This window comes from Mustela lutreola, chromosome 11, assembly GCF_030435805.1.
Source record: "Mustela lutreola isolate mMusLut2 chromosome 11, mMusLut2.pri, whole genome shotgun sequence".
In the NCBI taxonomy this organism is placed as follows: Eukaryota; Metazoa; Chordata; class Mammalia; order Carnivora; family Mustelidae; genus Mustela; species Mustela lutreola.
In genome coordinates this window covers 70315826-70376773 of record NC_081300.1, presented here as the reverse complement: position 1 = coordinate 70376773, position 60948 = coordinate 70315826, and the positions used below count along the sequence as shown (strand labels likewise).

Here is a 60948-nt window from a genome sequence, read left to right as displayed (position 1 = left end):
GCACAGAGTTGGGACTGGCTGGCTATCCCCTAAAGCACTTCTCCTAAAGGCCTACGTCCTAGTGGTGGCCCTGGGTGCTTGTTTTTCTGAAGCAGTGATGTGGGAAGGCCCAGGCTTGGGGAACTGGGAGTGAGCATGCTCTCTGCTTCAGTTTCTCCCTGCAAATTTTTGTTTTGTTTTGTTTTAGATTTTATTTGAGGGACACCTGGGTAGCTCAGTCAGTTAAGCATCTGCTTTTGGCTCAGGTTATGATCCCAGGGTCCTGGAATGGAGCCCTGCATTGGGCTCCTTGCTTATTAGGGAGTCTGCTTCTTCCTCTGCCTGCCACTCACCCTGCTTGTGCTTTCTCTCCCTGACAAATAAAATCTAAAAAAAAAAATTATTTGAGATCAAAAGCATGAGTGGGGGGAGGGGCAGAGAGAGAGGGAGAAGCAGGCTCTCTTGTTGGGAATAGGAAGCATTACCGGGGGCTCGATCCCAGGACCTGGAGATCATGACCTGAGCCCAAGACAAACGCTTTAAGCCACTGAGCCTCTCAGGCGCCCCTCTCCCTGCCAATGTTAAGACTCTGCTGGGTCCCATCATGCCAGGTGCCACGGAGTGGGAGCAAGGCACAATCATAGTCAGGTCCTGCCCAAAATGGCTTGAGGCCCAAGCACAGCTTTATACATGGGGGAAAACACCAAGTGTTTGATGATGCTCCCAGGTGTTCCATTCCAGCAGGCCAGCCTTTCTCCTCACCCCCAATACACGGTCCTTGGACTTGCTCACCGAACGCCACTCTCCTGTGGTCAGCTACCCTGCACTTCACATCTGCCCTCTGTGGCAGAGAGGTGGGGAGCCATGACTGGCAGCGCATGCACGGGATCCTGGGTGGGAGCCAGGCCCTCAAACAGCCAGGAGCATCAGGCGACACTGCAGGCCAGGGCCAAAGTCTCCTCGAGGGCTCCCAACCTCTCTTCTAGTCCACAGCTGGGGGTACTCCAGCCGCATCCATGTAGGGTCTTCTGAGCTCTGGACTTTCAGGTAAACTGAGAAATGGATTGTGTGATCAAAGAAATTGGTCAGCTCTAGACTCTTCAGCCTCAGGGGTCAGATGTGGGGCAGTGGAAGGCCAGGAACTCCTGCTGACGTGTTCTTCTTTCAGCCTCCCAGTGCCGGGAAGGCAGCAGTGGGTCGGAAGTGGGCAGTGCAGGGAATGGTGGGCTGAAATGGGGCGAGGGCAACAGGCTGCTCCTCCCTTAGAGGCAGACTGAAGGCCTCCAGGCCACCTGGCACTGAGAACCACAAGCAGCTTTGCCACTAGGGCCCTGCCCTTGGTCTGGCTGCCCTCCCCTGGGATCCAGGCCAATCCCAGCACTGGGGTCACATGGGATGTCCTTGGTGGCAGCCGGGTGGGCGCCCCACTCAGCCGGCCGCGGATGCAGGGTGGGGGAAGAGCCTGCCCAGACAGGCCTGGTGCCCCGCCTACCTAACCGTTCCCTCTCTCCTGCCACCACCAGAGCACTCCTCCGTGGCTCCTGGGAGCCTTCACAATGGCAGGGAGAAGAGGAAAACCAAAACAGAAGACAGCCCTCCAGCCAACATCAAAAGGCAAGACGGCTGGGTGGAGTTACGATCAGGCCTCAGACGTCCATTTTTAAGGACAGGGTAGAGGGAAAGGCCCTGTCCTCAGAGTGCCAGGGGAGGGGCTACGCACACAGTTCAAGTCCTTGATCCTGGACCCAGGACCCCACCCACAAGAGCCTCAGGACCTGACACACTGGCCAGGGACACACTTGATGTCATCATTTTTATTCATTTTCTCTTTTTGAAAATAAGAATAAACATACATTATATATATGTGTATGTATATTATGTATACTGCAGTATACGTATCTATGTATATGTGTGTGTATGTATATATACTATGAATATTACAGTTACTGCAGGGCTCAGAAAGCCATCCTCAACCACTGGGAGGCAATTTTCAATTCTGACAATTAGTGGAGGGGGAAAAAAGTGTCCGTGATTGCCAAAAGCAGAATCTTTCTTTATTATTAAACAGCAGTACAGGAAAACCTAATGCTCTGTCAGACACAACGGAAATATGGGAGGCCAGGGGGAGGGCAGCAGACACTAAGGAGAAACCCCAAAGAAATCCCAGATGGGAAGCACCCTGCTCGCCCATGTGCCCCATCCCTCAGTCCTGTCTCTGCTCCAGAAACACAGGGGACGCCAAGGACTATATTGAAGGCAGTCACCGTCCTTCGGGGCAAGAAAAGGAGTGGGGTGAGTCGATGTGTGCAACTGCTGGGGGGGCAGGAGCCTGGGTCGGGGCTTTGGACGTTTCTGCCCAGTCTTGCCCGTGTAGGTCAGTGCTCGGGAGGCTTGAGGCCCGATGGGCACAACCCTGGGTGGATGCAGAGAGGGAAGGTAGGGGTGTAGGCCCCCAGGAGCCCCAGACCCCTGACAGAGGAGCTCTCTGGGCACACCAAAGGACCCTCCACACACACCAGGACAGCCTGGCCTGAGAGCGGGTAATGGGGAGGCCCTCTAACACTGACCCAAGAGAGACTGAGGGGCAGCGGCTTCCCAGGCCAGGAGCCCGAAGAGGGAGCCACATACTCGCCCTTCAAGCACTGGTCAGGAAAAGGAAGAGAAAACCCTGGGTCTGCCTGATCAGCTTCTGTGGCCTCTCTGGCTCTGTTTCCTTTGGTCCCCTCCTCACCTGACCCTAACTGTCAGCAGCAACAGAAGAGGGGAGTCCCCGAGCACAGGGGTACACTGAGATTTCACTCCAGGAGGAATGCTAACCTGCCCTGAGGACCCAGGTGGGCCTGGCAGTTAGGACCAGGGAACTCCGTGGTGTCCAAGAGCCTTGCTCAGCGTCTCCAGGAAGGAGGTGCTGCCACTCCCCGGGGGCTCCTTGTTGGGGCTGGCAGAAGGCCAGGGTGGGCACTGGATGGGGCCTCAGTTCTTGAGGATGGTCTCGTAGGCCTGGTACACGTGTTGGGACACCTCTGGTGCTCGACATTTCAGGGACAGCTGCAGGGGGAGAAGGAGGTCAGAATTCCCCAGGCTCCTCTCAGGGGCTGGGAGGGAACATAGGGAGGGAGAAAAGCGGGAGAGCCAGATGCAAGAGTGTGGTGTGCACACGTGGCCTGGTGGCAGCGCGGCTGGGGCAGATGTGTAGTAAAGCGGAGGGAGCGGAGGGGGTGGCTGAGTTAGCCAGCTGGGTGCGGACCAAATATACGTGCAGCCCACACACCTGCTGTCAGCCCAGCCGCTACGGCCCAAGCAGAGTGAATCATGAGCTGGTGGCTGGCGGGGAGGACCCGGCCCCTGCCCCACAGAGCTGCTGGGGCCCGTCACTGCCCGTGAAGGGCTGGGGTCTCTGATGAGGTGTGGGGGCTGCAAAGGAGGTCTCCATTTGGAGAGATAGCAGTGGTGGGGGGGTGTCGCTGGGGAGTCTTCTTCGGCGCCAGCACAGGCAGCTCTGCCACTGTGGGAGCTGGAGAGTAGGCAGAAGAGAAGCAAGTGCCACCAGCACTTCTGCCAAAGTCGCTGCCACTGAAGGGTGCGACGAGAAAGGGGGGAGCAAACAGAGCTCTGGAAGCCAGCAGTGGTGGCCCTGTGTGGCCCCGATCTTCTTTGCAGGGCTCTGTGCACGCTCTGCGTGCTGGGAAGTGGGGGTACCAGCTCCTCAGTCGGGTTCATCTGGTTGGGAAGCTTTGGGGTGCCCCGTGCCTGCATGCACGTCTGCCCGGCTTTGGGGAGCAGCAGGGTGAGGCGAGGCTAGGAGAGGCAGGGTGCACTGGAGCCAGGCCAGGAGACAGGCTGTGCGAGGTGTGGCTGAGGAGAATGGAGGGGAAAGAGGAAGAGAAAAGCAGTCTGCTAACCTCCAAGTCCTGCAACACGGCACCAGCAGGGAAGGTGGGCATGCAGCGACCAAACACAGGGAGATGGAAATTACCACCACCGAAGCTACTGCCGCAGCCCCCGCCCAACCATAGTGCCAGCACCGCCCGCGGGGCCCGGGGAGCCACGTCTGCAGGGCCATGCCTGCCAGAGACGGGGGCGCAGGGTGAGAAGCAAAGCCTGGTGCTCTCTGGGGCCTGGAACAGCAGCATGGCCTCCAGGGCAACCACACACTCCGTGGAAGCCATGTCCTGACTGGGGTCTGACATGAAGCCCAAAAAGGGCAAGTTGTTCACCATCAGTGCCCTCCCAGGTGGGCCCCTGGGCAGGGAAGAGTGGGAACAGGGCCAGCACCCATTTCCTAGCAGTGCCATTTCCTAGTCAGGTGGGCCTGAGGCCAACTGTGCCCCCTGAAGGGGTCCAACTGTATAGAATCTTCAAGACCAAATCACTGGTGACACAGTTTAGTGTCTTATCTAGTAATCTGATGAGACGGAGTTGGAAGCTAGGCTCAGAATTCTGAGGCTCATTCATGTCGCGTTCAGAGGGACTCCAGCCTAGCTGGGCTACAGCGCACCTGTTCAGACTGACCCCTGGTCTGGGAAGGAGTGAGAGAAGGAGAGGCTGCCTGGAACATGGAGGTAGACACCCCAGGGCTGGCAGGGCAGGAGCAGGGGCCCTCACCGTGAAGCTGGGATTGCCTGGCTGGATGCGCAGCTCCGCCAGCACCCAGATGCCGTTGGTCAGCTTCAGGGACTGGTAGAGCATGTCCTGGCCCTCCACATTCCTCTTGGCGACCGTAAAGATGTTGCTGCTTTGTAGCCTGCTGCTCACAGCCTCTGAGAGTGAGAAGGGGGCCCCCAGTCAGTGGTGGGGGAGGGCTGAGGGTACAGGTAAGGGGCAGTGTGGATGGGGCTGGAAGGCGGGGGAGGGCGGAGAAGTCCTACCTGCATTGAGAGAGCAGTCTCTGATCTGGAACTGGGCTTCATTTTCATTGGGAATGTCCTTCCACATGGCCAGGAACATCTGTCGGTCTGGGAGTGGGGGACAAGGTAGAAGATGGAACCCTGATAAACCTGGGACCCCACTCAGTAACACCCAGCAGGGAATGGGTTTCTTGGGGGTATGAACTTGAAGCTGAAGACAGGCACGAGCTCTGCCACAGCCCCCTCCTGCTTCCCTGAACAAACCTTTAGCTCTGTGACAGTGGCCACCAGTGCTGCTTCCAAAAGACCCTGGGCTTCCCCCTCCCCGTTGAGCCTTAAATCTCTCCTTCCCAGCACCCACACATGCACTCCCCCCTGCTCTGGCCCCAAGCAGCCTGCTCGTTAATCATAGCCTGTGTCACAGGGCTTCTGTGGTGACCGAGAGATGACGTGGGCAAAGTCCTCTGCTCAGCTCTGAGCTGGCAGTGAGCCCTCCTGGCATGAGGATGGTAGGGGACAGGAGGTGGACATCCAGTGTGACATGGTCTGGGCTCCCCAGCTCAGGAGGCCATGGGAGGCCTGTCTAGAGACCATGGGCAAAGCTGAGGGGCGGGCAGAGCACGGCCCCCACTGAGGGAAAGAGCTGGCCAGACAACACTCAGTGGTCCTTGATGGAGGCATGACCCTCGCCTCAGGCTCTGCAGAGGGGCCGGCAACTCACAGACTCCATTGTGGGGCCAAGCCAATCATTATATTCCAGGGACTCTTGGGATACCCTCAGGACTCACCCATCTTCCCATCCTCCACAAAGAGGATGTGCAGTGGGTACAAAGTGCTGAAGTAGAAGACGTCAATGTTGTTCTTCACGGCCACCTAGGAACAAGGCCACCGATTGGTCCCATGTGCTTGATACGACCTCTGAGGCCCCAGGAAGGGCCTGCTCCCTGTGCCTCCACCTGACCAGGTCCCCTCACACACCTTCCCTGGTAACCATGCCCCTTCGTCCCCTCGGATCAGGTCTCCCTTGCCAGATCTTTGGCAAAGGGCACAACTCCACAGACACACCCCTTAGCCGACAAAGGCAAGGCCCCAGACCTTTCCACCAGGCTCCTCCCCTGTGGTAGGTGGGCAGGTAAGGAGTAGGGTGCTTAGCCCTGCCTGGAACACACCTGGAGGTTGTTCAGAGGCTCCATCTTCATGACCGAGCCCACCGTGTTGAGAGGCAGGGATATCTCCACAGTCTGGTTGGGGCTGAGTGGTGCGTGGACCTGGAGGGGGGCAGCAGGGGCCAGGCCGAAGCTGGGGAGAGAGAAGCCCCCGCAGGAATGGCAGGGGGAACAGGTGCTGACGTGGGATGGGTGGGTTCCTCAGGCTCCAGAGCTAGAGCAGTGGGTGGCAAGAAGCCTGTCCAGTAAGCTGGTTTCACCTCAGCTCTGGGCCCAGGAGAGTTCATGTTCATGACCCCCACTCTCAATGGCTGTGTGGACAGGAGGAATGAGCCCCAGGCCAGCTGCAGGCTTAACTCCCATCTGGGCTGCACTTTCTTTTCTGGGCTACGTGTGGAGCAGGCCCAGGTGAACATGGCCTTGCTCTGTCCTGCACCTGAGGAGTTCCACCTAACACCAGAGGCCTGAACTATAAGCTGCTTCTAACTGGACTCTGACTGCCCAAGTTTCTGCTACCGATCCCCACCTTCCAAGAAGGATGTGACCATCCCAAGCAAGACACCAGGTTTTACTGTCAGGGCGAGAACTAGCCAGAGAGAGATTCAGGAAAGCTCTACTTCTCAGCAAAGCAACACATAGGTAAATGAGGCGGGGAGGATGCCCAGGAGTGTGAGACATGGGACCATGCAGTGACAGCTCACTGTGCCCAGGCTGGGCATTTGATATTATACCAACTCCTACTCTCATAAAAACAGCGAGAGATATACATTCTCTCATCTTCCAAGACATGGAAACTCAGGGAGGGGCAGGCCTGTGCTCAGACACTATGGGCTAAGTAGCACTGCTGAGATCTAGAGCTTAACCTGCCTGACCTCACCTGCACTCTACCCACGTCAGCAATCAGACCTGCCTGGGATACACTGGGAGACGATGTGGGGAACCCCAGGCCTCTGTGGTGGCCCACTCTTCAGGCTTTCCTGGAAGATCCCCCACAGCCTGCTGTGTCATCCTGGGCAAGGCACTGGTCCTTTCTAAGCCCAAGTGTCATTATTTACTGAAAAGGTGACAATGGCATTGACCTCACTGGGTTGCCAAGTAGCTCAAAGTAAGATAATATCTCTAAAATCCTCACACAGGGTCTGCCACCCAGGGCATTGTCAGCACGCTGTAAGTCCGTTGTAAGCAATCATTGAGACTTTCCCTTGGAATGTGGAGTGATTCTCTGAACTCTAAGGCCATCTGAGCTGAGAGAGGGTCAGGACCCACTGGCTTACGGGCTCTCCCTGAGGAAGCAGCCCCTTCAGTCAACTTCTTAGAGGCTCAGTTTGCTCATCACTAGAGCCGCTCAGGAAGAAGAATCATCAGGAGAGGCTGCTTGGGTCTCCAGGAGAGCCCTGGCCTAGCTGGCCTGGTCCATGAGACCTCAATGGTGCCAGAGAGGAAACCTTCCCCAGAAGCTCCAGTACAGGGGACCTAGTTGGGTGAGGGGCCCAGCGCAGCCACCATTCCCAGAGGCCCCTTCTGATGGTTTAAACCTCTGCCACAAGGTGCTGGCTGGGAGGCAGGTCTGCTCCCCGTCAGCCTTCTTACAGCTGGGCCCTGCAGTGGCAGCGACTTAGGCCTGGAGAGGAGGCTCCATTCTGTCATGTGGAGTGTTTGTTGAAGGCAGGCTCTTGGTCTGGAGCCGGGGGTTTTCGTCAGCAAACACTCTTTGAGCAGTGGAAGGCAAAAATAAGGGGAAACGACCTACCCCTTTGCCTGGTACTTTGGAGTCCACATACAGAGGTTGTGGAGAAGGCAAGAACGTCATTGCTGTACAGAGTTTTGGCCTGAGATGCACCCATGAGGCACCAGATCCCTCAGAGCTCTCGACCCCTGCCTGCAATCACCAGCAAGGGCTCTCATCACACTGGCCTTGGGAACGTACCTGTTGCGATTGAACTGGATGGCAAAGTCAGTCATGACCTGCAAGGCCTTGTTGGTCAGCTGCAGGTCCATGGAGATGGAACCCACCTGGCGGGTGAAAGTACCTGAAATCTCCAACCCCTTGGCTTTCATGGCTGGAAGCCACACCTACAGGCAAGGGAGTAGACAGGAGGCTCATGTTTACCACTTCCCTAAAAGTTAACAGCCCACCTGAGGCTACCCACCCTCCATCTGACTCTTCTACTTTACGGTCTCTCCCTCTCCCTTAGGGGCCTTGCAGATTGACCACACCTGCCTTTACCACCAGGCAATGGCGGTGGGGATCCTGGAATGAGAGGAACAATCCCGCAGGGATCCCAGGGCCACCACGACAGCGTGGCTATGTATCAGAGCAGCGTGGGGTAGACTGGTGCTTGGTGTGCCCAAGGGCTGACCTGAGTCTTCAGAGGTCCAAGAAGGAACACTCAGTAAGGAGGCTGAGAGAGGTGAAGAGGAAAATGGGCCTTGCCAGCCTCGTGAAGAGCCGAGCAGAGTCAAGAAGAGCCCAAGGGCATCCAGGGCCTCAGCCAGAGTTCGAGGCCTCCCTGGCTGTCACAGGCTGTCCTTCCTCACAGGAGGCAAGGCTGGCCTTTTAATTGTAGAAACTGGGCTGACCAAGGACAGTACCTAAGAGGACCTCTCTCCTGGCAGGCCCTCTGCTGCTTGGCTGTCATAGGAGTGTCAGCTCAAGAACTGCCTCCTTTGGGAAGCCCACACCTAGGTTCCTTCCCTACATCCATGCTACCATGACATGTTAGCAGATGAATGTGACCCTGTGTGTCTGTCTCACCTGGACCCAGTCAGCTCTTTGAGGAAAGGGCTCTGCTTTTCTTTTCTACATCCTTGGCTTAGAGCCTGCTGGACCATTGGCATTCAGGAAGCATTTGCAGGGCGAAACAGCTTGAATTAAAGCCCCAACCAGGAAGGACATCCACAGGCGTCATCCAGGGTGGTACAAATGCCTTTGAGGGCCCTATTCTCAGTGTCCCCCAACCCCCTGCCCAGCCCCGAGGTCAAAAGACCCAGGCCTCCTCAAGAGCTGCCCCAAGGTGTGCTGTGTGAACATCTCACTGTCTCTCAAGGTGCCACCACCAGGAACCTCAATGCCATCTGGGTCTCCACCCTCAGCCGACCCCAAGCCCCACACCATGGTCCCTGCAGCCCGGACGCTGTCACCACTACCTCCTCCATCTGCAGCCAGGGCCTCTGCTTCCCTCAGCAGGCAGCATGTACATCTGAACCACAGTCAGAGTCCACCAGGTAAGACAGCAGCCCTTGCAGTGCCTCAATCCCTCCCCCTCTCTGTAGCACCTGAATCATCTTCTAAAGTGTGAATGTGGAGGCACCTGACTGACTCTTGAGCTTGGGGTCATAAGTTTGAGCCCCACACGGGGGCAGAGAGATTACTTAAATAAATAGAACTTTAAAAAGATGCAAATCTGATCATGCCAAAAACCCCTCCAATGCTGCGGCACTTCCACTGCCCACGGCTTCCATGTCCCAGGGACCCCTATGCCAGGCTTCCACTGAACTTGCTCCTCTGCCTCTGCCCCCCCCCCCCCACCCTCCAGTCTGGAAAGTGCTTTGGCAGGCCCATCCCTACCACACTCGCTAACATAATCATCCTTTGTTTCCCCAGGACAAAGGTGTGAGGGCAGAATCACAGGGCTTCAGCCTTAGCTGAGACAGGCAAGCAGAGAGCTCTGAGCCCCGCCCAGGCCCCCAGAGCAGCTTCCCGGGGGGCCCCAACCTCTAGCAGGCCACCTTTCACAGCTCTTCCAGAACTGCCTCTGTCACCTGGGACCAGCTGCTGCCTGTGGGGACCGCATTTCTCTTGGTCACTGTGGCTTCACGGAAGCTAGCACAGGTGCTACAACAGAACTAATCTAAATTAGTCTAAATTAGTTTAGACTAATTAGTTTAGACTTAGTTTAATTTATTCTCAATATTTGCTGAAGGACCCAAGGAAACGTCACCATCCACTCGTTCAAATGCTTCAGGAACTCCCAAGTTCTTGTGCAGAGAAAGCCTCATTCCCTTGACTGGTAAGGTAGAACATATTTGCCACCACAGGTGTGGCAGGGAGAATGCCCATAGGACAAACCATTCTAGGCAGTCACATGGCTGTTAGGAAAACACAGATGACACACCTACTGCTTCTGAAAAAAGAATACATCCAGACCCCAGAGACTCCTGTGTCTAAGATAATGGGAAAAGTCCTGTGTTGCAAGGACTCCTCTTCCAGGCAGCTTGCCCTAAATTCCTCTGACAGAGTGATGCCCTAACATCTCCTTTCCAGCACTCACTGTTGGTCCACACATCTGGGCCTCCACTAAGAAAAAGCAGTGATTGGGACGCCTGGGTGGCTCAGTTGGTTAAGCAGCTGCCTTCGGCTCAGGTCATGATCCCAGCGTCCTGGGATCGAGTCCCACATCTGGCTCCTTGCTCCGCAGGGAGCCTGCTTCTCCCTCTGACTCTGCCTTCCACTCTGTCTGCCTGTGCTCGCTCTCACTCTCTCTCTCTTACAAATAAATAAATAAAATCTTTAAAAAAAAAAAAAGAAAGAAAAAGCAGTGATACCATCCATTAAAATGAACACACACACAGAGAGCCAGCTCCGGACTTTACATTTCTGGCAGCTCGGCAGTCCTGGCAAGGCCTGGCACCCACAGGATTGCAGAATTCTTTGCTGCTCTTCTGTCATTTGATCCTGCCTTATGCCTGTTACATTAGGCATTTTTTTTTTTTAAGATTTTATTTATTTATTTGACAAAGAGAGACAACTAGAGAGGGAACACAAGCCAGGGGAGCTGAAGAGGCTTCTTGCTGAGCAGGAAGCCCGACGTAGAGCTCTATCCCAGGACACTAAGATCATGACCTGAGCCAAAGACAGAAGCTCAACGACTGAGCCACTCAGGTGCCCCTACACTGGGCTTTTAACACGTATGTGCTGGCCTCACGCACTGAGGTAGCTACTCTGGACAGTAATTAGTTATTCTGACAGCCTAGGACACTAAGGCACATAGGACGTTCTCAAACACTGTGGGGCATGATCATATCAGGATCAGGAACGGGGACTTTGGTGCAAGCACCGTGCATTTAGTTTCAGACTGTGGATTAGCTGCTATGTGACCTTAGGCAAAAGCACTGAGATTTGTCGACTGTGAAACAGGAAGGACAGTGCCATAAGGCCTCTGGTGGGATTCGGCAGGGCAGGGGCTGTGTCACGGGCCTGCACTAAACCTGCTCTCTACTGGGGGCTCTGGCCACCACTGCTGCAGGCACGGCTGCGACTCCTGGTAAGGTCAAAGCAGGCACTGGCTCACAGCTCCCCAGGCACAACCGAGAGCTCACCTCACCCCTAAAGCCCAGCTAGGTCCTGGTTTCGGGAGGGGACCTTGGAAGAGAGAAAGGGGCTCTGGCTGGAACAAAGTGGCAAACACAGGGCCTGCCCTGAGCGTTGTGAGGGGGTCAGGTCAGGTCTGAACCCCCTGGCAGATTCCTTGATGCTGAGGGTGTGGCCCACACCTCGCTGTCCTCAGAGCCAGGCTCACATATTCCTGCCTCGAAAACCCAGCACTCCTTCCTCTCCCTCACCCCCGGCTCTGCAAACAGCACCTCCCTCATCCCACTGCTCTAGCCAGCATCCTTCCCTCCCCGCCAGCCCCCATATCCTGCCAGTCCCACCTCCTGAGGAGCTCTCTTTTGCCTCTGCCTTCAAAGCTGCCCTTGTCTAGGCACCATGAGCACACAGAAGTTCCTGACAGTCTCCTCACTGGGCACCTTCTGTCCTAGCCCTGCCAACCTTACTGCCACAGTGTAGCCAAAGCAATCTCCCTCCAGTGTAAATACATTTCATCTCTGCTTAAAACCTTCTAACGGCTCTACTGCACCAGGACTGAGAGAAACCCTCATGGCCCGGCAATGTGGACCTTGCCAGCTTCTTCCCTCCCTAATCGCCAGTCTAGGCGGGAGTCCTGGGGAGTACCAGGCCTTGGTAGCATGGTAGCATGGTGGGCACCTATGGGGCATCTGCAGGTGGCACAAAGGCCGGTCAGGGATGCTGGACATACTGTTGGAAGGCAGCTATGCTCACCACTATACCACCAACGCAGCTGGACATACTGTTGGGAGGACAACTGTCCCCTCAAAGAGCAACTGTCCTGTATCCCTGCAGTATGTTTTGCATGGTTTCAACATATCCTGAAATTGCTGGGAACCCAATTACAGTGAAAATCAAAGAAAGCCTGTTCTTTGTTCTACGGGGACTTTACTGGGAGTCAGTCACTATTTCAGGAACTAAGGATACCAGTAACCACATGGTTTTCAGCACCTAAGCTACAAACACTACCTGTGGCCGTCGTGGTGACTCTACACAGCCACCAACACCTGACGGCTTCATCAGATCTTCTGGAGTGGGAGTATCCAAGCCTTTACGACATGGAAATATATCATTTTATTCTCTTCCCTTTCTGTCTCCTTTAAGAGGTCCTAGCATCTTGGGGCGTCTAGGTGGCTCAGTGGGTTGAGCCTCTGCCTTCGGCTCAGATCATGATCTTGGGGTCCCAGGATCAAGTCCTGCGTTGGGCTCTCTGCTCAGCGGGGAGCCTGCTTCCCTTCCTTTCTCTCTGCCTGCCTCAGCCTACTTGTGATCTCTCTGTCAAATAAAAAAGACCTTTAAAAAAAGAAGAAGAAGAAGAAGAAGTGCTAGCGTCTTACTAATTTTTTTTTTTTAAAGATTTTATTTATTTATTTGTCAGAGAGAGTGAGCATAGGCAGACAGAGTGGCAGGCAGAGGCAGAGGGAGAAGCAGGGAGCCTGATGTGGGACTCGATCCCAGGACGCTGGGATCACGACCTGAGCTGAAGGCAGCCACTTAACCAATTGAGCCATCCAGGCATCCCGCGTCTTACTAATTTTGAAGTGACATGTATAGGTAGGCTATAGTCCAGACACCTTTGAGCACAGGAAATAAAAGGCGCCTTAGACAACATCTGTCATCAGAAGGGGGCCCCGGTTGGGAGATAGCCCTGAGAACTGCTGCTCTAACTAGATGGGACCTTTGCCAGTTGTCTGGGAGGTGCAGGCCTGACCACAGCTGTGACAGCCACCTGAGCCTTCTCTCCACTTTCACCTAATTCTGACTTGATTTACAGGCCTGAGCTCCAGTAGCCCTGCCCTGGGAGGTCTTCCCAGGCCCCCAGGGCCATCCTAGCATCTCTTCCCTGTGCTCCCACAGACCCTGGCACCCATCCCTGTTGGCCTGAGCTGATTCCACAGAACAGACCATTTAAGGAACATCAGTCAGTATCTAACTTCCCTCTGCTCCTGCCATGGAAGGAGGTGTGGTACTTACTGCTTTGGGGGCCACATACGATCCCGACAGCGTGCCCACGCCACTGGTCAGGTCGAAGAGGTCACTCAGGCCACTGCCCATGGATGTTCCTAGGTTCGGTGGGACTGTTGCTGCTGGGGGTGCCACAAAATTGGGACCCCCAATCTGGAAGGGAAGGGAAAGAGGTCAGAGGCAGGCATTAGAAGCGGGGACCTCAAGGGCCCAGAATGAGTAGAATAACCTGGCACTTTAGAAAATAGGATGGGGCAGGAGGGGGGCTGCAGGGCTATTGTCACACCAGCTCTAAGTTGCAGAGACAAGACAGGGTAAGGGGGTGGAGAAGAAACAAACACTGTGCCCTCCATGACCTGCAAGCCTCCAGCCTTACGGGTGAGTGACCTTGGGAAAGGGCTGGGACATGTGTAAACCAACCCGCAACCCACCGATAAAAGGAGTACTCTGTGGTGAGGCTGTGCTAAGCTGACAGGACCACACCCTTTAGGCTGTCACAGAGGGCCTGTGGAAACTGAGAGAGCAGGTGATCCTCGGGATGACAAGGAAACTTTGTCTCAGGGTACTGAGACCGGGCATTCGATAAAAGCCCACAGCTCAGCAGGGAGGACTGCTTTGACATCATCCACCCTTTGGGATGCTGGGCCAGCACTCAGGAAGAGCAGATACAAAGGCTTGGTGGCGCAAGGGTTGAACCATACCCCTTCAGGCTCATCCCCCATCTCCAAGCAGAAGCAGGCAGGGTGAAGAGAACAGGCAGCCACATGCAGAGAGAAAAGCCAGAAAAGACAGAGACAAGAGAGAGAGGAAAGAGTGAATAGATTAGTCACTGCTGTTCCCGAGAGGCGTGTGGGGCGAGACTGTGCCAGGCTTAAGGGGGGCCCAGACTATCTTTATGAAAGGCACTACTTTCAGGGCTTCACTCCACCACCCACATCTTGTGCCATGGCCCTTCCTACCTTTTCCTGTGTCATGCCTCTGGGACTTGAGCCAGACATGGCCAAGTGACAGGGGCTCTGCTACCTCTCCTCCTGGTTCTACCTGCTGCCTGTACAAGTCTTGGGGAGATAACCAGTCCAGTCTTACCACCCCCTTTCTACAGGGGAGGAGGGACTGACCCTGACCCCTCATGGGCCTCTCAGGCCTCCTGGGCTGTTGCACCAAGCTGGTGGAGGGTGTGGGAGTATGTGGACACTGCTCTAGCCCTACAGGCTCCAGATCTAGTGGTCCGGCAAGGGACTAAGTCCCGTGTCTGCAACATATTGTGCACTCCTAGAGGGAAGGTCACCTGAACTCTTGAACCTCAGTTTTCTCCCCTCTAAGTAGGGAGTGACATAGTCACCTTCACAGACAGGTGTACCCTGAGGCCCTCAGTTGGTGAATGGCACAGACCGGGTGCTCACTGACCACTCCTCTAAAGGTAATTATTAATGTTATCCACAGAGGGCCCCAGGACATACCAGGCTGTCGAGGCCTCCACCAAGAAGGTCTACGGCTCCCATCTGCACTGAGGAGGTGGTCAGGGGTGGGCCACCCACTGGGGGGCCGAGGTCCAAGTTGAGGAGGTCACCCAGCAGGTCGCCCTGGGTAGGGATGACATCCGGCTGCTCACCAGAGGGTGCTCCAGCAGGGGCCGTCTCAGGGCTCTCGGTGCTCTCACTCCTGTGATGACATAGGAGGGAGAGGGTCAGTAGGGTGGGCGCTGGGCTGTTTCAGGGAGGTCAGAGTCCTCAGTCTCCAGGGTCCTCCCCCAGCACAGGCACCTGGATCTCCCCACTGTTCCAGAAGGGCTGTCTACATGGCCCTTCCTCTTCCCCCTTCCCAAGCCTGATCCATCTTTTTGGCTCCCCAAGAGATCCAGCATCATAGGGGTGAGTGAAGAGAGGGGCGGTCTATTTCCACCACTCAGCGCACTCTAAAGACTGGATGCCCGCCCTGGAGGACTGGGTACGCAGGCCAAACCAACCACCAGGGGGTAGCAGAGGAGGGTGAGAAGAACAGGGCTCTGGAATTAGAATCAAGTCTGAGACTAGCTGTGCTGGCTGTGGGACGCCACACCAGGCCCTCAAGCTCTCTGTCCTATTGTCCTCATCCGTTAAATGGGGGGATACTCTTTGAGATGTTGTAAAGATCAAATGAGGTCACCCTGTATGTAGTAAACATTTTTTCTTTCTTTCTTTTTTTTTTTTTTTTAAAAAAAGATTATTTATTTATTTGACAGAGAGAGATCACAAGTAGGCAGAGGAGGAAGCAGGCTCCCTGCTGAGCAGAGAGCCCGATGCGGGACTCGATCCCAGGACCCTGAGATCATGACCTGAGCCGAAGGCAGCGGCTTAACCCACTGAGCCACCCAGGCGCCCTCTTTCCTTTTTTTTTTTTTTTTTTTTTTTTTTGAGATTTTCTTTCTTTATTTGACAAAGAGAGAGAAGATAGCGAGAAAGAGGGAACACAAGCAGGGGGTGGTAGAAGAGGGAGAAGCAGGCTTCCTGCCAAGTAGACAGCCCAATGAGGGGCTGGATCCCAGAACCCTGGGATCATGACTGAGCTGAAGGCAGACACTTAATGACTGAGTCACCCAGGCGCTTCTGTGGTAAACATCCATTAAAAAGTCATTAGGATGGGGGCGTCTTGGTGGCTCAGTAGGTTAAGTGTCTGACTCTTGTTTTTAGCTCAGATCATGATCTCAGGTCATGGGATCAAGCTCCACGCTCAGTGTGAAGTCTGCTTGAGATTCTCTCTCCCTCTGCCCCTCCCCCAGCTCCCACACTTTATCTCTAAAATAAGTCACTTGGGTTGCCTATGTGGCTCAGTGTGTTAAGCCTCTGCCTTCAGCTTAGGTCATGATCTCAGGGTCCTGGCATCGAGGCCCGCATCAGGTTCTCTGCTCAGCAGGGAGCCTGTTTCTCCCCTACTCCCCCATCTGCCTCTCTGCCTACTTGTGATCTCTGTCAAATAAATAAATAAAATCTTTAAAAAATAAAAATGTCACTAGAATGGTAATTTCCCTCCGACTCAAGCCTGGCCAGGGTTACCACAATAGGCCTGAATGCCTAGACTAATGAACTGGAAAACCAGGTAGGGAGGCTCAGCCTGGAGACTGGTCAACTTCACTCACGAGGCAGTGCGTGGTGGCAGGCTCTTGTGCACAACGCCCCGGCCCCCCTCCACAAAGGCGCTGGGAGGCTTATGGTAGACGGAGGCCAGGGTGCCAATGTAGCAGATGAGCTCGTCCAGCAGTGTGGGCTCAATGAGGTCTGTCTCTTCAGAAATGAGTGGCTTCTCAGCCAACACCACCTCCTTGGCAGCCACTGGGTCCGTGGAGAGCAGACGCCAATAGATGTAGCCACGGTCCCGCAGGTCTGGGTTATCAGAGTCCTTAAGCAGTGGGGAGGTGACAAGAAGCATATTAAATTCATAGCAGAGCAACCAGCTGGGAAGGAAGGAGCTCCTCCCCAAATCCCATGACCTGGGCATGGTCACAGCACTGAACACTGATCCTGAGCAGTCCCATTAACCTGTCCCTAAACATGGCCTGGCCCCTTGATTTCCTCCCCTACCTCAGTGTTAAACAGGGGATTCCCACTTCTGTCCCCAATCCTCGCTCCACTCCAAAATCTGTCTTCCCTGTCCTACAAACCCTCTGGTTCTCCTGGACCTCCCTCCCCTCTTTTGTTTGCAGTCTGTCTTGACTTCCTCACCTGACCCACCCCATCTTGATTTATCTGTGACTGAGCTCCCTGAGCAGGGGTCCTGGATTACTCTAGGGCCAACCCCTCTAGTGATGCCAGCCTCAGGGGAAGAACCTTGGCATGAAGGTCCTGCTGGCTCCTTAGACCACAGCGCCCCCTGTAGAGTGAGACCTGCACTGGGCGCAGCAGAGAGGCTGGGGCACTGACCTGAGTGGCCAAGCTGAGGACCTGCTGCACCAGCTCCTGGGTCTCTGTCGGCTTCTTCAGAAAGAGTTTCACGATGGCTGTTAGCAGCTGTAGCTGGACCTGCGGGAAGACAGAAAGGTGACAAGGAACAAGTAGCGAGGGCTTCATGTGGGGATGGAAGGAAACCAAATGAGGGCCTCAAAGACAGAGAAGGGTATTTTTCAAAGGCCCTGGAAACTGAGAGCAGCTTTCCCAGGTTTGGAGTTGGCCACAGAGCACAGACTAAGGCCAGGGGGTTGTCACAGTAGTGCTGAATAGCCTGGACCTTGGCATTACCATTCAGGAAGGAGATGGCCACTGCTATCTGGCAACCCTACCTTAGGGTCCCAGGAACCTGTCAGAGCTCCCAGACTCACAGTGCCTTAAGGAGTTCGCAGCTTAAAAAGGCAACATGTGTAGCTGGTGTGCTTCTTAGAAGGACCATCTGTCAACAAGCAGAGATGGTACCACTGACGGACTGGGCCAGGAGGGCCTACAGAGTCAGCCTGTCATTAAGGAGCAGGGCGTCTACCAGAAGGTGAGAACCAACCCGGCCCAGCCCTCTCTCAGCTCTCACCCTGCTGCTGCTGCCTTCACCTGATCATGCCCTCAGCCTGGCCAACCTCTTCTCACCCTTTGGAGCTCATGCTGCCCCAGCACCCCCATGATTCTGCAGCTTCCTGCCCTCCCTCATCAGCACTACCCCCCCCCCCCCACTATCAGAATGCTTTCCAGCCACCAGCCTGTCCTATGGACAGAGATCATGCCTATCACAGTTGTATCCCTGGTTATTGCTCTATCAGTGTCTCGCGCACAGCAGGCACTTAAGAAAAACTTGCTAACTCAAAAAACATCTCTTGAAAGAACAATTCTCTGCACATAGTCCTTCCTTAGCCACATCTCATTTCTGTCAGTCCCAAGATAAGAGGGCAACCTGAGACTCCTGAGCCAGGGCTGTGCCAGGGACAGGCCTGTGGCAGGAGGGAGGGAACAGGGCTGACAGCACCTTCCAGTTGCGGTTGGCAAAATGGAGGGTACATAGAATGGGCTAATAGCAGGTGACAGGACGGAGGAGACGTGATCCATTTCTGGAATTAAGCAATCCAGAGTCCTTGTCATTTGGTTACACATGGGCCAACAGAAGAGGAGCGGTGGGGCTGGCAGTTGTTAGAGCAGGAGGCAGCCCAGAGATTGGCTTCTAGAACCTAGCTACAGCCCCTGGCCAGGTAGTCCAGGGGAAGCCATTTATCTTCATTTGGTGGGGAGAAGGGTGGCCTGCTTCAGGGGGTTCTTGTGAGCTCACAAAACTACAATTTATGACCGCTTTGAAGCTAGAGTTATATCACACCTCATTTGAATGTGACTCTGGATAAGTCCTACAACTTCTCTGAGTCTGCTTCCTCACCTATAGTGTTAGTGTAAACTCCTGACAGTATTGATGGAAGAGCCCATGAGATAAGGAATGTAAACAACCTATCGTATACTTTGCTCAATACACAACGCCTGTCACCGTGGTCATCAACATCATTGCAGCCAGCACGCAGGGATTTTTACCGAGTTCTCCTCAGCCCAGGTCAGCTGGCTGCCTGGCATCATTCGTCACTGTCAGGTCTGCTACACTGCCTAGGAACTTGGACCATTAGACTGAGGCCTCCCAGCCTCACTAACACGCTGACACCCCACATGTCAGCCTGCATGTTCAGGGCAACCATCCTGCCATCCAGACAGGGGCAAGACGCAGGCTAGACTGACATACCACCCCAGGTAAGACTTTCTGAGCTCCCTGTCCATGACTGGAGAGGCCTAGGAGCCCAGGATAAGGGGGCTCAAAGAGATAATCTAAAATAAGCTCCCTGGGGTGCCTGTGGGGCTCAGTTGGTTGAGTGTACAACTCTTGATCTTGGCTCCGTTGGTTGAGCGTACAACTCTTGATCTTGGCTCAGGTCTTGATCTCCAGGTTGTAAATTCAAGCCCCGTGTTTGGCTCCACGCCCAATAAATGTAATAATAAGCATATACAAAAAATTAACTGAAATGGGGCACCTGGGTGGCTCAGTGGGTTAAAGCCTCTGCCCTCAGCTCAGGTCAGGATCCCAGAGTCCTGGGATCGAGCCCCGCATTGGGCTTTCTTCTCAGCAGGGAGCCTGCTTTCCCCCACCACTCTCTGCCTACCTCTCTGCCTATGTGTGATCTCTGTCTGTCAAATCAATAAAATATTTTTAAAAATTTAACTAAAATATAAATAAATATAATAAATTAAATAAGTTCCCAAACTGCAAAGCACTAAACAAGTATGCTTATAAAAACTCCGAATGGTATTGTGAACCCAGGAAGCGAAGGCAACTGGCCACTTAATTAAAAGCGCCATCACCACCACCCAGCCACGCCGGAGTGCCCAGTCTACACACATCATCCAATCAGTTTTGCAGCAACTCTGCACTGGAGAAGAAGAAACTGGTTTGGCAAGTTTAACTTGCTCCAGGCCACCCAAAGTGGGGGTAGGGGAGGAGCATAGATTAGATTCCTTTCCCCAACCCAGGCTCCTGCTCTAGCTTCCCTTGCTGACTTCTCTAAGCCTGGGCTCTCCAGCAGACTTTGCCCAACGGGGAAGGGGCTACAAAAGATTTACTTTAGTTTTGCAGAAACACCCCCCAGAGGACATTCTCTGCACTAATCCCAGGCAGGACTTGATGGTGGGGGGCAGAAGGGATCCCAAGTCAGGCTCTGCTTCTCTCAGAGACTAGCAAGTGAGGAGGCTAGTATGGTGAAAGTAAAAGCAGCCCAGGGCAGGCTAATAGCAGACCTGGCAGGTGGCAGTGGGAGTGGGTGATGGTAGGAGTTACGACTATTAACTGTGATGAACATCTGTTGTTTTTGCCCATCTAGCGTCTAGTCTGTCTTCTGGTTAAGAGAAATACTGGCTTCCCTTCAGAGAATCATCCTCCTCTCTGCCTGATGGAGACTGGGAGAGGAGTCTGATAAACCTGGCCAATCGGAATCATGACGACTGGCTCAGGCTGATGCAAACAGGCCTAAACCGCTGCTGGAACTACCAGGGGGAAGGGAGTTAAGGAAGGCACCATGCTGTTACAGGTCATAGCCTGGAACCACTGACCCCAAATAGGCCCTAATTCTGGGAGTCTTCCTAAAGGAGAAACCACCCCGGGGAGACACACAAAGCCCTGCTGCCGCCATCTGGGCATCCTCATCCAAGAATGCTGGAAGAGAACACACTCCTGGAACTTACCAGCTACAGGAAAGCAGTAGGTCCTCAGGGGTTTGTTGCCTGGACCAGTTTACTTTTTTTTTTTTTTTTTTAATTTTTTAAAGACATATTTGTTTGACAGACAGAATAAATAGGGGGAACTACAGAGGGAGAGGAAGAAGCAGGCTCCCCATTAAGCAAGGAGCTCAATGCAGGGCTCAATCCCAGGACCCAGGGATCATGACCTGAGCTGAAGGCAGACCTTAATGACTGAGCCACCCAGGCGCCCCATGGACCAGTTTACTTTTAAACCAATTTTGATCAACACCAATACTACCACTCACGAGTGCTTATTACGGCCTGGGTGCCCAATAAGGACATTGCACAAAGCATTCTATATGACTTTCAGAGCAAGAGGATCAGGCACAGTCTTAAGAACCTCATTTTATAAATGAGGAAATTGAGGCTCAGAGAGGCAGAGAATTAGTGTACAACCACAGAGCCAAGAAGGGACAAAAGAAGGGTTTGGAGACTGTGGTCTCCTATTCCAAGGCTCATGCTCTGACCCAACAGAACATACTCCCCCATTGGGCAGCAAAGATTTCTGTGCTTACAAACACATTTAAAAGCTCTCTTTTATGAGCAGACAGTGCCTGGTTCACAAAAAAGGGAATACACATGAAAAGATGCTCAACCCCACTCAACAAAAATGCAAACAGAACCAACCAAGGTACACCCTGTTGTTCATCAGATTGGCAAAAACAGTCTGTGAACATATTAGGTTGACAAGGAGGTAAGGGGAGGGCTATGCTGATTGGACTGAGATTGGACTGTAAACCACAACAGTTCCTATACCAAAGGAAATGGGGAACAGCTTCCCACGTCTCCAGTGCATAGTCCCCTTCAACAGAAAGAATTTATCTCACAGTTGGTCCCCCAGCTACTCACACATGCGACCTACATACATTGATTATTCATAGCAGTATTGATTAAAAGAGCAGAAGACTAACACCTACATAACCATCAGGGGAGGCTGGTTAAATAAACATGGCACTATGCAGCCGTGAAGAGTCCCATCAGTTAGTAACAACAGCGCCTTTAGATACCTTCTTAAGGGAAAAAGGCACAGTGCTGTACAATTTGAATGTGTACAGTGTGCTACCAGTAGTGTTTATTTTTAAGTAATCTCTACACTTAACGATGGGCTCAAACTCACAGCCTCGAGATCCAAAGTCACATGCTGTACCGACAGAGCCAGCCACGTGCCCCACAGTTCAAGAAGCGGGATGCCTGGGTAGCTCAGTTGGTTGAATGTCTGACTCTTGAATTCAGCTCAGGTCTCGATTTCAGGGTCACGAGTTCAAACCCCGCAATGGGTTCCATGCCACCCGTGGAGACCACTTATAAATAAATGAATGAATGAATGAATGAATGAGAGGCGACATATACACGGTGGACCCTCATTATCCGCAGAGCCTGTATTTGGAATTTACCTAGTTCCTAAAACGTAGGTAAATCAATGTTTGGGGAGCTTTCGTGATCTTTCACAACAAAGTGCAGAAGAGTGAAAAGTTCAAGCTGCCTGAGGTACATATTCCCAGCGGAGGTCAAAGGAGGTGACGCTCTGCCTTGTTGCTTCTGCCCTCATACCATAAACAAGTGTCCTCTTCACAATCTATTAACCTGCCACATCTTTCACGTTCTGCTTTTTGTTGATGATTCACTGTTAATGACAGCCCCGCCCCAAGGGTCAGGCTGAAGTGCTGGCTAGCGAACACTAGCGTGAGGAGGTGATTGGCCTTATGAAGAAAATAGTGTGTTAGAGAAGCTTTGTGTAGGCGTGAGTTGTAGCGCTGGTGGCCATGAGTTCAATGTGAATGAATCAATAATATGTATTAAATAAGAAACACACAAAAAACAAGATAATGTATTGATTAACAAAAATGTTGTGATCAGAGGCTTGTAGGAACAATGGTCTAATACTCACTAATTCAGCGTTTGCAGTGACTTCATAGAAAATAATTATCACAAATAACGAGAACCAACTATATACGTGTTGCATGTAGGGGGTGTGTATTCTTAGACTGTCCCTGGAAGTATCCCCAAGAAACCAATAAATGACACTGATAATCTTTGTGAGTGGAACTGGGCCACCAGGAGACTGGTAGGAAGGAGACGTTTCACCATATACTTGTTCGTATTTTTTCAATTTTGAACTAATTGAATGTCTTACACTTAACGATGGGCTCAAACTCACAGCCTCGAGATCCAAAGTCACATGCTGTACCGACAGAGCCAGCCACGTGCCCCACAGTTCAAGAAGCGGGATGCCTGGGTAGCTCAGTTGGTTGAATGTCTGACTCATATTTATCCAAAGATAAATATGAAATGAAAGCTGGAAATTCTGCCTACCTTCAGTGTCCACCATCACAGACTGTCCCCAGAAAACCCCATAGCTAATGCAGGGTGAGAGGAAAAGGGGCCACCCCTGTCAGCCCCACTATCTGTCTACACTGTCAGTGCTGTATCACGAAGGGCTGGGCCTGAGGCCTGCTGGCTGAGGGGAGGGTTTCAGGGTGGGATGGACCGCACCAGTACCAAGCTGCCAGTCACGACCCACACCCTGGCCCAAGTCACCCCACCTGGTGGCTCACCTGGGTGCTCTCATCATGGAAGCCCTCCAGGAAGCTCTCCAGCAGCTCGTCGGCGTTGTCAATTCGCTCGGCGTACTCGCCCACAATCCAAATCATGGCAGCCCGGGCCTCAGGCTCATCCAGGGAGTCCAGGTTCTCACACAGTGTGGCGATGACACTCTCATACCTAAGAGACGAGCACACAGCCAGCAAGTGAGCAGCGAAGGAGCCCAGGCAACCCAGAAGAGGCCCAGCAGGCACGGAGAGAGACAGGAAGCTGCCCCACAAGATCCTAAGAGAGTGGTGAGTAATGGGATTTGAGTTTATCTGTTACATTTTAGTGCTTATTTAGTTTGGGGAGTGGAGGAGGGGTGACTCAAGAGAAGTAAGAAAAAACAATAGGTTTCTTTTGAGAATGCCATTTGTGGCAGAGAAATAAGGAAAAAGGAGAGGCTCCTTGTTGCTTTTCTTCCCCCCACAGGCCTGTGTTCAGCAGAGCCACACCACCCTCACGCTGGGAGGGATGGGCACATACTTGTTGGGGTACTTGCGGAAGATGTCCTTGATGACCACAATGGCTTCCTGGACCACGTAGTTGACCTTGGTCTGGATGAGATCGAGCAGCGTGCTCACACAGCGCTCTGCAGATTGCTGTGGGAAGAGGAATGTGGGCAAGGGCCTTGCAACCACTTCCAAGAGAACTTCTGATGACCATGTTTTGGCCTAGGGCTCAGTCATGTCTTGCCCCCTTCCTTGCCACAGAGGGTAAACAAGAGAACACTCTACCCAGATAACAAGCAAGAGAATGAGTACAAAAGGACAGCCTGGGGATGGCAGAGACGCAGAGAGACAGAATTAGACCAAGAAGGCCAGTAGAGCTCCTGCTGAGAGTGGGGAGAGGATCTGAAGTGCCTCCAGGCCAAGCCTTGAGGGCAGTGACTGTGCTTCAGCCGAGCAACACCTCACTTCTACTAGTTTCCCAAAATGGGTTCCTATGACCAAAACCAGAAAGTCTCTATTTGGACCACCACTCCCCACCCCTTATTCCAGTATGCTGCACTAAGGCCCTTGTGGGAGAGATTCTCAGGATGCCATCATAAGGGGAAAATGCATCAAGGGGCTGGGCTGGGGTGACCAGCTGTCCGAGGATCTCCCAGTCCTCAATGGACTAACTTAAAGTCAGCTCAATGGTCAAGGAATGTCACCATAGGTAAGGAATAGGAGGGATGAAATGCCAGGACACAGGGGTCTGGACAGCCTTGGGAGCTTGGGCAAAGGGCATATGGACAGCTAAATCATGATTACTGCTAAAATGTTCAGCAGGCAGAGAACCCTGCTCCAAAACCCCATGAAGTGAAAGCTAAGTCTACCAGGGCCACCAGCAGCTAGGGCTGTGAGAGAACCCATGGTTACAGGTGGGTTTTTTCATCTGCAACAACTTGAAGGCCTAAAGGTGATCAGAGAGAGAAAAGGAACCCAATCAGATCTGCAAAATGGGTGCCTTGGGGCCTCCAGCAGTGACTCAGGCCTTCCTGAACCAGGAATAGCTGGCATATTCTGCTAGAATCAGACTGGTTTCCTGGTTTCAGCTTCCTTTCCCTCCCTCTCCCCCTACAGAGGACAGAGTCCCAGAGCCTCACCTCCACCTTGATGGCACAGCGCCCAATGGCTCGCACAGCCTTCCGTACGAAGTCCACATCCACCTCTGTTGCATACTCTTTCAGCTCCGCCAGGACCTGTGGCCCAAACAGAAAAGATGGGGTTGGGGAGAAGTGGATCTCCCAGGGTAACCAACATGCCTGCTCAATGGATACGCACGGACCCCTAAAAGGTGGGATTCTGCCTCCAGCTCGAGGAAGAAGGGCCAAGGGAAGGAGAGAGCTATCAGATGCCCCAAGAGGAAAGCGGGGAAGAACTAGTTGACAGGACTGGACATCCTCTGTTTAGGCTGTGCTAGCTAGCACGGCCTCCTAACTACTACTTTTCAGTGGATGGATAATAGGATAATAAGTAATAGTTGGGAGAATAAAGGCTTTAATCATAAAAATACCAGTTAAAATTGTTGAGTGCTTGCTTACAGAGCCCTGTGCTAAGTGCTCGTCGTGAGATGAACTGTCAGGCCGCTCAGAGACCACAGCTTGGTGGTGGTGTTGCTGCCCAACACCAAAGCTCACGGCCCTGGCTACAGCCCTCTGCTGACCTGGGCGATGTTGGCCTGGGAGGCCAGACGGATCATGATGTCCAGCTTCTCCAGCTTCACGTAGATGGGGTCATTGTATTTCACAAAGAAGACCTTCATTTCGTGCTTCAGGATCTCAGGCCTGGTGGCAAGATAGGATTGTCCAAAGAGCAAAAATCAAAGCATAAGCCCTGTGAGAAAACCCTTTCTCTGTGAGAAAACCCCAAATTACTGGGGCATTTCTGGGGTCCGAAGTAGATCCTGACACCTGTGAAGGCAATCACTACCATGGCTGCATGTTCCTCTGTGAGGGTCCACGGACTCGCCATTGTATGTCCAACCAGATCCCAGGATGGGAAGAGGGAATATGAGCAAGACAGTGCTCATATTTGAGAGGGAGCAGGCAGCAGGCAACGGGCATGAGAATCAGACCTCCATAGTCCCAGCTTGTGACCTTGGGCCTCTGCTTCCTCACTCATGCAATTAGAATGACACCACGTAGGAAGTGTTACCACTGCAGGCCTCAGTCTCCAGTCTTAGAAAGGCCTGGCATCTGGGAACTCTGTTTTCGGGAGTGTTCTCACTGTTCCCTAAATGATAAAGGTGGCTAACTATGCCTAGACTGTTTGTATGATCTATGTTGAGTATCTGCTTTCCTTCTAGGAGTCTGAAATTCTGGAAGGTGACTATGTGATCAGTCCCCAGTAAAAACCCAGGGTACGGAGAGTCTCCAATAGGCATCCCCAGACAGAAAAATTACACACATGTTGTTGTACCTTGCTGTTCAGGGATGACTGCACTCTGTGTGACCCCCTTCATGGGAGGACGGTCCATAAGGAAGCCTGTACATGGATTCCTCGACTCTACCTGTGTTACTACAGCCATACTAAATCTAAGCCGTGAAAACAACTATATGCTGACTCCCACGAGCCCTTCTAATGAATCTCTGAGCGTGGGGGTCATCCTAGGGATCCCAACAGATGTCTACATCACAGGGCTGTTGTAAGTTAGATGGGAAGCAGCTATCAGGATCGAGGCCTGCCTCAGGGAAGGCACCTGCTATGTGGCACTGTCACCAGTGTTGCTGCTCTTCCCTCGACTGGTACCGTCCACCGATTTTCTTAGATGAGGAAAGCTGAAGGTGGAGGGCCTTGCACCAGGTCACACATCTAGTGCTAATAAGGATGGAATCGAGAGTCACCACCCTCAACTCCTACTTCTCTGCCCTTTCTAGAACTGAAGAAAGGAAAAGAATGAGGGTAGGCGGTGAGGAGGGGAGAAGACACAGCAGAGAAAAAGGAGAGATCCTACTTAGGTAGGACTCAGTGCTGCTGTGTAAACTGTAGGGAGGTCCCGGCAAAGCAAGGAGCCTTTGCTATGCCTGGTCGGGGAGACAAGGTCCCAAGCCGGGGGCGGAGGAGACATGGTTTCTGCAATCAGGACCTGGCAAAAGCTGCCCAACTATGTGGGGACTGGGCCAGATGGTGCCTGAGCAACACGGTCAACTTCTTAAGAGATTTGCCATGTTAAATATAGCACAGGGAGCCCTTCACACTGATCGGGATCTATAGGTCACTACATCTTATTAAATCCCACCCACAACTAGAAATGAATCCCTCGTCTCGTGGCTCTGCTTAGGCACTCAAAAAGCTTTCCCAAATTTACCTCCCAAACCTTCACAACTGCTAGGACTCCACTGAAATTTCTGGGCCCCCAGGAGTGCCCTAAGAGCTGGAATGATGCTACAAGGACAGGGAGAAGTGCTGTCTTCCAAAAAAGAATGTCTACAAGAGGCCCTGTTCTTTGCACCCAGCAAGGAGGAGTTGGCTGCTGAGTGAGCCATCTGACCAAAAAGGCTGGGAGGAAAACTCCAGAGACCAGCCCCACTGTTTGCTGGACTTCCAGAGAACCCCTCCTATCCTGGGCCCCTCAGACTGACACTGCTGTTTTTCAACTCTACCTATCTTGGGTATCAGGCACCTTCTCTTAGGAGCAGTGGCTTAGAGCTGTGGCTGTTCCCATGGGGCCAGTGGAAATGGGCTTCCTCCTTTTTATTTTTTATTTTTTTAAAGTAGGGTCTATGCCCAGTGTGGAGCCCAATGCGGGGCTTGAACTCACAACCCTGAGAGTAAGACCTGAACTGAGATCAAGCATCAGATGCTTAACTGACTTATCTACCCAGGCGCCGCCGGATACGGGCATTTGACTCTCGCATACCCCTCCTCAGGCCCAAGGCCAATGAAAAGTCTGCTGCATCTCACCACTCTGGAGTCCTCTGACCTCAGAGAATTTGACTAATGCTATAGCCTCTGTCCTGAGGAAAAATATACACACAGAATCTTACACCCTGCTTCAGGAGGTTCTGTGGACTGTGGAGCCATCCCTTGTTTGCAGTTAAGCAGCACCACGCTGCTCTTGACCTCATCTGCTACCTCGGCAGGCTAAGCCACGGTTTCTCACCCTCAGCACTACTGACAGTTTGGGCAGGATGGTCCCTGGGGGTGAAAGCTGTCCTGCATGCTGTAGGACGTTGGGCAGCACCCTTGGCCTCTGCCCATGAGGTGCCAATAGCACCCCCAAAGTCAGACAACCAAAAATGTCTCCAGATATTTCCAAATGTCCCCCAGGGGACAAAGCTGCCTGTGGTTAAGACTTCTGGGTTAAGTTCCTGAGACTCCCTACACAGTGACAGGTCACTTTCCCTTTAGTGTCCTGCTCCCAGGAGGAGCCATCCCTCCTCCCCGCCACACCAGGGGCACTGTGCGTGCATGTGGCAGTCCGGGTACCTTTTCTGCACAATGAGGTTGATGTTGCGCAGGGCCACATACTGCAGCTCCGGCTCGGCCGACAGCAGCGTGACCAGGGGTGGGGCCAGTTTCTTGAGCAGCGTGCCATAGTAGTCCAGGTCCTTGGACAACATCTCCATGAACTTCATCAGCACCTTCACAGCAGAGAGCACCACAGCAGAGTTCGCGTGGGAGAGCCTGGGAGTGACCCGCTCGCAGATGCTGGGGTCCATTCCAAAAGGGAAAACAGGAGAGAAAGACAAGGGCAACACCCTGGTTTTAGTTACTGAGAGAGCATGTTTTCTGTAAGAGAACCTAGATTCTGATTCTGGTGCTTGATAATTGACCCCAACAGGTTAAAACCACTCTAAGTCTCAGTTTTCTCATCTAGAACATGGAGATGATGGTGGTATCTTCCCAGGGTTACATAAGACAATGTATACAAAGCCCTAAGCACCATGTATGGTAGTTAATAAATACTGGGTCAGTGTTAAGGCCCTCCCCCCACATCCCCCGCATTGAAAGGGCATTCAAAAGGGGCAAGGTATTATGTTGGTTATGACCAAAGGTCAGGGAGTCCCAGCCGGGTGACCTGCATGAGTTCATCCACCTTCTAAACCAGTCTTTCCTTACCTGTAAAATGTGGGCAATGATGGGGCAGCTTTCACAGAGGTGCTTTAAGGAGCATCTAATGGATAGGAAGCACTTGGCAGAGCCCCAGCCACCCAGGAAGAATCCAACGAATGGTGACTCTGGTGCTATCCACCTCCTTTACTCAGCCCAAGATGACTGGGGTCTTTGTCAACAACCAGATCGGACTCTGGCTTCTGTTCTGTCTGTACCATGCTGAGCAGAAAGGTGACTGCCTGGCTCTGGCTTCCCTTGAGGATGGTCTGTGGGGCAAGGCCCTGGCAAAGGGCCCAGCAGAGATCTGAGGCCCAGCTCATGGCTGGAGCTCTGCAAGGACCAGGTTCCACTAGGTTGGCAAGCAAGGAGCAGCCTGCTCACCTCTGGGCCTCCCGGTCATCCTTGGGTGTATAGTTGGCTAGGCAGTCGAGGATGAAGATCTGGCCCCACTCGGTGCACTCGTTCAGGGCTGTCAGCAGCTTATTAATGGACTGTGGGTTCAGATCAAGCAGGTTGCTGCTGGGGTGAGACTCAGCGATCTCTGAGAGGGCAGCCACTGCATTTGCCACCACCTGTTTGAGAGGGTAGAAGGGATATAGGCTGGGGGTGTCGCTCGGGCCAAGGGACATTGGGACTATTCATGCTGGCAGGTCAGAGGTTGAATATCCTGAAATGACAGGACCCAACGAGTAGGTCCTGCAGCATGGAGACCCACTCTGAGCACTCACCCTACTAACTCAGCTATAAAGCAGAATGAATGTTAAGGGCCCCTTCCCCAGTGTGGGAGGGAAAAAAAGAGGGCAAACAAAAGAAACAAAAGAAAGATCCAGCTCCAAATGCCTGGCAACAGAAAATATTCCTAGCTACCCAACACATAGCCCCTGCCTACTGGCTACAAGAGCTCACTTCAGGGAGTGTCAAGTGTGCTTCTTGGAGCTAGAAGATTCTTGCAGAGCTCTGCAGGCCATGGAAACAAATGGGGGCTGGAGTCCAGAGGGGATGTCAGGTGAAGCCTTGGGCACTCCAGCCATTTCTACCAGAGCAGCTGTTTTTATGTGTGTTCTGCAGGGTTTTCAACTTTTCCCTATAACAGACAGTGCTCCAATGGCCAATCTTGTATTGGCCACTCAGAGTCCTGGGTCAGTGTTTCCATAGGACAGAGTGGGATGGCTGGGCTGAGGGGTCTGTGCATTTCACTTTAAACAGAGGCTGGTGGGGCACCTGGGTGGCTCAGTGGGTTAAGCCGCTGCCTTCGGCTCAGGTCATGATCTCAGGGTCCCACATTGGGCTCTCTGCTCAGCAGGGAGCCTGCTTCCTCCTCTCTCTCTGCCTGCCTCTCTGCCTACTTGTGATCTCTCTCTGTCAAATAAATAAATAAAATCTTAAAAAATAAAAAAATAAACAGAGGCTGGTGAATTGCCCTTCAAACTGCTATTACGTGAAAAAAGAGGAGCTCCCCTCCCAGCGACACATCCTGAGGCCCTGCCCTCCAGGCTATGCTACTTCAAGGGTGACCCTCTACAACCCTGCAACCCCAAAGATGTGGGAAGAGGGAAAAGTACCTCACATTCAGAGCCCGCCAATGGACAGTGACAATGACAGTGACTGAAAAGGGAAGGAGCACACTAGTCTTGGTTTATGCCCACTGTGTTACCTTCACAGCTTAAGCCTCACAGCACTCCTGCCAGCCACGGAGTTAGATCCATCTTACTAATGAAAAAAAGAGGGCTCTGGAAGGTTAGGCAGCCCACCAAAGGAAATACAGTTTGTGTTAGAGAGGGCACAAAGGGGAGAATCCAGTTCTAACTCCCTCCAAAGATGGTGCGCGAACCACCATAGGCATGAGGACAATTAGCCCACCCGGCAAGGCTCTGACTTCCAGGAACTGGGGAGTGCCTGGTGGAGGAGGAAGCCAAGGTATTCCCAAGCAACCCAGGAGGTGGTGGAAGTGGTATGGTGGGTGGCATTGGCTTACCATGGGGTTCGAGTCAGAGATGAGGTCTTTAAGGGTGTCCAGGAAGCCCTGGTCCTCTACCAGCTGGGCATTGATGTCATGCAGCTTGGCAACACACACAGCTGCTGTTTTGCGCACGTACGGGTCCTCATCCTTCAGGCACTTCCGGAGTGGCTCACACAGGTACTCTGTGATCTTGTCAACGCGGATGCAGCCCATGGTCCGCACAGCCAGGGCCCGGATCAGGGGATTGGGATCCTCACAATCCTGAGGGGAACGAGCCATCGGCCAGGGGCAGGGGCAGGCTCAGCAATATCAGACGGCCCACCAACTGTGGCCGACAGAACCAAAAGTGCCATGTACAGGCATCTAGCATTTGCCAGATGATGTGCTGGGGCTTTGTGTATTGTTGACTCTAATTCTCACAGCAGGCATACAGTACTGTTCCTGTTTTACAGGGTGAAGCAGCCAAGGCCCCCAGGGAAACTGGGAGCTCACCCAGTTACAGAGCAGAGCCATGATTCAAACCCACATCCATCCGGCACCATAACCCACAGAACCCCTCATGTGCCTCTATCTGAGCATCGACAGGGCAAGGGGAGTTAGGAAAGTTCTAAAGGTACACAGAACTGACCATCCAAGTAGCTGTTTACACCTTAATCTGGATGGAGAACACAGAAAGGGGCAAAGTCTAGAAGGCGAACATAGAAGCTCTCAGATTCTTGCTGAATCCTGCCCTGGCAAAGGATGCAGGATAATGGTGCATCCCAGGGGGGACATGGGGATCAATACAGGCCTTAGGCTACCTCACTCAGGAATGAGTTAGCAGGGTCTGTAGCAACTGATTTTCTAAGACAGTGGGAGCCCTCTACTGGAGGACTAGGAGGCCCTCAGCCTGGGAGTCAGAGGGACTGGAAAGGAGCCTGAGTGCTTTTACTCAGGGCCATAGTCTCCCACCCTGAGACAAAGGAAAGATGAAGCAGTGAACACCCATGCCCTTCCTCCGACCAAGCTCCCTCTCACCTTCACAAAGGTGTTGACAGCCATGATGGCCATGTCGGGTTGACTCTTGGCATAGTTCATCAAATACAAGTACACCAGCTTTTTCAGCTCCAGGTTGTCTGTCTGCATACAGTTCACCACGTCGGGGAAGAGGGCACTGGAAAATCAAAATGGCATGAGTGTAGGTAAGGCTGAAGAAAGGAAGATTTTTCAGAGAGCTAATGGGTGGTTTGGGGGTGGGGTGGGGAAATAGGGACAGTGGATGGGAGAAAGGGGAAAAAAAGTAACAGGACTTCCTAGTAAAAGGGAAGACACCAGCTATGCTGTTACCATGAACACTTATGGGTAGCAATGGAACCCAAAAGGTGATTTGAAAAGTAAAGTCCTCCATTCTTTTTACAGAGTTCATTCATATACAACTCTACAGCCCATCAGACCCGGCTCAAACCCAGCTCTGCCGCCTGCTAACTTATGAAATTGGGGAAATTCCTTCATCCCCCCCATGTCTCAGTTTGCTCACCTGCAGGAATGGTGCAGCAAAACCCCATTACACAGGGCCCTTGTGATAATTAAAGAAGACAACATATTTCAGGTATCTGGTCCCTCAGCTGCCCACTAAAAACTAGCCCAGCATGCACAGAGCATGTACTATACAGCCGGGTTTAGCACTAAGGGTTTTATATGCATGATCTCAATTAACAGCCCCAAGAAGCCAGTGTGTTATCCTCATTTTACAGAAAACAATACCAAGGCTCATAAATGTCAAATAATTTGCCTGAGGAGCCAGGTCTGACTCTAAAACCTGTGCTCATGACTGCTGTTATTCTAGGTGGAACCCTTCCCAACATGGAACCCCAGAGTCCCAATACCGTTGAGATGTGAAATATGCTTAGAGGTCAATTTTTTCTCTCTGGAATCTTCACCTCCCCTCTCAAGTCTTGTGACTTAATGGTCGAAGACATGGTAAAAGAGACTCAAGAGGTCAAAGTGAGCTCCCTGGGCTCCCTTAGGAAGGAACCCAGTTGATGCTGACATTGATGCATAACCTTGGAAGATGAAGAACTAGGAAGAAAGGGGTGGGGGGAGGAGGAGCCGCTGATGGGCCTGCCACACCAGCACAACAAGTTCACTTGAGACAGAAGAATAAAGATGCTTCCTCTGTGAGGAGGTGACAGTGGTGTTCTATTTGAAGAGTGGCTTCGTCCGGGAAGGATGTGACTTGGGAAGAGGCCCAGTTCTCCAGCAGACGCCTGATCCTTTTGCCACTCTGTCTATAGCAGGTCTCTCTGCAGAACTGTCTCTGCTGTGGTGCTATCAGGAGGTCCCTTGCTGAGGTGGCAACAGGACAGGGCAATCCATGGAGAAGTCTGGAGAAATATGACCCAGATGAGGAGCTGCCCTACATCAGCGCCCAGGCCTATAAGGCATGGAGCTAGGCACCATGCAGGCACAGTGGAAACACCTTGGAAGGGCTGGACTTGCGTCCTAGTTCTGCTATGAACAATGTGACTGGGGGCAGTCCCTATATCCCTTCTTTATCTGGTTTCTTTGGCAGTAAACACATTCTTACGTACAATGTGGGAATTGTAAGGAACTGCTGAAAAACATACCTGAAAGTTTTCTGCATACTCTCAAATACTATGCAACTGTTAGGTTGTTACAAAATCTAGTCCCTGTCACCGGGGACTTAATGACATGGTGGACAGGTGAACACAAGTACACATCAGAAAAGGACAGTCTAGAATTAGTGCCAGGTGACAGGAACACAGAACAAATGCTACACATTCAGGGAAGTGGGCTGGAGTGATGAGGGAAGGCAACAAGGAGACCTTGAATGGGTTTTCAGAGATGGGAAACAAGCTTGTAAATGGAAAAGGGAAAAGGGACAGTCTACACAGGGGAAGAACATGAGCAGCAGAGAGGTGGCAATGCTACCCATCAGCTGCTCTGGCGGTCAGATGTAAACCAGAGGCTGTGAACTGGCGACAGATCCGATGAATCCCGTCTGCAGGTGTGTGTCAGCGTCATAGCAATGTTTGTTTAATATCATCTAGCAATCTTAAAAATACGATTCAAAATGAAAAAATCTAGATTTCTTATTCTTTTAAAAAGCCACACCTGCTCATACTGGGTTCGTTTTCCCCAGCTGGCAGCAAACCTCTGGAATTTCTGACAGGGTTCCTGCCTTTTTGACTTGGCCCACTTCACTACTCACTCCGCTGCCCTGAACCCCAGCAGCATCTGAGCACAGGACCCCTGTGTAAACGAAACCTTCTGAGTGGAAAGGCGGCTTGCAAAGGGAGCCATAGCAAGGGGAGACACGGGTGCCTAGAGATACCATCAAGGAGTGATGTGAACTAGACCCATGCTACAGAGCCCCGCTCCAGCCGCCACCAGGCCTGCGCCTGCACACCTGACATCTTTGCCCACGGTCATTGATGCAATCACTTTCTTTACCGCCTCCTTCTTCTTCTCCTTCTTGTCACTGTTGAGCTCTGCCTTCAGCTCGAAGATCTCCCCTAAAAAAGGAGGCAGGCATGAGTGATCACCCCCCTACCCTGCCAGAGGGCCATTCCCAGTCCCCAAATTCCAGAAGAATGGGAGGGGAGGAGCAGGTAAAGACACCCTGTGCTGCCAGCTGAGGGCCGTGTTAGGTCCTTGGCCTCAGTGACAGAGGTAGCAGAGGGGGACAGCTCTGAGGAGGGCAGTGTGGAGGCCATGCTGGACTGAACAGAGGGAACTACAGAAGCAAAAAAGATTCTGAGGCAGACAAAAAGTGTGAGAACAGGTCCTGCTCATCAAGCAGTTAAAAACACTCAGAGGAAAGTAAAATTCTCCTCAGCTACCACCCTCACCCGAAGCCCTCAAGGAGGTGTGTGATGGAATCTGGGGACTGAAGATGTGAAGGGAGAGGGTAGGATTTGCTCAATTCCCACACTTGGCTTTTCCTGTTTTCCTAGAACCCCCAGTTAAAACAGCACACTCAGGGTTTCACTTCCTGAGCCAGAAGTGGTTGCTCAGCTCTGAAAATGGGAATTCAGCCTACCCCAGGAGGGCCTGAGCACATAATATGCTTTTCTTAAGAACTTGATAATCTGGAAAAAACAAATGAGAAAATAGGGTTGTTCAGGGCCCAGATAACCCCAATGACAGGTTACAAGGGCAGACTTTGGAATGAGACAGGCCTCCGTCTCAAAACAGGAGCCGCCAGGATTTCTGAGCCTTTTTCTAAGGCAGGTGCCACACCGTCCCCCATTTCTCATTTCATCCTCATGACAACTCGGCATTTCCTCCCATTTTACAGATGAACAAATGGAGGCTGTGACTTGCCCAAGAACGCACTGCTAGTAGCAGGTAGGGCCAAGACTCAAATTCACATCTGCCAGCTTCAAAGCCCATATGCTCATGCCAATCAAGGATATCACTTTGCTTCTCTGAAGCGGTTTCATCTGTACTCTCTCTACTTTAACTGGGGCAATGAATTCTCTCATTTAACACTCAGTTGTAAAATGCTCATCTCAGTGCCTGGCACTCAGTGGCCTGCATTAAAGGTGACCGCTACTATTATTAATTTGCCATGGGACCCTTGGCTTGGATTACTCTTTTACAGAAAGTGTCCCAAACTTCCCTCTCAAGTTATTTGGGGTGGGAATAAAGCAAAGATTGTCATGTAGGGGGGAAGTGCTGAGGAAGTTCTAGGCGGATTTACAGTGAGAAAAAGAAAACTTGCAGGTTTTTATCATGACTTAACAATGTGTCGGGAAAGAACTTGAGATGACAGAGAGCAAACAAAGTTAATTAAGAACAATCACACAGTACGGCCCAGGGCAAGGCCACCATGAGGATATTGCTCAACAGAGCAAAGAGGAATCTGCAGACCTTGCAGTTCAGACTTGACTTCTGCAGGACTAGAGGAACATATGCCCTTCCCCTCCAAGAGACTGAGGGAGCCATGTCTCCCTGCTGCAGGATCTAATAGACCATGATGACTTTGACCCTGGATCCTGTTGCAGAGCTTTGCTCAAAGTGTTTGGTCACATTCAATATAACGACCATCAATTGATGGAGTCATTTCAGTTCTAAGAAGACTGATGAGGTAAACCTGGGATCTGCCTGTTTCCAAAATGTCTCTTTCCTCTACTGGGCCCCAAATCAAATCACTCACCAAGCCTACCTCCTCAATCTCATATAAAGCATCCGATTTACTCTACCCACAATGCTACACCCCACCCCACCCCTCTCCCCAGCTCAGACACCATCATCTCTCATGGGAGCTGTGGTACTGGTCCCTTTGCCTCCCCCCAATCTTCACCTTCTTCAATTCTTTACTAGAAACTGCCTTGGATTTTCTCTTGCTTAAAACCATCACTGATGTCTGATTTGGACTCAGGCATCCCTCTATATTCTCCTCAAAAGAAAACTCACAAAAACCCCACCACTGACACCTCAACTCACTTAGCACTAGGTTCACCCTCTCCAGTCCTGTACTCTCCAACTCTCCTTCTATCACACTCTTGAGTAACTTGTGCCCAGGAGTCTTCCTTCCCTGGGCATACCCTGGGCAGAGTAAGTGCTCTGCTCCCCTTTCTACCCTTCCCTTTTAACCAGCTAGCTCCATCCAAGGTCCGCCCACGGCCCCCTGCACTTCCCTTACCATAGCACCCACCACCTTTAGTATGATTACTATTTAACAGACTGTCTTCTCTGCTTAACTGCAAGAAAGCTACAACAATAAAGATGTGCTCAATAAGGGGAAGAGGAGATTGCAGGTCCTGGCTCAGCTGCCTCAACAGCCTCTTTTCATCTGGTCAGCAGGCATGTGTTGATCTGGCTTGGAAGGAAGGAAGGAAGGAAGGAGGGAAGGAGGGAGGGAGGGCCCGTCAGGAAGACACTTGACAGGGTTAAAGCACATTCATCAGCCACTACAACCACCTCTACTTCTCAGAAAGCAGAAACAACCACAATGCCCTATAACAGAAGATGAGCTGAGCAAATTTCAGTGCATCAACTCAGCAGACTAACACTGAGTAGATACAACTGTGGGGAAATGTTTAGGATAATGTCAAATGAAAAACAGGATATAAATTCTGACTCTGACCACGTAAAACATGTGCCTGTGGATAAAGACCAGACATACACACACATACACACACACATCACTGTGGGGTTACTGAAAGGATTGTGTGCTTTCTTTCCTCCAGAAAAAACATTTAAAAAGGCCATTCAGAACAAAAGGGGGCTTCCTCCCTCTCCATTTGGAGCTAATGCTCTTCCCTTCCTGAGTTCTAAAAAGTAGTAGTCAATTTCTTATACCATCAACTCTTCAATGTTCTGGATCCACAAGGTTAAAGGTGCTCTGGGTAATTCCCGTTACTTGCTCCCAGGCTGCCACCCCTGCCCCCAAAGCCCATCCTGGCAGGGAGAAGGCAGAAGGATGGAGCCAGGAAAGGGTAGGACAGGACCCACAATGAAACAAAGAGTACCTTTCTTGGTCGTGGTGAAATACTTTGAGTCAGTCATTTTGGTCCCTTATCTGTGGCCGGACTCTGCAAGACAGAAGAGAGGGGTGACTTTCTGTTGTGTCAGCTCCATTTTCAGTCACGGAGCACAGGACGAAGGCAGGATCCAACACACACGTGGTATGGGAAGATAGCTTCTTAGCTCTCTATGGGGCAAATGAGCTGTTAAATAATAGGATCAGCTTTTGGAAGGTAATTCTGAGGGATCCACCAAATTTTTTAATGTGCGTATCCTTTGACCCAGCAGTTCTACTTATAGGACTCTCTCCCACAGAAATACCGGCACAGATGGTAGGGTTTTCCTACAGCACTGTCCATACAATACACCATCAGAAATAACTTTAATGCCCATTAATAATGGGGCACTTGGGGGGCTCAGTCAGTTGAGTGTGTGCCTTCGGCTCAGGTCATGATCCGAGGGTCCTGGAATGCAGCCCTGCATCAGGCTCCCTGCTCCACAGGAAGTCTGCTTCTCCCCCTCCATCTACCGCTCCCTCTGCTTGTGCTCTCTCCGTCAAATGGATAAATAAAGTCTTAAAAAATATATAAGGGAATGGCTAGATACTCTGCAAAGTCCACAGATTAAAAAGCACTTAGTTACAGCCTCTGTGTGCTTACCCCACCCAGCACTGTTCTAAGTGCTTCGTGCGAGTTACCCCATTATAGCCTCATCACAGCCTCACGGAAGTACTATCGTTACCCCCATATAGTCAAATGAGCTTGGAAAAGGCCAAATTTGGAAAGCCAGGGAGGGAGGTTTCTTCTCTCCCCAACTTTTCCAAACTTCTCTAATAGCAATATGCACTATTCCTCTCTAGAGAAGGCTAGAATCCATCTACATACTGTAGACTCTATAGCATTCCCCAAATCTAACTGGCCAGTTTCCTCAAAGCATCTCTCAGGACATCTCCCAGTGCAAAAGTCACAGTGTAAAGTGCTATTCTAAGGCAACAGAACAAAGAAAGTACCAAGGCCCCCTCATTCATTCACGGTTTACAGAGCATCCACTATGTACCTTCAGTAGTTCCTCTTGACCAACTGATGAAAGATTAAAGAAGCTCCACAGGGGCCGAGTACCCCGGATACATGGCAGAGGCTCCAGGGGTGGTTCTAACATTTAAGAAGTTATCACTTACTGGGACACCTGGGTGTCTATGTTGTTAAGCATCTGCCTTTGGCTCAGGTCATGATCCCAGGTTCCTGGGATCTGCTCCTCCCTCTCCCTCTGCCTGCTGCTCTGCCTACTTGTTCTATCTCTCTATCAAATAAATAAATAAAATCTTTTTTTAAACAGTTACACTTACTGAGTCCCTATTACAGCCAAGAGGTTTATCAACGTTGTTTCATTTAATCCCACTAATCAGGTGGCTGGTTTGAAGAATATTTTACAGAGGAGGAAACTGAGGCTCAGGATTAAGTAACTTGCCCATAGTCACATGACTTGTAAATGGTTAGACTGGGAGACCATCTCAGGGCTGCCTGACCTCAGCAACTGTATTTTATTAACAAAGGAATTCTGCTTCTCCCATCTGAAAGGGAGGACCGAGCCCTGATAGTGCCTAAGGACTCAATATAAAAACCCTAAGACTTTCAATGATAACTGCCCAGTCCTACCTGTAGTCTCACATGGTACAGAAAACCAAACAATCCAAAAATATAGACATTTGAATGGAAAAATTCCCTCACTTTTGTCCCTTCTGTTGCCTCTACTGAAGAGACTGAAACATAGAACCCAACAAGGGCACTTGTGATGAGCACTAGGTGTTATATGTAAGCGATGAATCATTAAATTCTACTCCTGAAAACAACTGTATGCTAAACACTGTAAGTATTTTGTATGAAAACACTGTATGCTAACTAACTAGAATTTAAATAAAACCTTGGAACTAATTAATTAATTTAAACCTCCACAGAACATGTTAACATCTTCTTTCAGTACATTACTACTAGGTGGGAGCAAGATGGAGATTACTGGTGGGATGGATGTGAGAGGTCAAGGATCATTCAAAAAATCTCTGGAGGGGCACTTGAGTGACTCAGTTGGTTAAGCAGCTGCCTTTGGCTCAGCTCATGATCCCAGAATCCTGGGATGGAGTCCTACATTGGGCTCCTTACTCAGCCGGAAGCCTGCTTCTCCCTCTGCCTGCTCTGCTTGGCACTCTGCCTGTTTGTGTGTGCTCTCGCTCTTCCCTGACAAATAAATAAATAAAATCTTTAAAAAAAAAAAGTCTCTGGAAACAAAACTGACATGGCTCCTCTCTAGCCCAAGTGAATTCTCCAGACTAAGCTGGTATTCACAGCAAGATGGCAAAGCAGCTGTTCCCCAACTGAGCCACCCAATAGATTCTGTCTCAGTGATCAATGGGAAACAAGTATGTGCTGTCTTGGGGCTGCCTTAAATCCTCTGTGGATCCCACTGGACTAGAGAATAAAGGCTTCACTGACAGAACAGCACAAAGGAAAAGACACAATTCTATTATCCTTTGCTTTGCAAGGTTGAAAAGGGATGATGGCACTTTTCTGTGGGAGATGCAGGAAAAAGAAGAGACTGCTGTGTCTGATGATGGGAGACCCATGGTAGGGACTCTATCTTGCAGGGCCTGACAGCAAGAGTCAGGCCTGTGGACAGATCCACAAAGGGAGAACCCACGTCAGCCTAGTCCATGGCTCTGTCCACCCTCCCCCTTCATAACTGGCCTAGGGTTCTGCACATGGCCAGTGTTGAGTTGATAGTTGTTAAAAGAAATGAAAAGGGGCCAATGACCATCCTGGAGAGTCTCGGCTTGCTGACAGCTCTGTTATGTAACTCTTCAGCATTTGTTTCCTAAAGGAATTCACTTACAGTGAAAATCATTTTCTTTTGAGTACACATTCAGCCATTTTCTCAGAGAAATCTCCCCAACCTAGAGGTTCTTTTTGGAGTGCTGTGAATGAGCAGATCAACAAGATAACAGGATGTCTGCCACACAGCAAAAGGCTGTATGACTTCAGGAATCATAGGTGTGAGAGCACAACTGGAAGGGGTATCCAAAATAAAAGTATGCCATTTCTCAAAGATAAGTTTAGTCTAAGAGGGATCAAGAAAACAAAAGGGGCTAAAAATTTTAGACCAAAAGAATCACAGTAACATATAAACCCCTCTGTTGTTAAATCTAGAAGGAAATCGAAGTTAAAAAAAAGGTAAAAACTACCTTAGATGTCTAACTTTAATGATGCCCTGAGATTCTTCCTTCTCCAATAGTGGAGGCTCTCAGGGGCTTTGCCCTTATCTGCAGGCACAATACAACATCTCGGGGTCCTAAATTCCCAGAACACAATCACCTGGGGACAGATTTGAGATGTATGTACCTGCCCAGGTGGAGAAAGCGTGGGTAGCTTCTTTTGGGGGGATTAAAAAAAGCAACAGAGCAGGGTCAGCTAATCAGACCACCACAGACTGCTGATACCCCTATAGCGTTAAGCTTTGATGACACTCTTCCTTTTACAGATGCTAAGCAACTACTTGCAACTTACACTGCTACCCAGCGTGAGCGCTGGCTGCTTCTTTTCTCTGCAGTATCTCTCTCACATAACCCTCTGCAGAGGGCCCAATGGGACTGATGATGCAGAAATCGTATCCCTCTGAAGCTGTTTCACATACAGGAAATTAAAGTGGAGGAGGAAGGGGAAGTAGGGAGAAGTGAAAATGCTTTTGCCAAGCCACCCAGAGCACAGATTTTAAAAACCTCATTACACTGTGGAAGATCACACCTGGGTGACCTGCCTTGGATGGCTATCTCCTGTGTCCTTTCTCTGAAGTTACTCTTGGTTAGTGCAAGAGATGTTTCATCCTCTCTGCAGGAGTGAAAAAAACCCTACAGTTCAGTCTAAAGGATCAGACTTAAAGGATGCTACAGGAAAGACGGGTGCGTTCCCTGGCACTGCTCAGCTATCGCCATACACTGTGTGCCCACTAATGGAGGCTGAAGAGGCTAAGACCTTGTTTGGTGACTCTAATGTATACATGAGCCACACCTGGAAGCACGCAACCAGTTCAGGCAAGAAAAAGCCTAGGGTTTGGATTCCATCTTTGGAAGTGACGGGACACATTCTAAAAAGGAACAATTGGGGAATTTTTGGTTTGCAAACTGCTCTGGCCAGTGTGATAAGTCATTTTTGCTAAGGAGACAGCATTCTGGGCTGGGATACTCCTCACTTTCAGCGTTTACGGGCTAAGGATCACCTCAGGGGGAGGGAGAGTCTAAACTAAAACCCACACCTAAAAGGACTGGTTTTGTCACTAATGAGCCACTGATGCTGTCCTTCATTTAAATCTACCTTCTCACTTTGATCTTATAATCCCAGACCAGTCCCTATTAATCTTACTTTATTTTTATTTTAAAGATTTTTTTTAAAAAAATTGTTTTATTTATTTATTTAACAGAGAGAGACACAGTGAGAGAGGGAACAGAAGCAGGGGGAGTGGGAGAGGGAGAAGCAGGCTTCTTGCCGTGCAGGGACCCTGATGCAGGGTTCAATCCCAGGACCCTGGGATCATGACCTGAGCCGAAGGCAGAGGCCCAACGACTGAGCCACCCAGGTACCCCCTATTAATCTTACTTAAAAAAATAAAAATAGGGCGCCTGGGTGGCTCAGTGGGTTAAGCCGCTGCCTTCGGCTCAGGTCGTGATCTCAGGGTCCTGGGATCGAGTCCCGCATCGGGCTCTCTGCTCAGCAGGGAGCCTGCTTCCTCCTCTCTCTGCCTGCCTCTCTGCTTACTTGTAATTTCTCTCTGTCAAATAAATAAATAAAATCTTAAAAAAAAATAAATAAATAAAAATAAAAATAAAAATAAAAATCCTACTGATGCTCCTGTTTTCCCCTGCCACTAGGCTTAAAGTAAAGAAACTGAGTAATAAGCCTGAAATAGAGTAGTTTTATGTTTTCTAGAATTATAAAGAAGCCCCTAGTGAGAATCACTGACACACTGGCTAGGACAAAGATGTAATGTAATCTAAGAGTGGAAAAATGAGGTCCTAGGAAGATAATGGAAGGGGAAAAAAATCATAAAAATATCCCCAGCTAAAGACTTTGAATTTTAGCTACTGGAGTTAGACGTAAGGAAATAAAGTCCTCAACACTTTTTAAATTTGTGAGGTCCTCACATATCTACATGTAGTTCTAAGAACAAGAGATAAAGAAACTCTGTGTTTTTTTTGTTTTGTTTTGTTTTTTAAAGATTTTATTATTTATTTGACAGACAGAGGTCACAAGCAGGCAGAGAGGCAGGCAGAGAGAGGAAGGGAAGCAGGCTTCGCTGCAGAGCAGAGAGCCCGATGCGGGGCTCGATCCCAGGACCCTGGGATCATGACCTGAGCTGAAGGCAGAGGCTTTAACCCACTGAGCCACCCAAGCGCCCCAGAAACTCTGTGTTTTAAACAAATAAATTGAATTTAATCTATAAAAAGTACATTAAGAAAATAAATATTGAATATATTTCAACTTTTCTCCAAGACCTCAAAATTTCTAGTGATAACAATAATTATTTTATCTTTATCATTTTTTTTTTAAAGATTTTATTTATTTATTTGACAGAGAGAGATCACAAGCAGGCAGAGAGGCAGGCAGAGAGAGAGGAGGAAGCAGGCTCCCTGCTGAGCAGAGAGCCCGATGTGGGACTCGATCCCAGGACCCTGAGATCATGACCTGAGCCGAAGGCAGCGGCTTAACCCACTGAGCCACCCAGGCGCCCCTATCTTTATCATTTTTATTTTTTAGGTAGGCTTCATGCCCAATGTGGGGCTTGAACTCAAAACCCTGAGATGAATAGCTACGTACTCTACCAACTGAGCCAGCAGGTGCCCCAACAATAATTTTAAAGCAAAGAATACTGAACTGCTTGCTGTTGGTTTAATTCACCTCTATGACCCAATTCTTCTCTTGAAAATGGGGACAGCAGCACTTGCTCTTTACTTAGTTCACTGTTCTTCTGATAGGGGACAATGTGGGAATGAAAGCATGCTGATATTATAAATATCATGGAGTTCCAGGGCCCCTGGGTGGCTCAGTGGGTTAGGTATCTGCCTTTGGCTCAGGTAGTGGTCCCGGGGTCCTGGAATCTAGACCAGCATCAGGCTCTCTGCTCAGTAGAGAGCCTGTTTCTCCCTCTCCCTGCTGCTCCCCCTGCTTGTGTTCTGTCTGTGAAATAAATAAATAAATCTTAAAAAAAAAAAAAAATTGTGGGGTTCCATTTACATGAAATTCTAGGATAAGAAGAAGAGGTAGAAGTCTGATCAGTGGATGTGTTTGAGAAGGACTGAATGGGGCACAAAAGAACTCTAGGGGTGATGGAAATGATCTGCATCTTTTTTTTTTTTTTTTTTAAGATTTTATTTATTTATTTGACAGAGAAAGAGACCACAAGTAGGCAGAGATGCAGGCAGAGGTGGGGGGAGGAAGCAGGTTCCCTGCTGAGCAGAGAGCCCAGCATGGAGCTCCATCCCAGGACCCTGAGATCATGACCTGAGCCGAAGGCAGACGCTTAACCCACTGTGCCACTCCGGTGCCCCATGATCTGCATCTTGATGCAGATTCTGGCCAGACTGGTACACTTAAGAGCTCACATATCCCTTGGTATAAGTCATACAAATATTAAAATTTTTTTCATTTCTATCTATTTATTAAGATTTTATTTTTTTATTCGATAGAGACCATGCACATACAAGCAGTGGCAATAGCAGGCAGAGGAAGATGGAGAAGCAGGTTCCCTGCTTTCCAAGACCCTGGGATCATGACTTTGGCTGAAGGCAGATGCTTAACTGACTGAGCCACCAAAAAAGTCAATTCAAATAATTGAATTTTTTTTTAAATAAAATAAAACTCAATGCTGAAGAAGAAAAATGGAAAACTATATAATCCAGAGGAAACAAAGCCTTTCTGAGTATGACATTAAATCCAGAAGTCTTTAAAAATCTGTGAGTCTGATTACATAAAAATTAAGTTTTCCTGTATGGCCAAATCATAATAAAAAACGAAAGACAAGGGTGCCTGAGTGGCTCAGTTGGTTGGGTGACTGCCTTTGGCTCAGGTCATGATCCTGGAGTCCTGGGATTGGGTCCTGCATGGGCTCCCTGCTCAGCGGGGAGTCTGCTTCTCCCTCTCTTCTCATGCTCTCTCTCTCTCAAATAAATAAAATCTTTTTAAAAAAGACATGATAGACACACACATAAATTTCCATCACATCTCACACAATAGCCTATTTTCCTTAATACATAAAAAGTACCTATGGGACTCCTGGATGGCTCAGTGGGTTAAGTGGCTGCCTTCAGCTCAGGTCATGATCCCAGGGTCCTGGGATCAAGTCCTGCATCCAGCGAGCCTGCTTCTCCCTCTTCCTCTTCCCCTCCCCCTATTCGTGCTCTCTTTCTCATAAATGGATAAATAAAAATTTTTAAAAAATACATAGAAAGTACTAAAAATAGGAGAATGGCAAAGGATGTGGTGTGTTACAGAAAATGAAGACGAATGGTTTAAGCTTTAAGAGATATAAGAGGAATAATAAGAGAAATTGATACTACAATGAAATACCATCCATTAGCCCAAAAGTCTGATGACATTTCATGTTGGTGCTGATGTGGGAAAAGAGATACCCTGATGTCATGCTAATGAGAGTCTACAACTTCTACACCAATGTGGCAACAGCTACCAGAATTGCAAAGGTGCTGACCCTTTGACCCAATAACTTGGCTTCTAAGAATTTATTTATTTATTTATTTTAAAGATTTTATCTATTTATTTGAAAGAGAGAAAGCTATGAGCAGAGGGAGGGGCAGAAAGAATCTGAAGCAGATTCCATACTGACTGTGGATGAAGACTCAGGTTCCCAGAGAAGATAAAATAACCAGGGCTTGTAACAGATCAAGATAAGAGGACTCCTTGATGAGAGCAGAGAGTGCCGATGGGGCAGAACAGAGACACAAGCCTCCGTGCGTGGTTAACTTTCAACAAAATTGAAAGTAAGGCTGATCCAACTCCAAGACAGCTGCCAGGAAATCTAGCTTTGCTACCAACAGCTGTGTGATGCAGGGTAAATCCCTCTATCTCTAGGCTTTACTTTTTTCTAATTGTCAAACAAGAGAATTCAACCAGGTCAATGGCTTTTCAAGCCTCTTCTTGCTTTCAAACTGTCTAAAACAAAACCAGAATTACTTGGCTGACATAAGAGTGGAGGACTTAGGGCCTAGCTCACTCCACTACGCCCAAGTCCCCCTCTTCACCAGGGGCCCTTCAGACCACCCACAGTTCCACAGGACAACAGTTCCAGTCTATTAAATGACAGATAAACTCCCTCCCACATCTCACCTTCTATGATGAGAAATCCATTTCCCCACCAATGAGTGTTCTTCCAGGGTATCAAACAAGAGGAAATGGAGCATGATCATTCTCTGAGAATGAAAAAAGACATTTCCAAGAGAAAAGACAAAACAAATTCAGAATGCAGCCTGGACTACCAAACCTTATTAGGTCTTCAGTAGGAAGGAAAACAGTAACAAGCCAAACAATTCCCCAAATGGCCTGCCAAAGACCAAGGAAAGAACGTTTCTAGTCTCAGGGCAGTGATTCATGCCAGAGCAACCCAGGCTCTGCACTTGGTTGAGAGGCAAGAAGTTGGTGGCGCTAGCACAATGTGCTGCATACCGCTGGCACTCAGTGAGTTTCCAAGAGAGACAATCGGTATTGTGAGATCAGCCAGAGAAGCAGTTTTAGGGAAGGGAAAGGGGAAGAAGACATTTGGCAAGGTCTGATCCAGCTGTCAATACTCATCTCTGAATTCAAGGACATCTGGGCAGGGAAAAATGAGCCCTGAAAGTCTGTTGGTAGCTTCCAACTTCAGTGCTGTTTAAAACCATCACTGCTGGGTACCTGGGTGGCTCAGTTGGTTAACCATCTGCCTTTGGCTCAGGTCATGATCTCAGGGTCTTGGGATGGAACCCTGCATTGGGCTCTCTGCTCAGCGGGGAGTTTGCTTTTCCTTCTCTTTCTGCCCCTCCCCCTGCTGGTGCCTACATGCACACAATGCTCTCTCTCAAATAAATTAAATCTTAAAAAAAAAAAAAAATTATAAAACTATCACTGTTAAACTCTTGCCTGATAAAGAAACCTGTTCAGAAACCTGCTCCAGGCACATGTTAGCTCAAGAACAGTTAAGGATAAGTTAGTAAGAGGGTGCTTGGGCTGCTCAGTTGGTTAAGTATCTGTCTTTGGCTCAGGTCATGATCCCAGGGTCCTGGGATACAGTCCCACACTGGGCTTGCTTCTCCCTCTGCCTCTCTGTGTCTCATGAATAAATAAATAAAATCTTTAAAAAAAAAAAAAGTGAAACTTTAATCACCTCATGTTTGGCGGTTTCAGTTCTATTTCAAAGGCATAGGTTGATTCATTCACAAATATTCCCCTACTCTGTGCCATGCTCTGGATTGTGTCCCTACCCCATGAAGCTTAGAGTTTATAATAGAGACAATGATTCTATTCACCACCCAGCCATTGCTCACCACTGCTCACCTGTCTGACAGTCTTCTTTCAAAAAGGAAAAGGTCCTCACAGGTAAGCCCTAAAGTTCACTTTATAGAAGTGAGGCCAGCTTGAAGACAAAAAGGTGACTCAGCAGTAGAGAAACCAGACTTCAGACTTTCTCTCTGAGACAACCTGGCCACCAAACTCAAACAGGCTCTTTTAAATTGGTTTAATAACTATGAGAAAATAAGCTGTGCTCTTCTTTGGGCTTGGCATGAAATTCAGAACAAAGGTGGCAGTGGCAGCAGTAATGGCAGGCAGATATGCTCTATGAGCCAGACACTATGTAAAGAACTTCACATTTAATCCAAACAATAATCTGTGGAAAAGGTATTGATAATACCACAATTTTACAGATGAGGAAAAGTAAAGTCCAGAGAGACCAAGGCATTTCTCTGGAGTCAAATAGCTAGAAAATGTAGCACTGACACTCTCTCTCTACTCTTGCCCCATACTGAGATCCCACAGGTTCCACTCAGTCCAGCAACGCAACTTCTCCTCTGAATGAAGCCCTGGCAGAATCACACACACTCCAAGCGAAAGGATAAATGAAATGTGTTGCCCCATATCCCTGCAGGGCCCCTCAAACATTGAATTACAGGTTATTTTAGGACCAGTCCATCCAGTTTGGTCAAGTGGAATGTCAAGTTTGGTAACATGCCTAGTGAAAGCCTGTTTGGATGAGCTTGCTGAGTTATGGGCCTCCTGGGATTTGGATGAAAAGTACTTAGCCAAAATCAATCTCCTGAGACCCACTAACAGTTAAAGCCTCAAAATGAAAAAGAAGTAAAAGCAGGCACATGCCACATGCAAATGTTCTTCTATTAGCACTGAATCTTTAGAAACTAATTCTATAATCAGTTCTCAACTATCTACAGAAAGTAATGCTTGGAAAGATCTGCTGTCAAGAGAAAGAAAAGTTCCTCTGGACTGGAAAAAGCAAAGTAATAGGGGTTTCTTCTGAATAATATTTAAATTAATCAGGAAGAGAATGAGGCCAAAGACTAGAATGAGGCCCCCTGAGATCTCCGTTTTCCCATCTATACAATGGAAACACTTTCTGAAGCTCTGTCAAGTGTTGGAGTCATCCATTCATCATGTGTAACAGTGTGAGGAACCGTCAACTCTGGGACCGGGACTGTGCCCCCCACAGCAGCATGCCCACAGGAGACAAAGGATAGTCTTCCCGCTGGGCTTGTACAGACGCAGAGACCAAAAAAGGACTGCAGGTGAACAATAGAGCAATCATGCCTTCCACGTAAGTACCACCACTGCTCAGAAGAGGGTTCTGAGACTTGGGGGAACGTCTAGGGAAGATGAAGAAGTGCTTTCTGGATGGGAAAAGATGGGTCACATGTGGAAAGGAAGGACTGAGGGTAACCTGGAGAAGACCCACAAGATGCCAGCATAAAAGGAGCAGATAGAGACTAAATCACCAGCAACACTGACTGGGGTGCAGGCTCTGTGCTAAATGGTTTACAGCCCCCCTCATTTAATTCTCAAGATAATCCATTTATAAATAAGAAATTAAAGATGCTGAGAGAAGGGTGAGTTACCCAAAGACAAAACAAGCAGGCATGTTCAGGAGTTTGTGAGAACCCCTACCTGGCTAAAGGCAAGGACTTGGAAGGGAAAGGAGCAGATGAAGTTAGGCAAGGAATGATGGGATTCAGCAATGGTCTTGGATGCCTGAGCATGTTAGGTCCTGCTGACAGAAGATGCAGTGATCCTCCTGTCAAATACAAATCTCACTCTGACGAGCATTTGATACTGTTCATCACCCCCTCTTCCTTGAAACACTTTCTTCCCCTGGATTCCAGGATGCCACACACTCTGCTTTCCCCTCTACTCCCCTCCTGTTCCATCTGTCTCCTTTGTTGGTTCTTCTTCCTCTCACTTTCCTTTATGACTCGGGGGCCCCAGGGTTGGGCCTGCTACCTCCCCCTCCCCATGCTATCTTGCCTCTTTGGTGAGTTCATCCAGTGTCAAGGCTTTAAATACCATCTACATACTGACAACTCACAAGTTTACACCCCCAAGGCCCAACCTCTCCAGTGAACGCTCAGCTCATATACCCAAACTGCCTAATCAATATCTGAACTTGAACTTGAATACACCTAACAGGCAGCTCAAACTTAACATAATAAAAACTGACCTTCTGCTTCCCCCCATCCTGCAACTGGCTCATCTGCAGTTTTCATTAGCTAGTTCATTATCAATAACTTTAACAGAGTTTCAGGCCAAAAACTCAGTTATCCTTGACAATACACACACTCATATTCCACATCTAATCTATCAGCAGATCCTATGGGATTTACCTTCCAAATGAATCCAGAATTCATTTTTTGTAATTAATTTTTTTAAAAGATTTTATTTATTTATCAGAGAGAGAGAGGGGGAGAGAGTGAGCACAGGCAGACAGAATGGCAGGCAGAGGCAGAGGGAGAAGCAGGCTCCCAAGGAGCCCGATGTGGGACTCGATCCCAGAACGCTGGGATCATGACCTGAGCCGAAGGCAGCTGCTTAACCAACTGAGCCACTCAGGCGTCCCTTTTTAAATTTATTTTTAATTTATTTTCAGCATAAAAGTATTCATTATTTTTGTACCATACCCAGTGCTCCATGCAATCCGTGCCCTCTATAATACCCACCACCTGGTACCCCAACCTCCCACCCTCTGCCCCTTCAAAACCCTGAATCCAGAGTTCATAAAGCGGCTATTCACCAGCGCCATCACTGCTACCAGGCCCCATGCCACTATCACTTTTTTTTTTTTTTTTTTTTTATAATTTGACAGAGAGAGAGAGAGAACACAAGCAGGGGGAGTGGGAGGGAGAAATCAAGCTTCCTGCTGAGCAGGGAGCCTGATGTGGGGCTCTATCCCCAGCAGGACCTGAGCTGAAGGCAGACACTTCACGACTGAGCCACCCAGGTGCCCCCCACTATCACATCTTATTGCAATTGCTACCAAAGCTGCTTCCACACTGCTCTCGACAACCCAGTTCAGCAACAGGCAGAATGATCCCATTACAGTCTAAGTTAGACAGTGGTACTCTGGTCCAAAATCCTCCAATGGTTCCCTGTCTTACCTCAGAATAAGAGCCAAAATCTCTACCATGGCCTCATGGACTACAGGCGCATCTGAGACACATACCCCTTTTGTCTTTCACACACATACCCACCACCTATTACTTCTTCAAACTCTCCTCTCACTGTTTTCTCTATCATTCCCTCAGTTCCAGCCATATGGAGCCTCTCTGCTGATCCTTGAACATGACAGGCATGTTTCCACTTCAGGGCCTTTGCACATGCTGTTCACATGGCCAGGGAGGCTCTTCCTCCAGACAGCGCCATGGCTCAGTCCGTCACTTCTTTCAAATTTCACTAAAATGTCACCTTTTCTGACCACTTCATTTAAAATTCTACACATTTCCAACCAATCCCCCCAATTCCCTACCTTTCACTTCTCCTTTTGTATTCCTTCAAGGTACTTGTCACTGACATACTATAAAATATATTTATATTGTTTATTTTTTTCTCCCTTTGTAATGTGCTCCATGAGGACAAAGGTTTTATCCATTTTATTTAGTACTACATCCCTAGCTCCTAGACTTACCTGACAAATACCGGTGCTCAATAAATGTCTGAACGATTAGTGCTCAACTCTCTTCCTGGGGAAATTTCAAGTTTTGTAAACCAACCTCAGCTGGAGACCAGCTTCCCCATGTTCCAGTCACAGGTTTTGCTAGCATCAGACACACATCTGCTCTGGTTGTCAAGCTATTTTGATAAAACTGAAGTTGAAAATATCAGACCCCCCAGCCCATTTTAGAGCCAATAAATAAATGAAAGATAAGTAAATAAAGAAAAAAGAGAACGGCAAAGGGCAGAAGGTCAGATGGTAACATCTCTGATAGGAGAAAGGTCCAGGCCACCTCTTTCAGTGAGGCCAGATCACCATCTCCTGCTCCCACAGGCATCAGCTCAGAGACTAGGGCTGCTGGAAGGTTGGGATGCAAATGCTGGGGGCAAGGGGCTCTGACACAGCTATGATGGGAACACAGGCAGGCCCTTCCCTCTGCCTATAATCCTCTAGACCTACAGGTCTTCTGTGTTCCTTTGTCAAGGCTCTTCACTGCTTTTGCACTTCACCCCAACTCGTGTTTTCTTTCTTTTTTCTTTTTTTTTAAGATTTTATTTGTTTATTTGACAGACAGAGATCACAAGTAGACAGAGAGGCAGGCAGAGAGAGAGAGAGGAAAGCAGGCTTCCCACTGAGGAGAGAGCCCGATGCGGGACTCGATCCCAGGACCCTGGGATCATGACCTGAGCCAAAGGCAGCGGCTTAACCCACTGAGCCACCCAGGCGGCCCCCAACTCGTGCTTTCTTCTGCACTTTCTCTCTCAAATAAAATCTTAAAAAACAACAACCCACAATGATACCATCCCTGTACTGAGTATATATTTTCCTGTCCTCACCCACACCCCCATTCCTATTCATGTTTGCTGAGCACCTCCCATGTGCCATAAACAGGTCTACATGCTAGGGATGCAGCTGTGAACAAGCCAGGCAAAGGGTCTTCCCTTCAAGGAGCATACATCCCAATGGCAGACAGGGACCACAGGCAAGATAAGTAAGTATAATATATACTATCTGAGATGGTGATCAATGCTATGGTGAAAGAGAAAACAGGGAAGGAGGCTAGGGAATGTGGAGGAGGGGAGAAAAGGAGGTTAAAATTTAACCAGGTGGCCACCTTGAGAAGGTGACAGGAGGCACTGTCTCAATGTTCAGCCATTCAGTTTCATTCAGAAAATGAAGGCTATAGAAGCAGACTCACCACAAAATGAAATTTTGTCATTCCACTCTCAATATGCTTAAGACCCTAAAAACAATTAGGTGTGGCGAAAACTGTATGTCACCCAAGTCTATTCCTTTACAGTGCTCTGCTTTTTTTTTTTTTTTTTAAGATTTTATTTATTTATTTGACAGAGAGAGATCACAAGTAGGCAGAGAGGCAGGCAGAGAGAGAGGAAGGGAAGCAGGCTCCCCGCTGAGCAGAGAGCCCGATGCGGGACTCGATCCCAGGACCCTGAGATCATGACCTGAGCTGAAGGCAGAGGCTTAACGAACTGAGCCACCCAGGCGCCCTATAGTGCTCTGCTTTAACAAATGTTTTCAGTGCTGAAAATGAACAATGAAGGACTGGTTTTAAAGCTTTGAGACCTGACTTCCAAACCTATCATCTTCCAGCTCAAGCCCATAAAGATGGTAACCCTGGGAAAAAAGTCACTAAGGCGGGCGTTCTGGCTGCTGATGGACTCTGGGCATTCTGGACTCAACCAGCTTCTTACCTTAATGAGGTAAGAGGTCTCCCAACTTTGGGGAGACCCTCTTATTGGAGGTTAGAGGTCGAGCCCAAGGCTAAAGACCCAAAAAACATGAGGCTTGAAAGTCTAAAACCAGAGCAAAGCCACTCCTCAGCAATATTAAATAACGAGACAATCCAAGAACGAGGCGCTGGGAATGGGAAGGAGGCCACAGCATGTATGACAGGGGCTCTCCAAGGGTCTACACAACTTAACAGGCACAAGCCCATAAAATGAGAATTGCAATGTCACATACCTAAGGGATTTGTGAGGCTAAATCAGGTCAATACCAGGGCACCTACGTGGCTCAGTCAGTCAAGCGTCTGCCTTTGGCTCAGGTCATGATCCTGGAATCTGGGGATCAAGCCCCAAGTCAGGTTCCCTGCTCAACGAGGAGTCTGCTTCTCCCTCTGAGCCTCCCCCATCTTGTGCTCTCTCTCTCTCAAATAAATAAAATTTAAAAATAAATAAATAAAACAGGTCAGTACATACAAAGCCTTCAGCAGTGCCCAACCCACCAAGTGGCCTCTTGCTATAGGCTGGCCACTATGACTACTTAACAGGGACAGTGGTTACCACCAGCACCTCCTTGCTGTTCCCCAACCCCAAGTCTCTGGAGGCCCTGAAGTACTGTGGTGGTGCCTGTTGAAATGTAAGTCAGATCTCAGAACTCCTGCTCAAAACTCTAGTAGCTCCCACCTCCCATCTCACTCAGAGTAAAAGCCAGGGTTCTCACCTTGACCTGGAAGCCCCCTCCATTCTCCTCTGACCTCATAACCCAATGCCCCGCTCATTGCTCACTCAGCTTCCCTGCTGTTTCTCAAACAAGCCAGGGACGCTCCTACTCTTCGCTGTCTTAGGCCTGGAAGGCTCTTTCCCCCGACAATGTCACTCCGGTGGCTGGCTGGGCGGTAACAATGAAAACAGGAGAGTAGTTAATCCTATCACTGGTCAGACTTCTCCCTATCCTGCCAGACTGATATGAGGGATGGACAGGAGACCATTTGGAAAGTGCTTTGAATCTCCTAAGAATCAAATAATCCTAACAAGTCAATGCAATATTCATCCATTCACTGAACATTTACTGGGCACCTATGTGCCAGACATTTCACTAAGTGCTAGAGACACAGTTAAGACAAGTCCTCCCCAAGGATTAAGAGCCGTTTACTTAGAAGACAGCCAAGTGAACAATGACAAACCCTCTGAGCAGTGCCACAGGACACTGAAGAGGTTCACGCCTACAAGGTGAGAGAGATAATCAGATGGGAAGCTCCAAGCAGTGGTCCAGCAAAGAGTCATGTGTGACAGGAAATAGTGTTCAGGCAGAGGACAGCACAAAGCAAAGACACAGAGGTAGAAAGAGTTGGGGACTGCAGAAGTGGCAAGCAGCTGAGTTTGACTGGAGGTTGGGAAAAAATGGAAGTGGGGAGTAGGAGAGATAAGGCAGGAGAGCCAGGCAGGAGTCACCCCAAAAGGCCTTGAAGGCCATGATAAGGAATGTCCATTTTAGCCTGAGGGAAATAAGGAGTCACTGATGGATATTCAAGCAGGATTATTTTTTTAAAGGATTCCCCAAGTGCTCACGTGATATTTTCTCTCTGGTGTTTTTTGTTCCTTCTCTGTGTGAAGAGGAAAAAACAAAACACTAAAACCATTTCTGGGCTGTGATCATGTATCAGTAACCTATCTCAGACAGAAGAAACCTGTTCAGAAAAAGAAACATCTACATGTAACAGATGCCCTCTAGAGCTTTCATTATTTTTTTTTAAAGATTTTATTTATTTATTTGACAGAGAGAGATCACAAGTAGGCAGAGAGGCAGGCAGAGAGAGAGAGAGAGGAGGAAGCAGACTCCCTGCCGAGCAGAGAGCCCAATACGGGACTCGATCCCAGGACCCTGAGATCATGACCTGAGCCGAAGGCAGCGGCTTAACCCACTGAGCCACCCAGGCGCCCCTCAAGCTTTCATTATTATCGCAAAATGCAGAACCCATACCTAAGTCATGTTTGCTCACTGTCAGCATGTCAGGCTCTGGTGCCGGGCGTGGAGGTTTTCTGGGAAGTGAGCAGTCAAGACGCACAACAATTTCAGATGATGACCAGAAATACATGAAAGTCCAAGCCCAAAGCCAGTAGGACCAACAGATTAAACTTGTTCTGAAACACTTTTGGGAAGTGAAACGAGAAGAGTGGGAGCAGTGCTGTGTATGTAAATTCTCTGTTTGCAGAAGGAAGTAATGCCCCACAAACCAGGGTGGACAGCCTTCCTCAGAGGCTCCCGGAGGCATCAACTGCCTAGGGTCAAGGCACCCAACCACAGTAACAGCCTCTGCACAAATTTCTTTATCTAATCCCCCCACACACCAGTGTTGGGGGGGATGGGGAGGAGGTGGGAGTCAGTATTATTTTAGAGCTGAGGTAAAGGAGACCAAGCCTAAGTAAGTTGTCCAGGTAGGTGCTGAGCAGGGGTCAGAAACCAGGGCTGACTGGTGGGGAGTCCGGCAGTGCTTTTTCCACTACACCTCTTGAGCCCTTCAGGCCACTCAGGATGGAAGCCTCTGCTCAACCTGTCCTCAACAGATAACCTCTCCACAACCTCTGAGGGATCAGATTCTTTGAGAACTACTGAGGCTACTCTTTATGACAGTTTCTAAGCGGCTGGAGGAGGCTGGTGGGCTCAACTTAGGATAGGGAGCCAGATGCTCTGAGTTTTGCTCATGTTGCCACCATCTGTCTGACAAGTCACTTCATCTCAAATCCTCCCTTGGAAGAATGGGGATAAGGTGACAGTATTACGTTTCTGTGAATTCAATGGAACTAGGAGAACAGATCACAGACTTTAAAAAAAGGTACTATGGTAATATTTATGTCACAGCTTTCTTCAGAACATGTGAAAACCTTCATGGGTTCATTAAGGCTTGTAACACCCAGGACTGGATAGGAAGGCAGCACATCTTCCCCCTGCTGCTACCAGGGAAACTGAGGAAGAATTGGAGCAAGTGAATGTCTGCAAAGGAATAAGGCTCAGACTCACAGAGTCTAGTCCTCCAGCCATCAAACGACTTCACCATCTTCCAAGCGAGATGTGCACTCCCCATCCAAGAAGCCAAGGGACCTGTACTTTTCTGAGACAGAGACCCCTCCCTTGAGAAGGTTCTTCAAGAACCTAGGGCCAAAAGATCCCCTAGGGGTCATGTACTTCCTCTCTTTATTCCAAAAGGAATGCAGTTCAACCACTCTTAAGAGAGGGTCTGAATATTCTTAAATTAGCTTCATGAATAGCCTGTTTTGTGTCTCACAGTTCTCAATAGTCAGGAAAAACTTCCACTTTTGCCCTGAAAGGTAATTACTTCTAACAATAGCCTGCAGGATTGTTTCACCCTAACCATGTGAATTAAATGGCCGTTATGAGGAGCAGACGCAAAGTAATAAGGCTACATCTTTATATAGCTTTGAATAAATACAACAGCAGCTAAAGAAATCTAACAGCCCCTACACCCAACCTTGCTCCAGCCTCTTCTGTCTCTGCACTTTTCAGGCCCCTGAAAGCCTAGGTAAGAAACCTGGCTTTGCCTATTATCACAGGACTGACCTTACCTAATGCGTGATTCAACCTCTCTGTGCCTTGGTTTCCTTGTAGATAAAATAGGGTTGTTGTGAAGTTTACATATGGCACTGTACCTGCGGTGTTTGGCAGTGTCTAGCACACAGTAGGAGCTCAATAACTAGTAGCTAGCATTTCGTCAGTATTTTTAGCATGATCACAGGTGTCCCCAGATAACCTGTCCATGAAACGCCGGACGGACAGACCAAGCCCAAGCCTACCGCGGGGCAGGCGCAAATGGCCGGTTCTTAATTTTTTTTTTTTCCTTTTTGAACCTTGGCAAAGAGATAAGGCCCCGAATGACTGGGAGGCCTCAGCATGTGAAGGGGGAAACCAGGACGGGGAGAGGAGTTTCCCTCCTGGCGTGGGGCGGACTCCGCAGGGCCTAAGTCTAGGAGTCTCTTTGGAGGACGCCCCAAGAGGGACTGCGGGCTGGGGTGGCTGGGATTCAGGCCGGCGGCCAAGTGGGCACGAATGAATGAACCCGCAGTCCTTCTCTCACGTCGTTGCTTGGGAAACCACTCACGCCCCTCTAGCGCCCCGTCCTCTCTGTGACCTCTGACCCCACAAAGCCCCCTCACCTCAGATCACCGCCTCCCGGCCCCACTCCTTCTCCTGCCTCGCCGGACTCCCCGCTTCCTCACCCACAGGTCCGGACGGCTCCCGGCGCCACGGCGCGGCTCGACTCCTCAGCAAAATGTCCGCGGCCTCGTCCTCCCGCTCCCCCGGTGCGTCTGTGCCGCCGGCCGCTAGGAGCCCCGCGGCTGTCACCTGCCGGGCGGAAGTGAGCTGCCCGCGCCCGGGCACTTCCGGTGGACGCACGGCCTGGGGGCGGGGTCAAGGGTGCAAGTCGGGGGGGTGCCCGCGGGGCGGGGCCATGAAGGGGCGGAGCAAAACGGAATTAACCCCTCCCCAGCCGCGGCGTATCCCGCCGCTGCGTCTTGCCGAGCGCTAAAAAATTAGCTAAGTAATTTTAGTAACTTAAGATGATGACTTTAAAGGCCATCTCTTCCTTCTGTGTTACATACGGAAAAACTGAGACTCTGAGAAAGGCAAGGTTTTGCTCAAGATCACTTACCTTATGAATGTTAGAGTCAAAACCAGAACTGTAAAAAAAAACAAAACAAAACAGAACTGTAAATCCAGTCTAGCACTTGCTGCCCTTTGGAAATTCTGACTGGAAGGGTTAAACCCAAGTGCCTGCAAGGAACTTTGATCCAAGAGGAACTTCATAATATCCCATTTTCCTTTTGCTGGGTCTGCCAGGACGTCTTTGATTTCTATAATCCCCTCACTCCCGACTCTGGTACTATTAACTTTCTCCTTATAGATAATTTCTGATCATTCCCCCTTAAAACAGTATTTCGTCACTGCTCTTTAAAAAAATGTCTTACTGGGAATGAGTTTAACTATGTCAAGCTCATATTCTAACTCTTAGGGCATTTTCTTCTTGCTCTGATAGTGATTTCATTATATTTGAGCACATTTGTAATCAGGTATGAATGCCCCCTCTGTCAAAGGTGTTTCAGCAAAGATAATAATTAAAGGTTTATAAACTAAACTTCAGGTTGAGAAAAGAACACCTATTTTTTTTTTTTTAAAGTTGCTTATTAATAGGGGCTCCTGGCTGGTTCAGCAGTAGAGCATGCAATTCTTTGAGACTCTGAGAAAGGCAAGGTTTTGCTCAAGATCACTTACCTTATGAATGTTAGAGTCAAAACCAGAACTGTCTTGGGGTAGTGAATTCAAGCCCCACCTTTGGGTATAGAGATTACTTAAAAATAAAATCCTTAAGGGATGCCTGGTTGGCTAAGTCGGTTGAGCCGCTGCCTTTGGCTGGGGTCATAATCCCAGGGTCCTGGCATCGAGTTTTGCATCCAGCTCCTTCCTCAGTAGGGAGCCTGCTTCTCTCTCTGCCTCTGTCTGCCACTCTGCTTGTGCACTCTCTCTGACAAAAAAAAAAAAAAAAAAATCTTAAAAAATAAAAATCCTTTAAAAAAAAGTTGCTTATTACAACATTATGAGGCCATTAATGTCAGGCTGAAATGCTAGTCAGTTAAAATGATTTAGAAGTCTAAACATTTCCCCGTTTCTTCCATGTAAAAGGTGACTTTACTGCTTCCTCAATTCTTTACAGGAAAAGTAAAGAACATCTTGTTTTTGCATGTGGGGAGGAAGTATCTCAATTATGAACTATAAATATATATGAACTATAAATATATATAGCTGGAAAGTGTTATTTCTAATGTTTTAAACCACTTGGGTTATATAAAGACATATTTGTGTTGTTTTTGAGTACTTGTACAGGGTTTTTTTATAATTATAAATTTAGTGAGTGCTTCATTTATGTAAGGCACTACTCTTACAAGTGACTTGGGCTTCACAATCTTTCTTACATTATTTACCTAAGTATTAGAAACCATTGTTTTTATTTTTTATTATTATTTTTTAAAAGATTTTATTTATTTATTTATTTGACAGACAGAGATCACAAAAAGGCAGAGTCAGGCAGAGAGAAAAGGAAGCAGGCTCCCCGCTGAGCAGAGAGCCCCAGGCAGGGCTCAATCCCTGGACCCTGAGACCAGGACCCGGCTGAAGGCAGAGGCTTTAACCCACTGAGCCACCCAGGTGCCCCAGAAACCATTGCTTTTAGATACGTCACTATCACCAGGTTATAAGCCAAATACAAATATGAAAAAGAATTAGTTTCATCCTCTAGATTATATAGTAAATATTAAATTTGAAATATGTGTTAATTCAACTCCAGGGGAAGGATGAAGTTAAACATTAACCTAATGAAAATTTTTTGCTAGTGAAAATATGAAAACCTGATGATGGGGTTCCTGGGTGGCTGTCCGTTAAGCATCTGCCTTTGGCTCAGGTAATGATCTGGGATTGAGCCCTGCATTAGGCTCTCTGCTCTGTGGGCAGTCTGCTTCTCCCTCAAGCTTTGCTCCTCCACTCCCCCAACCCCCGCTTGTGCTCTCTCAATCTCAAATAAATACATAAAATCTTTTTTAAAAAAAAGAAAATATGGGGGTGCCTGGGTGGCTCAGTGGGTTAAAGCCTCTGCCTTTGGCTCAGGTCATGATCCCAGGGTCCTGGGATCAACCCCACATTGGGCTCTCTGCTCAGCGGGGAGCCTGTTTCCTCCTCTCTCTGCCTGCCTCTTTGCCTACTTGTGATCTCACACTCTGTTTCAAATAAATAAATAAGATAGTAAAGAAATAATTTTTTAAAAAGATTTAATTATTTATTTGCCAGAGAGAGAGAGGGAGAGCCCAAGCAGAGAGAGAAGCAGGCTCCCTGTGGAGCAAGGAGCCCTATGCAGGGCTTACTCCCAGGACCTGGGATGATGACCTGAGCAGAGGGCAGACACTTAACTGGCTGAGCCATCCAGGTGTCCCTCGATGGTATGTTTGGCCTTTGTTTTGCTAATCTTTGTGGCATGTAGCCTGATTAACAAGGTGATAGTAAAAGATACACTTTTTAAGATTTTATTTTTAAGTTTTTTTTTCTCCCCAAAGCTCTATTTATTTGAGAGAGAGAGAGAGCACAAGCAGTAGGAAGAGGGAGAGGGAGAAGAAGACTCCCTGCTGAGCAGGGAGCCCACTGTGGGGCTCAATCCCAGTATCCCAGGATCACGACAAGAGCCAAAGGCAGGCGCTCAACTGACTGAGCCACCCAGGCTCCCCCAAGACTTTATTTTTGAGTAATCACTACACCCAAGGTAGGACTCAAACTTACAACCCTGAGATCAAGAGTCTCATGCTCCACCAACTGAGCCAGCCAGGTACACCAAAGATACGATTTTTTTTTTTAAAGACTTTATTTATTTACTTGACAAACAGAGATCACAAGTAGGCAGAGAGGCAGGCAGAGAGAGAGAGGGGGAAGCAGGCTCCCCAATGAGCAGAATGCCCGATGCAGGGCTGGATCTCAGGACCCTGAGATCATGACCTGAGCCAAAGGCAGAGGTTCAACCCACTGAGCCACCCAGGTGCCCCAGATACGATTTTTTTAATATGGTAAGATAAACGCCTTTGAGTCTCTGCTTTGCTAACCCAACCTGTTAAGTTACCTGAAGGTTTTGTCAAGACGAGAGAGAAGTATATGGCATATGTGTCTAGTTTGCTTCTGTATGGTTTGATTGGCATGTTTGTAAATTGAGTCATTACTTAAGAATTGAGAATTATCACTTCCGGGATGCCTGGGTGGCTCAGGCTTTAAGCATCTGCCTTCTGCCCAGGTCCTGATCTCAGGTCCTGGGATCTGAGTCTCAGACTGGGCTCTAGTCCTACACTGGGCTCCCTGCTCAGCAGGAAACTTGCTTTTCCCTCTCCCACTCCCCCTGCTTGTGTTCTCCTCTCACTGGATCTCTCTCTGTCAAATAAATAAGTGAAATATTTTTTTAAAAGTAAAATAATAAAAAAGAATGATCACTTCCAGTAGATAGTAAAGTACAATTGAATATGATAATTTCTAATAGTCTCTTAGATGTACCTAATTTACCAAAGGAAAAAAATATATTTACCTGATGCTCTTCTAGGGAATTATGATACTTAAAGTGTGAAGGGGCTTAGTTTCTTAGTCTGTTTCAAAACATCAACATTTTTATTTGGAATGATTATTGCGAAGAGAAGTATGTCTTTTTTATCCAAGAACTTGAAATGTACCTGGAATTTATCAGTGCACGGGCCCATTTTAGAATGTCATTTCTTAAAAATAATCCACTAATGTTTTGAACATTTTCATCATTTGGTTTCTCTTTCTGCTAAAGAACAATTACATCCTAATTTGGCATAGGATCCCTCTGAGCTGAAACCTGCATGGGGCCAATAGCAATTAAACAGTTCTTTAATGCTCCTTCCCCACCCCACCCCACCCCTTGGGGAGAGGGGAGAACAGCACCCAGCAAGACACCAAACTCTTATAACATATCTCATTAGAAATTCACAGTTCTGGGGTGCCTGGGTGGCTCAGTGGGTTAAAGCCTCTGCCTTCGGCTCAGGTCATGATCCCAGGGTCCTGGGATCCAGCCCCACATTGGGCTCTCTGCTCAGCAGGGAGCCTGCTTCCCTTCCTCTCTCTGCCTGCCTGTCTACTTATAATCTCTATCTGTCAAATAAATAAATAAAATCTTTAAAAAAGAAGAAATTCACAGTTCTTCCCTGTGCCTAGATATCTTCTGCTGTTTAATCATTTTTTAAAAAAGAGTATTTATTTATTTATTTATTTGAGAGAAGCAGAAGGGAGAGGGAGAGGGAGAAGCAGACTCCTCGCTGAGCAGGGAGTCTGAT

General features: G+C 49.3%; 1 protein-coding gene, 1 long non-coding RNA gene and 1 other non-coding gene across 6 annotated transcripts; 1 reads left to right on the top strand and 2 right to left on the bottom strand.

Annotated features, from left to right (window-relative positions):
• Positions 1 to 2011: 2011 nt before the first annotated feature.
• On the bottom strand, positions 2012 to 56449 carry AP1B1 (adaptor related protein complex 1 subunit beta 1). Of its 4 annotated transcripts, none has more exons than XM_059138786.1 (22): positions 56293 to 56449; positions 37087 to 37149; positions 34017 to 34122; positions 31625 to 31760; positions 30623 to 30868; positions 29029 to 29219; positions 28021 to 28242; positions 25256 to 25376; positions 24696 to 24791; positions 23591 to 23706; positions 23077 to 23242; positions 17201 to 17299; positions 16420 to 16679; positions 14765 to 14966; positions 14006 to 14026; positions 13314 to 13457; positions 7920 to 8065; positions 5996 to 6125; positions 5615 to 5699; positions 4848 to 4934; positions 4585 to 4739; positions 2012 to 3027 (listed from the first exon to the last, which is right to left on the bottom strand). In XM_059138786.1, exons 2-22 carry the CDS (start codon positions 37121 to 37123, stop codon positions 2953 to 2955), a joined length of 2841 nt encoding a protein of 946 aa, XP_058994769.1. In that variant the 5' UTR covers positions 37124 to 37149; positions 56293 to 56449; the 3' UTR covers positions 2012 to 2952. The 4 variants fall into 4 exon arrangements, with proteins under 4 accessions (XP_058994769.1, XP_058994770.1, XP_058994771.1 ...); XM_059138787.1 differs by having other exon boundaries at positions 56230 to 56444; XM_059138788.1 differs by lacking the exon at positions 56293 to 56449 and adding an exon at positions 54041 to 54156.
• LOC131812002 (small nucleolar RNA SNORD125) lies at positions 7278 to 7374 on the bottom strand. The gene has a single exon (XR_009346234.1). It is a non-coding gene; the product is annotated as a small nucleolar RNA SNORD125 (small nucleolar RNA).
• On the top strand, positions 23222 to 25104 carry LOC131810861 (uncharacterized). Its single transcript, XR_009345747.1, has 2 exons — positions 23222 to 23358; positions 24673 to 25104. It is a non-coding gene; the product is annotated as an uncharacterized LOC131810861 (long non-coding RNA).
• Positions 56450 to 60948: the final 4499 nt, after the last annotated feature.

Excerpts from the sequence above, each read along its gene's own strand:
- AP1B1 (XM_059138786.1), bottom strand. The coding sequence starts at position 37,123 with ATGACTGACTCAAAGTATTTCACCACGACCAAGAAAG. Across the intron at positions 28,243-29,028 it reads GATGACCGGGAGGCCCAGAG|CATCTGCGAGCGGGTCACTC; the intron begins GTGAGCAGGCTG and ends AATGGACCCCAG. Across the intron at positions 24,792-25,255 it reads CCCAGGCCAACATCGCCCAG|GTCCTGGCGGAGCTGAAAGA; the intron begins GTCAGCAGAGGG and ends TTTGGGCCACAG.